General features: G+C 34.5%; 3 protein-coding genes and 2 pseudogenes across 5 annotated transcripts; 3 read left to right on the forward strand and 2 right to left on the reverse strand.

Annotated features, from left to right (window-relative positions):
- Nucleotides 1-22191: 22191 nt before the first annotated feature.
- On the reverse strand, nt 22192-30536 carry LOC143548324 (nucleobase-ascorbate transporter 6-like; annotated as a pseudogene). Its single transcript, XR_013137930.1, has 14 exons — nt 30431-30536; nt 29406-29503; nt 29145-29319; nt 28917-29017; nt 28336-28411; nt 28189-28248; nt 26924-27108; nt 26015-26111; nt 25229-25315; nt 24323-24381; nt 24163-24254; nt 23645-23722; nt 23382-23542; nt 22192-22598 (listed from the first exon to the last, which is right to left on the reverse strand). The product of XR_013137930.1 is annotated as a nucleobase-ascorbate transporter 6-like (transcript).
- Nucleotides 30537-40818: 10282 nt separating this feature from the next.
- Nucleotides 40819-42709, forward strand: LOC143548336 (uncharacterized). The gene is made up of 3 exons (XM_077039536.1): nt 40819-40931; nt 41670-41739; nt 41855-42709. The coding sequence occupies exons 1-3, from the start codon at nt 40819-40821 to the stop codon at nt 42707-42709; spliced, it is 1038 nt and encodes a 345-aa protein (XP_076895651.1).
- A 4341-nt stretch (nt 42710-47050) lies between these two features.
- LOC143548325 (ubiquitin-conjugating enzyme E2 5-like) lies at nt 47051-48457 on the forward strand. The gene is made up of 5 exons (XM_077039526.1): nt 47051-47258; nt 47673-47787; nt 47886-47938; nt 48034-48162; nt 48231-48457. Exons 1-5 carry the CDS (start codon nt 47180-47182, stop codon nt 48359-48361), a joined length of 507 nt encoding a protein of 168 aa, XP_076895641.1. The 5' UTR covers nt 47051-47179; the 3' UTR covers nt 48362-48457.
- Nucleotides 48458-54000: 5543 nt separating this feature from the next.
- Nucleotides 54001-56927, forward strand: LOC143548326 (putative inactive receptor kinase At1g48480; annotated as a pseudogene). The gene is made up of 2 exons (XR_013137931.1): nt 54001-55277; nt 56383-56927. The product of XR_013137931.1 is annotated as a putative inactive receptor kinase At1g48480 (transcript).
- A 368-nt stretch (nt 56928-57295) lies between these two features.
- Nucleotides 57296-57742, reverse strand: LOC143548337 (uncharacterized). The gene has a single exon (XM_077039537.1). It carries the CDS (start codon nt 57740-57742, stop codon nt 57296-57298), a length of 447 nt encoding a protein of 148 aa, XP_076895652.1.
- Between the last annotated feature and the right edge of the window lie 14347 nt (nt 57743-72089).

Consider the following 72089-nt stretch of genomic DNA (forward strand, 5'->3'; position numbering starts at 1 on the left):
TTTATTAATTTTAAAAACAATTATTAAGGGATCAATGAACATATACACTTTGGGAGATCTACTTTTTGGAACACAATATGCCATTGCTATTTGCTGGTATAGTCCGGCTGATAACACTCAGCTTCAAGAATGGGTAAACTACAATCATAGTCCCTGAACTTAGTTGTATTGATCATTTTCAGTCCCTTGAGTTTCTTTTCTGTGCTACTGGTTAAGTTTTAAGTTTGTTCTAGCAGTAGGCATGCTCAATGAATAGAATTTCAAATATCCGAATTATTCGAATTTTGAAATTTTGAAGCTGGTTAAAGTTCAAAATAGATTCAACACATTCGATTCGAATTCAATTAAAAAGAAACTATTTTAATTCTAATTTCAAAACCACTACAAACTTGAGTTTTTAACTTCATAAAAATAATAAACAATTCAAAGTTATAAGATCCAAAACATCCTAAATACTCAGCTTATAATTCTAATTTCAAAACCACTACAAACTTGAACGATACCACACAGCCTTATATTGATGAATATATGTTGGGATTTTCGACAGCCCAATTTTAGATCTTGCTACTAGTTTTCGTCAAAGAAGCAGTGTGTCATTTTGTTGATTTTTTTTTTAGTTTTATAATTTTACTTTACAGTTTTGTTTTGTTTTCATGTTCTGTTTATGTTTTATAATTAAAAGAAGAGTTCACTGTTATTGTTGTTTACCAAATTAGTTTTCTAGCTTGATAGTGAGTCTGGAATTGGAAAAGGAAGAAAAAAAAAACTATTCTTAAAGAATTTACATGTAGGGGACCATAGATCATGGCTTAATATTGTAATTCATTCTCAAAATAGGGGTGTTCGTAGAACTAGACTAGGACCAACAATACAAAAACTTCCAAACGGAAAATAGGACCAGGACCAACAATACAAGAACTTCCAACCGGTCTTAGTCGGTTCCAATCAGGACAAATTATGTTCGGGTTGAATAGTCGAACCAAAATAAAAGAATGCACATGTAATTTAATTTTATTTAGTATTAGTCTTGTAACACAGTTGTATCTCTAAATCACCTTTTCTTTGGTGCAGATAAAGCATGATTGTGGCATTGATACATTTACATGTGTGCCTTTTGTGCATGCGTTCCTATTTGGTAAGTACTCATGTATAGAATTCAAAACTTAAAAATTAAAATTCTCATAAAATAACTTGCTTTGATCTTGCACTAAAATAATAAAATAACTTCTTGTTTGTTTACATTTGTTTTAATGTAAACATTATATTTTATTAAAAAAATAAATACAAGTATTAAGAATAAAATAGCTTTAGCTATCAAAATCTTAAAACTAAAAGTAGTTAAAAAGCCGAAAAAAAATGGTCTTCTAGTCGGACTCGATTAATGTTAGTTTTGAACTTGACGGAACCAAAAAACAAAAGGCCAAAAATTCACTAATCGAAATCTGGATATCGAATCGGTTATAATCCATTCAGATGGTCCCAGTTTGGATAGCCGATTCAATCGATTGAACCGGTTTTTGTTGAGCCCTGCTTAACACAAAGAACATGTGTTATTTTTGGGTGTTTTTTTTTGTTGCTTTTTAATAAAATTTAATTTAATATTAGTTATACTTGTTTTGCATGAGCAAATTTAACGCATATGTTTAATACAAAAGATGGTAGAATTTAACGAGAAAAATTAACTAGGTCATTGCTAAAATACAAAATGCTTAACATTTGGAAACATTAAGTACAAATCTCATCAATAAGATAACGACAAGAAGGGAGTATCTTGACAAAAGATGGGAGTATCTTGGCAAAAGTGACATCCTACCAATAAGAGAACGACAACACATCATCAATAGTACAACATGGTATAAATGTCACCATCAGTCAGTTGCTTTATCCACCATCCATAGGCACGTGCTGCCTCACCGATTGGTGGATATCATGGCATAGCAGTTGGCCCACCCTTCTCTCTTACCCTTTGGCTATAAATACCATCCTCACACCAACGGTAAAAGGATCCCCGATTCCACGCTTAAGTGTTCCTATAGTACTTAGCACACTATATTTTCAGTTATCCATACTGATTCTCATGCCGGAGGGTGGTTAGGAGAAGAGCCTCCCCCCCCCCTCTCATTATCGTAACGAGCTCACGATGTTATGTTTTACAAGTCTAGCCACTCAGATTGACCAAATTCTACGCTACCCCACTGGGAAATACTAACTTTAACATAAAGACTAGTATCCTAGGCTGAGGGTTGAATTAGTGTTTCTTCATTGGCTCCATCCGTACATTCTGCTAGAACCGGTTTTCCTCAAACTTTCGGTTGGCATGAGTGTAAGACCACCAACCCCCTGGCAAATCTAACACCAGTTGGTCAACAGGGGGCAAATATGGTGCAAGACACCATCACGAACAACGCGGAGGGAATTGAAAACCCAGCCAATCCTCCACCTCAATTCACTTCTATGGCCAGTACTAGACTCCGCCCACATTAGCTACCACCTCCCTTCACTCTCATCAAGAATCATGGCATGGTGGGAGGCAGAGCAAGAGAAGTTGATAACGAGGATATAAGAGAGACTCACCCCTAGAAGAGTCCAACACCAAACCTTGTTTGGCAGAGCACTAAGCATCAATAAAGCCAGTGGCCAAGACGAGGAAGAAGACAGACATGAGTCAGCTCCTTGAAGACACAGGGTGATAGAGTCCCACTCTGCCCGCATCCAACAGCATGACGGTCAAGGTGGTAGTCACTTTGGTGGCCAACACCGAACACAACACTCACGCCATACTGCCTCCTCACTCAGAGATGACCTTCATTACATCGAGAGGAGTGACGAAGAGACTACTAGAACCCAAGGACGGTCTAGCAATCACGCTATGCCCGAGAAGAAGGTGATAGAGTATTACCCAGATGCAAACGTAGAATTTTCCAAACCATACAGGCCAGCGGCCTCGGCAGGGAAGTCAAAGTTCGTTAAGAAGATTGAAGAAGCAGAAATTCCCGTAAATCCAAAAATTCTGACGACTGTAGGAAAGTATGATGGCCTGTCCGACCCAAATGACCATCTACAAACTTACTGTAAGGCCCCGTTACCGGTAACCCTACTTTCGTGTTGGATTTACTCATAAACACAGTTCTAACTATCAGAGTTGATTAAAACATTTACGCGGAAAATAAAACTTTCATAAAACATTACAATATTTCATAACTTGTCTCAAAACATCCTTTGTCTTTCACATTAAAACATTAAAATTAAAACATCGTAAGTCTTCAGATGCCAGGCTCTTATCCTTCTGCCATGTGTCCCCACTCAAGCCAGCTGTCTCATCCTACTCACCTGCGTGCATACTAAAAGTCAGCTACGCTGAGTGAGTTCTAGTTAATCACATAATCATGCCATACACATAAAATTATATCCTTTCATTCATACATTTATACTTTCACACTTTCATACTTTCTTACTTTCTTACTTTCGTACTTCTATACTTTCATACTTTCATACATTTAAACTTTCATCCATTCATACTTTCATTCTCTCTTTTGTAATATCTTACTTTCTTATCTTACATTATCATACGTTTTAAAGAGCCTTTCGCCCTATGACCTCACAGATATTATAAGGGTCTGGTCCCTGGTTTTCGAATATTAGAAGGGTTCGATTCCCTAACATCACAGATATTATAAGGGTCTGGTCCCTAACATCACAGATATTATAAAGGGTCTGGTCCCTGGTTTTCGAATATTAGAAGGGTTCGATTCCCTAACATCACAGATATTATAAAGGGTCTGGTCCCTGGTTTTCGAATATTAGAAGGGTTCGATTCCCTAACATCACAGATATTATAAGGGTCTGGTCCCTGGTTTTCGAATATTAGAAGGGTTCGATTCCCTATTCGTTACCATACAACCATACATCATACCTCGAGTATTATTAGGGCTCGGTACCCTTTTCGTAACCATACAACCATACATTATCATTTCTTTCTTCTATTATCTCTATTATGTTCATACACTTAAACATACATATCATACTTACCTTATATATAGCATTACAACCTGACAGTACGTGCAATATCCGAAGATCGTTCACGTTCCATCAAGCAATCATTCATACTTTCATATTATTCACATAAGGCATACACTTATCTCTTAGGATAAGCGTATTAACAAACATATTGAGTATGCACACAGCCCCGAAAACATAACACATAAATGGGGCTAGAAACTCACCTGAACACGGTTACGTTCTCCGTTGATCGTAATCCCTTTCTTCAGTTGTGCACGGCTGACTGTATAACAAGTATACATATCAATTTAACTATCACTACTTATAATGTATTTCTATCTTTATATGACCCACAACGAACGGGGGTCCGGGGGCAGCGCCCCTGGCAGCGGGGTCTAGGGGCGGCAGCCCCTAGCAGGGTCCAAAGGGCAGAGCCCCTGGCTGGGGTCGAGCTGCCAGGTCAGCTTGGAAAAATTTTATTTCCATTAACTGTCTTAACACATTTTTCATTATATTTTTTTTTTAATTTATTTTCTAAACGAACTTGGCTTTAGGCGAAGTTAAACCTCAGGCGAACTTGTCATCAGGCGAAGTTAAACCTCAGGCGAACTTAGCTTTAGGCGAAGTTAAACCTCAGGCGAACTTGTCATCAGGCGAACTTAAACCTCAGGCGAACTTAGCTTTAGGCGAAGTTAAACCTCATGCGAACTTGTCATCAGGCGAACTTAAACCTCAGGCGAACTTAGCTTTAGGCGAAGTTAAACCTCAGGCGAACTTGTCATCAGGCGAACTTAAACCTCAGGCGAACTTGTCATCAGGCGAACTTAAACCTCAGGCGAACTTGTCATCAGGCGAACTTAGCTTGCAGGCGAAGTTCATCAGGCGAACTTAGCTTGCAGGCGAAGTTCATCGCTTGAAGGCGAAGTTGCCCAGATGAAGGCGAAGTTGCCCAGACAGCCTGCTGTTTGGTTTCTGTCCAACATTTCGAGCGATTTTAACACCCCCGCTATGGTTCCAAATCACCCACTACGCTTCCCGACCATTTCCGGTCACTTAACACTAAAAAGCTTGGATCTATAAACTTCAAAGTTCAAGAATCTTACCTTTTTGAGCTTGTTGGATCTTGTTTCCTTGCTTAATCACAACCAACCGCTCTTTCTTCTTTCTCGGATCTCGGTCTCTCTCTCTACGGCTCTCGGCCTCTCTCTCTCTCCTCGGATCTCGGCCGCCGGTCGGCTTGTGTATGGGGTGTGTGTGTGTTTTGGAAGTGTGAAGGAATAGATGTAAATGAGGATATTTTTGGGTTTAGGGGATATTTATATCCCTTAAATCCCATTCTCATCTAACCCATCTCAAATAATCCAAGTCCCTGATCCGCTCCTACAAGATATTAATAATTAAAAACACGAAATAACTAACATAACTTTCTTTATTCAACATTATAAATTTTAGGATGTTACACTTACATTGAAACAGGCATGGTCTTTGGGTGGACCATGTCCCTATGGTGTCACATGTTCACGCTGACGCTAATCGGCGCCGCTCGCATTTGGTTCAAACGCCTCCCAAAGGGGTGAATCATTGAATGGGACGATCTTGCACATAAGTTAACACTTCAGTTAGTTCAATTACCAAAGGAGATAGGTCAGCGATCTGGCAGACATTCTGAATGTCACCCGCTGAGACAACTAGGGAATCAAAGACTTCATCACCTTCTTTAACAACGAGGGACTTAACATTAGTGGAGTCGGCGAAGACCTCATGCGCGCAGCCTTCTAGAAAAATGTGTGATGTGATGATCTCATCCGCACTCTCAGGGGCCATGATGGCATACCCCAAAAGCTAGGACACCATCATGACTACCGCGAAGCGCTATGCACGCACCGAAAGGAGACTTGGGAGACACCTTATGCTGAGTGATGCGTGGAACAATCTCAACCAGGGATAGGAGGATAAGAGGAAGATTGGATTCGTCTACTTAAGAATAAACCAGGATTCATCCTCCTCTGACTCCCGCCCTTGTCGGCAAAAAGGGTAGGCGAGCGGCTCATAATCAAAGAGAAAGACGAGTGTCACTTACCAAAAGTCGTTCAGAGATCATGCTCTCTGAAGGCATCAAATTCAAGAAACCGTAGCCGCAAACCAACGTGGATATGACCAAGTATTTGAAGCACCATGAGGCCCATGGCCATACCATCGATGATTGCGTAATCTCAAGGACACCATTGGAGGATATGTACAAAATGGAAAAATTGAACACTTGGTCAAGCCATTCGCAACGATGGAAAAAAGAACACGGGAAGGTGGGACCCCAAACATAAAAAAATCAAGAATCACCACGTCAACATGATCCAAAACGGCTTCCGCGGGAGGAAGCGATCAAAGACTAAATACACGGTATGGAGGGAAGAAAAAGTCATTTTCCCACACATAAAAGGCGTAGCCAACAAAAAGACTCCATACATTGTCACCGCGGTCTTTGGTCACTATCAAACCTTCCGCTTCTTCATCGACTCTGGAGCCTGATGTGCTTAAAGTAGTTTAATATTTATTAACTAAATTAACTAAAAATAAACACTAAGTAATACTCTAGACTCTCTAAAACTCGACTAAACTACTAACCGGCAAGTGAACCGATCGACTCTAGTAAAGCTAAGTAAGTCCGGATAATGAACCCACGAGACTCTTTAAATTACGTTTATTAGCTAATTAGACTCAACTACAAAACACGACTTATTAATTATATTTGTTTGGGGGTGTTTTATTTAAGATACTAATTTAATACTATTATTAAAAACTAATTAAGAAAACAAGTAAACTAAATGAAAGCAAAAGTTTGTTTATTAAATAATATGATGATGAGAAAACTACCTAGGCTAGAATCCCCTAAATTTCAGTAATGAATTGACTCGGGAAAATATTTAGTTATGGACTGGGATTGTAAATTAGACACTTAAAAGAAAACCCGAACAGGACCCCTGACCCTTCTCAAGAGACACCTATGGATTTCTAACAAGTTTTAATGCACACCAGTATTGAAAATCAAGTTCCTTTACGCTCACCTAATTAATTATAATTTAGTTCCTTTATACGAAATCCTACCTTACAGCGCGGAAATCAAAGGCAGTTTATTATATTTAATTGATTTGATAAACAATAATAAATAATCAACCCTAGACGGACTCCTTACGAAGAACTAAATCTAGCTAAGATTAAATAGTAAAGACTTATCAATAACCTAGTACTTTACAGATTTAGGTTAGCAGCACACTTAGGTTTATTCGACAATATTATTCCTATGACCTTATCATGACATCAATCATAAAATAATCAAAAACACGAAGTAATTGACCTAATAGCAATCCTATCATATGACAAACAATAATCAAGGAAAACTATGAAATAAAACTCATCAAACAATTCTAAACATTCATACGCGTCAATTAATTATAACTAAATCTTTTACTAAACCATAAAAACCATAACGTAAATAAATCCCAAAGTCAAATCAAAACATCAAAGTAAGTTCATCATAAGCCTAGATAGTTCATGCAATTTAGCCTAGCATCTTAAATTTAAGCAAAACAAACAATAAAGAATTCATGGCGTTAAATAAACGAAAACGAAATAAACAAAAGATAAAACCCGTGTTCTTCATCTTCAAACAATATGCGCAACACCAGCTGTTTCTTCGACTCCAAAGCTGCTGAAAACTGATCTCGGATGCCTCAGGACTCACCAAATTCGTCTGGAACTTCAGGGTATCCTTAAGGGTGAGTTTAGGGGTCTTTAAATTGGCAACAGAAGTCTAAAAATACGTAATTCGGTTAAATTTTCTGGAATGTTCTGACATAGGAGCCGCCGCGCCGCGCGGCGGGCTTGGCCACACCGGTCGCGCGGCGCTCTGGCATGTAGGGGGCTAGCTGGCCTAGCCGTTCCGGTTCTTTTCCTGGTCCGGTCTGGTTTGTTTCCTGATCCTTCGGTTCTCCGGTTCGGCTTGTTTTTTGCTCCTTTTTTCGCCTTCTTTTCACCATAATTAAAACCCGACACCTAAAACATAAAACCATGTTAGTAGTATACAAATATTACAAGAAAACGAACAAAACTAATAAAATAATAAATAGAATGTACACAGGATTAATGTATATTAAACGTTATATCAGAGCCACGTCTGACATCATGTACAAGCAGTGCTTCGTCTTGCTGGACGATAAAGACAAAATCCGGATCAAACTGGTAACTGTGCCCATCACAGGGTTCAACCAAAGTGTTGAAAACCCGTTGGGTCCAATCACTTTTCCCGTCACACTCACGAGAAACACTCTAGAACTGAGGATGCTGATTTTCACATCATGGAGGTCTGCATCCCAGTTATGACATATTTTTGGGAATGGAGGCGATTGGAGACTTCATCGCGAATCCCTCCACAATGCATGGCATAATCATCGTACCTACTTCCACGGGAGTAGCAATGATACACACCAACCGCGAAATCCACGTCGTAGAAACAAAAACGCCTCCCACCAAAGTAGCAAAAATAGTCCCTCTAGCTGAACCAGAAAAGTGGGTACTCAACGGGAAATACCCTGAACAAACCATCACTATTGATCCCACCATTTCTGATTACACCCGCATGGCATTGAAATGGCTCCTCATCAACGGTGTTGACGTGTTCACTTTGATTCATACGGACATGACTGGTCTTCCAAAATCCAAGGCAGGACACCAGCTCAAAGTAAACCCGACGTTTATGCAGTTGTAAGAAAAGAAGATATATAAGACCAGATCAAACCAGGGCTTGCGATGAGCAAGTTCAGGAACTTTTGGACACCGGTATCATACACACGATCCTTTATCAAACTTGGTAGCGAACCCCGTCATGGTACCAAAGTCAAATGGTCAATAACGCGTGTGCATAGATTCCAAACATCTAAACAAAGCATTCCACAAAGACTGTTACCCGCTCCTAGAGATAGACTTAAAGGTGGATGCGTTGGTACCATTCCGCTATAAATACTTCTTGGACGCTTACAAAGGATACCACCAGATCCACATAGCAGCCACAAACCTAGACAAAACAGCACTCCACACCGAGGCTGGCAAATATTGCTACAAGATGATGACGTTCGGGCTAAAGAATGCAAGATTCATTTATCAGCGACTAATGGATAGAGAGTTGAAAGTTCAAATCAGTAAGAACCTGGAAGTCTATATGGACAACCTAGTCATCAAGAGTGCAAAGGAAGCCCTGATGTTGAAAGGCATCGAAGAAACTTTCAATATGCTCCGCAGGTTTGGCATGAAGCTTAACCCAGGCAAATGCTCCTTAGAAATGGAGGAGGGTAAATTCCTTGGCGTCATTGTCACCAAGGATGGTTTCAAAGCCAATCCTGAAAAGGCAGAGGCCATCGTCAAGATGCCATCACTTACCACCATCAAGTGAGTGCAAACACGGAATAGACGCTTTGTCGCGTTAAATAGGTTTCTGGAAAACCATTCTGACAAGTCATTCCCATTTGTATCTACCCTCCCAATAGCCTTAAAAAGACACGGTTCCACTGGACTCCAGAGGCGGAATCTGCATTCCAGGAGATCAAATCCCGATTGACTGAGCTCCCCATCATGACTGCGCCACTTTCGAAGGAGGCGCTAACACTATACATCTCCGCCTCGGATAGGGCGGTTTGCACTGTCTTAATGGTAGATAGGAAATCAGTACAAACTCCTATCTACTATGTCAGCCGCACACTCACTGACGCCGGGACCAGATACTTCACTTTTAAGAGACTGGTGCTTGCGATGGCTCAAGCTTCCCGCCGCATGTGCCAGTACTTCCAAGGACATCCAATAAACGTCTGAACTAACTATAAGCTCCACAATGTACTTTGAAAACTTGAACTCTCGGGCAGGCTTGCAAAATGGGCCATAGAATTTGGAGAGCGCACGATAGAGTGCAAGCCCTAACTTGCCATCAAGGGCAGTTGCTTGTAGATTTCATTGGGAAAGTACATGTAGCAAAGGAGTAAGAATTCCGCAAAGAGCTAGAACCACGCACGGAACAAGATGTGGAAAGTGTTTGGCAGCTCTACATCGATGGAGCCTCAAACAACGAGGGCTTAGGTGCTGGCCTCAGGCTAATAGATTCCTAAGGTCACGAATTCACATACATCATCTAGATCGAATTCAAATGCACAAACAATGAGGCAAAATATGAGGCTTACTTGGCTGGCTTAAGGATCGCACATAAACTTGGCGTCCAACACTTGGAAGCCCATGTGGACTCCATGTACGTTGCGAGACAAATTAATGGGGAAAATGAGTTTAAAGACGAAAAAATGGCCTTATACCTCAATTAAGCCAAGTCATTGATCAAGGCTTAACCACATGCAAGGTCATCCACATCTAGCGTAATGAAAACAAGCCCGCTGGCATGTTGAGCAAACTAGAATTAGTGAGCTTTTTGATCACTTGGCCAATGACAATTCGTATTGAAGTTCTCAGCACCCCCTCAGTTTCTGCAAGGGAAGTTTGTGTCATCACCACATGAGCCGCGTCCTGGATGACACCAATAGTAAACTTCTTGTCCGCCGGCATCCTGTCGGAGAGCAAAGAGGAAGCTAGGAAGATCCACCACAAAGCACTAAAATACCAAATGAAGGATGGTATCTTATATCGGCGGTCTTACCTAGGTCCACTCCTCCGCTACGTAGATCCATAAGATGCCAATTACCTTCTAAGGGAAATACTTGAAGTTATCAGTGGGTTACATGTGGGGGAAGGCATGTTGATGGCTAAAATCATGAACAAGGGGTATTACTGGTTCGGTATGCATGTCGATGCTGAGAATCAAATCTGCAAATGCAAATCTTGTCAACGCCATGTGCCAAATATCCTTCGCCCTAAGAAAGATTTGGTTCCAGTCACCGTCGCGTGGCCTTTTTAGAATTGGGCCATTGACATTACTGGAACATTCCCTAAAGAACCAGGGCAGGTGAAGTTTCTCGTAGTCTCCATCAACTACTTCACCAAATGGATAGAAGCTATGCCAGTAGCCAATATCAACGTCGCGAGCGTCAAAAAGTTCACAAAGGAATTATTCATATGCCGTTTCGGCCTACCCGTGAATATTGTAAGTGATAACAGAATGCTATTTGCAGACCAACGCATATAAGCATGGCTCGTAGAGTTGCAAATTAATTAGCCGTTCACATTCGTTGCACATCCACAAGGCAATGGGGAGGTCGAACACGCTAACCACAGCACAATCGATGGAATCAAAGGAAGGCTAGACCATCACAAGTTCAGTTGGGTAGACCAAGTATCACGCTTCCTCTGGGCCCTCAAAACCTAAAGAAAAACAATTGACCCGTCAACTTAACTAATATTATTTGGTATTTTAAGTATAATATAAAGGTTATTTTTACTTAAATATCAAGGACAATTCACTTAGTAATTTAAGGGATTTTCTCATGTTTAAAGTAAGTTACCTTATAGATACTTATTATAAACCACTTGCTTACATAAAATGATGTTTTAGTGGAGGTCATGAAGTTATGCATACTTCTTTCTTTAATTATCATGGAATAACATGACTTAAAAATAAGGTGTTGTTCCCGTAATTAATCACCATAGAAAGCTTATATCACATGTTTTCCAAATAATTATTAAACTAAGTTAAGAGGAGTTTTAACCAAGATGATACACTTTTATCCTTGATCATCTCTTTAAAAATATGAAAACCCAAAAATATTGTCTTTAATTTATGCTTTTAAATTTCTCTTTAAAACTTATTTATCAACACAAAACCACTATGATGTTTACTTTCTGTTAAATTAAATACAGCGATTTGGTAGTGAAAATCAAACAAGTGTGTCTGTGGATCGATACTTGGTTCTTACCTATACTTTACTACATATACGATAGGTATAATTGCGTATTTGTGTGTGGTTTAGTTAAGATAATAACCATTTTTATAAATTTAAAACTGGACATTGTGTGAATAAACTTTTAGAAGAACTTAACAACTTTTTCTACCAATTTTGCAATTTGCAAAGTTTGAACAACCCATTTGATAAGTAAACAACCAAACCAATTCTGGCGCGGAACCGATTAGCGAGAACAGACTTTACCAGTTCTGGAACCGAACCGCTTTACTATAATAGGTTTCAATTTCAGTTCTATTTTTCAGCCATTTTTTGTTCCGGCTCGGTTCTCACGGTTCCAAACCATTGCACAACCCTAAGCCTTGCATATGGCACAGAAGCAATGGTTCTCACTGAAATTGGCCTGCCTTCTCCATGTGTCCTAGCTACGGAGACGAAAAAAGGCACATTGACTTAATGCTTCTAGAAGAACGAATGGAGTTGGCCGCCATACGCGAACACAATTACAAACGCCAACTCCAAAAATATCATAACACCAGAGTCAAGATTTGAGAGTTTAGCGCGAGAGATTACGTATTCCGTAACAACGAAGCATCCAACGCCCAAGCACCAGCAAGCTATCATCAAATTGGGAAGGACCATACCAAATAAACAAAGTCCTAAGCAAGGGTGCTTACGCACTGGAAAGACTCGATGGCACACCGGTTCCAAGAAACTTGGATTGCGCCACAATTGCGAAAGTGTTACATGTAAATTGATTTCATTCTTTGTAAGAAACGGGCCAAGGGCCATAATATAATAAATGAAAACGATACCCCGCTATTTATATGCCCTTAAACTGGTTAGAGTTAAATTGACCCGTCAAGTCCCCTCAATCTCAGAAATTGATTAAGGGTTATTGACTAAGGAATATCTTGGAAAAAGTGTCTCCAGCCAATAAGAGGTAACAACACATCATCAATAGTACAACATGGTATAAGTGTCTCTATCAGTCAGTTGCTACATCCACCAACTATCCATAGGCACGTGTTGCCTCACCGATTGGTGGATCTACTGACATAGCTGTTGGCCCACTTCCTTCTCTCCTACCCTTCGGCTATAAATACCATCCTCACACCAATGATAAAACGATCCCCAGTTCCATGCTTAAGTATTCCTCTAACACTTAGCTGACAATATATTTTCAGTTACCCACACTAATTCTCACACCAAAGGGTGGTTACGAGAAGACCCCATTTCTTCTTCTCGTAACGAGCTAAGATGTTCTGTTTTGCAGGTCTATCCACTTAGATTGACTGGATTGTACACTACCCCATCGGGAAATACTAACTTCAACCTAAAGACTAGTAACCTAGGTTGAGGATTGAACTAGTATTTCTTCAATGCCAAATTTTGATTGAAACGATTTCAAGCTATCATGTAAGCCATAATGCCTAATATCCTTGTGATTGATTCAACAAAACAAATTAAATGAGACAACACTGAAGTAGTAAACCTAGACTCCCTTAGCTGATTTCATTTTCTAGATCACATGAAGATCCACTGCCAGGTGGGTTGTGTGTTTTGCCAGACTATATCGGAAAGTAGGCATGTAAATGAACCGAACGTTTGATGAACAATTCATGAACCGTTCGGCAGGAAGTTCATTTATGTTCGTTTATTTAATAAACGAACAAACATGAACAAAAAGTTTGTGTTCGTTTAATTAAAAGAACGAACATGAACACATACTGCGTTAATTCATTTTTGTTCATGAATATTCATTTATTTATGTTCATTTATGTTGTTTACATATTTATATAAACAAATTAAATATTACATGGATAGATCATTTACTTAATGGTTTTATATTTATTCGTTTCTGTTCATTTATGTTTGTTTGTGTTTATTTATATTTGTTCATTTATGTTCGTTTATCTTTGTTTGCTTATATTCATTTATGTTTGTTTATGTTCGTGAACTGTTCCTTTAGATTTTAAACAAGCGAACACAAACATGTTCATTTTTTTAAATAAACGAACATGAACACAAATATTTGTTCGATTAAGTGTTCATGCTTGTTTAAAGTTAAATGAACAAGCATGAACATGCCCTTATTCGTGATCGTGTTCGTGCTCGTTCGGTTTGTTTACAGGCCTATCGAAAAGCCTAGTTTCTTTCCTAAACCATAGTTTACATAAGATTAGGGTTATTGGTAACCCTAAAATCGATTTTCAGAAATTTTGAGATGGATAAATTTCGTTCATGATAAGAGTCTAAACCTCATTTACTAATGAAAATTTTTGTGGCAACGACAAAAATATGGTTAACAAATAGTTCAAGGACATCCTCAGCTCAAAAGCTTTCTAGACCTACTAAGAACAACACCGTTAGTCTCATCGCAAAAGGGAGTCTCAGCGGGCTCGGTCGAAACAGTCTGGGCCGGGTCGAAACGCTGTCCGTAGTAGGCAAGTCGGGTCGGGTCAAACCGTTGTGGGTCGTCCGCACGCCAAGTTGGGTCGAAATGATGCGGTTCATCCACACCCCGGGTTGGGTTGAGACGTTTTGGGTTCTGAGCAAGCTGGTTCGGGTTGACGGAGTGAGTTGAGATGTAGTGGGTTAACATCTGGTCGGGTCAAGAAGTTGCGAGCGCTAGTGACATCAATGATCGGTCGAAGATTCCAATGATTTTACTTGAATTCCTTTATAATTTGAAAGGATTTTGAATTCCTTTGGTTAAAAGAAGTTGAAGGATTTCTTTACAATTCCAACTCTTTTGTTAACCAAACAGATCAACAATGGAATTAGAGCATTCACAATCCTTTCTATATCCCTAAACTTAAAATTATACTAAAAATAACTAGCTTTCTCTTTTATATTCAATAAAATGATACTTTTTTATATATTTATCTTTAAAATTTTATCTCATTCACTCACAACCATTTTCAAAAAATATTAAAAAATTATAAAAAATAAAGAATAGCTTTCAAATATACAGAAAAATCAATTTATTTTCTCTCTTCTCAAATGCTTTTTATATTTAAAATAAAAAACCCTAAAAAAATGAGAGATATAATATGAATGCTCTTATAATTTCAGCTTCCATATTCTACAAACCAAACAAATAGAGTGGTAAAATTCAGATTACAATTCTCTTGAATTTATGCGAATGCTCTCATAATGGCACACAGTTTTTTAAAAACTAAAACCATGATTTTTTATTATTATTATTATTATTATAGACATGTGTACAGTGTTAGGTATAAAATACAGCTTTCATATCTTAAATGTTTCTCACCCATTTAAGAATAAAATAAAAAGAAAATTCTTTTCTATAATAATTTATATACGTACAGCAATTTATGTTTCAAGTGAGTACAAAAATCATTGATGAATTATATAACAATTTCTTTTTGGTGAAATTGTGATCAAAACCAACCAGTGGGTAGCATCCAACAACTTTTCCTTTTCAATATGTAGTTTTCATTAATTGTAATATATTGAAAATTATTGTTTTCAAGAAAATGTCAACCAAATCCTACAAGATACTTCAATCAGTTACCCATATAAATAAGAGGTAATTAATTTTTTTTGTCTAAAAATTTAAAATCCTTTCCTACATCTTATATTCATAGTATATATCAATAATCAATGTAGATTTGTAGTTGATATGGAGAAGAGAGATAATGAAAACGTTGGTTTAGGCCTGGTATGTGTGTAAGTATGTTTACGGGCAATTCTTATGAAAGGAGAATGATAGAGAAATGAAGGGGGACCATGAGAATAGGAGAAAGAAAAAAAGAGGGGTTCGTTACAAAAGTCCACCGTCGAGGTGTGCTGGATTTTCGATATTGTTTTTTTTTTAAATAGATTGTATACAAAAGTATACACACTCAATGGAAGTGAAATAAAGTTAAATATCAAGAGTAATATCAAATTCTTCTTGTTAATATTTTTTGATAAACTTGGTAATGTTTTTGTGAGACATAATACGTACAGGACATTTGTTTATGAACTTTTATTGAAACCCTAGCAAATTTAGGTTTGGAAAATAGTATATTTGGCATGAAAATTAAATATTCCTTTAGATTTGTTGTGTGGATCTCGCTTTAAAATAATAGTTTAATAATTCGGACTTTTAGTCTCCTCTATAATATATATAAATGAAACCCCTAAAATCTTACGTGTTGCGATGTGATCGCTTTACTCTTTTATGAGAAGCCATCAGATTGCTTAATTTTTAAATGGAGACCTCTCATTTATTTAACCCAAATTCATGGGTATGAATCTTACCAAGACCAGATAGCTCTTAAACAGTTATAACATCTCATTAAATTAAAAATTAATCTTATCAATTATTTGATATGAAAATCCTATAAAATAGGGACATATTAAAATTTAATATCCAATTTAAAAACAAAAGGATATTATTTATAATTAATAAACAATTTTATAGTAAAAAAAATTAAGCGGGCCATGGGTCACCAAATCCCGATAGCTTTTAAACGGGTTATAACATATCATTTATTTATAAAACCTTTCATCATAAAACCCTTAGTATATTATTAACTTTCTTACAATAAAGAAAATTAAAATCCAAAAAATAAATATTAAAAAACGAAAAATGTAAAACAACCATTCTCTCAAGCCATCAGATTGCTTTATTTGTAAATAAAGGATTCTCATGCATTTGACCCGAATTCACGGGTATATGTCTCACCAAACCCAGATAACTCTTAAACGGGTTATAACATCTCGTTATATTAAAAATTAGTCTCATAAAATATTTGATATGAAAAATATCCTATTTTATTTAAAAAAAATATATTATTTATAATTAAGAAGCAATTTTATAATAAAGAAAATAAACGGGTAATGGGTATCACCAAACCCAGATAGCTTTTAAACCGAATTATAACATCTCATTTATTTGTGAAACCATTTCATCATTAAACCTCAAGTATATTAATTATTAACCTTCTTACAATAAATAAAAAATTAAAATCCAAATATACATATATAAATATTAAAAACGAATAATGTAAAACAACCTCCGTAATACGAGGGAAGGGGGGGTAAAATCTAGTTAGTTAATATGCCGGAATTGAGTGTTTGTGTCTAATGATAAATAATATTTCGTATCCTATGAAAACATTACAACTATTCTCAAACATGTAAGATAGTTAAGATTGTAAGATTCGTTACATAATATTAACTTATTACAAGATCAAAAATAACTATTTTCTTATATACATGAACTTCTATATGTTTTAAATCATCAATTTTATACCTATAAATGAGTTACAATGCTACACACTTATTTGTATGATGATATCCTATCATATCCTACTATTTTAATAAAATAAAATGATCGTGAATATGTGTCGTTTTGTGGTTAAACTTCATAACTATTTTCTCTCCTAAACTATGATATTAATTGACTCTAATATAAGCCATATATCAATAATTATTTATTTTTCTTTTTCTTCTATTTATGTTATATTAAACATTTTTATAAAATAAACCTTTATATATTATACTATTGTATACATTGTTAAAATATATTCAAAACATATTTGGTGAAATCAAAAAGTCAACAAACCATGTTTGTTAAAGATTGAAAAAGAACAAAATTTCAAATGTTATCATAACATATTATATTATGTATATTGTTGAAAATTGTAAAGAAAAACAAAAATCGAATATACTTTTATTTTACAAAACAATTTTTTAATCATTAAATTAAATATATGCTTAAAAGTCGATACATTCTTTTTAATCAATCCATTTACCAATTGATTTTCTTAATTGACATATAAATTTATAAATTATAAATATATGATTTAAATATATCTGTTTATTTTTTCAGTTAATTTAATAAACTATACATATATTAAAAACATAAGGATAGTATATACCAATCACTTTCATATATAACAAATTTTACCACTTTGTCATATTTAATTTCTTGAATTTTTTATCAAGCATTGTTTCGGTTTTTTTGTGAAACTTAAATATGATTGTGAGGGGTCAAAAGTTAGTAAATAGATTGTTTTGTACAAGTTAACCACACTTGGCTCAAAATTTGTTATAGGTCAAAGGTAATCTAAGTATTTTTTAAAAGTTTGAGAATACAAATAGATTTATTGTCAAAATTGTTACAGGTTCAAAGTGTTGACTTGAAAATGTCAAGCGGATGAAAGTTAGAATTTTAAATGTAATTTAAGCTTCAAATTTATTTTCAATGGCGTTGCTTGAAATAATTAAAAGGTTCGGGATTTGACAGATTGATTATTTTTTCCTCGACTATTAAAATTTAAGAAAATATAAATTAACACTTCTGACATGTCACCTTCATGCCTATCAATGCTTCTAACTTTTATCGAATTTAAAACATTTGTGTCAGCATTAACTTTCTTTCAATAGTGATCAGAATGTTACATATAAAACATGTCACGCAAACGATGTTCAAGTGAAACAAAACATTCACAAAATCGAACGGGTTAACGCGTTATTTTTTATGTTGCCATTATGGTAAAGTTGATAAGCCCCGTCAAACTTATCAAAATCTAACGTGTTATTTTTTACGTTGTCGTTATGGCAAAGTTGATAAACCTTGTCAAACTTATAAAAAATCTTTTTCATGATGTAGCTGAGAAAAACAAGTTATTCTTGAAGAGCATCATTCGTTACAATTTAATGTTCTCCTTTCTTTTTATAGGTGGTAAATTGATAAAGAATCAATAAAGATAATGCTCCATCTATATTTAGACTGAGTAGTCAGAACTATTATTACATGAGAATTCTTCTGCCCAAACTTGGTTCATAACCAAAATTCTTTCAATTATACATGTATGATACTAAAAATGAAATTTCCAATCAAAGGAGTGTCCTTGGGTATGTTTTTATATGTGCATTTTTTTTGTTTTGTTTTTTTATTAAGGTTATTATTATTATTTTTTTTGAAAAAAATTATTTTTTGATATAAATAAAATCAATTTATGTACACATAATATATATATACAAGCATAGATATAATATATTTTTATATACATTAGGTAATTGTTTGCTTTACTTGTAACTTTCTTATTTAGATAATCTCGTATTTTACACGTACTCTAAAACTAGTGTATATAAATGAACCTTGTTTATATTTTTTTTATTATTTCATGAGAAATGAATAAACAACACATTTCTATTATTTCCTCTTATTCTAAAAAGTATTAAAGAGTGAAAAAATAATGATTCATGCTTGTTAAACTATACGATAATGCTAAAGATATCTGTTATGTCAAACCTTTTTTATTTAATTGTTAAAGCTAAAACTCATTCAACGGTAACTTTTAGTATATACAAGTAAAGAGTAGGACTCGTTGGGAAAAGCTTCAGATAGAACAACCATATTGGTGAAGGCTACCCACTAAAGACTGGCTTCCCTTCTATGGTAACCGTTGAGAAGTTTTTGTTTGAATAAGGATTTGTAATCCATATGCTGGATAAGTTTTTGCATGAACGTGTTTCTACTGCTAGAATGGGCTTTTATAAGTTTAAGAATTATGTAGCATATGTAAGTCCAATCGTGTTTCAAAATTAACACGATGTGATAGAAAATAAAAATGTATTATGAAATATTCAAAAGTACACACTTTAATCATTATAATCACACACATTTTGCTTGTGAGAGAATTATATACGGCACACTTTCAACTTTCATAACCTATACTGTAAATCAACTCACTTGCAACAAGTCCAGTCTAAGCCGATTTCACATCAAGTCCTCCCGTGTTTGGACCAAGGTTTGCAACTTGTTCTATACTCGAAAAGAATGCGTACAACCACATAATATTCTTGACAAGAAAGGAAAATGATGGGTTCCTTTCAATATTTTTAAAGGGACCGTCTTTAATTTGATCATTCCTTTTTATCAAAGGAAATCTAGTCTATAATGTTTAATGAGTGATGTAATACAATGGTCCATGAAAAGCACATATACCAAACATTTGTGTGATTATTGGGCCAACATTTACACCTACATTCAAAGTAATACTGAGCAAATATTGACTAACACCACCTCACCTCATCTCATCAAACTTGTGGTGGAAAAAGTAAAGACTCATTTACACACTTTTATATATTTTCAAAAGTCAAAACTTTTGTATCATCTAAACCCTCCTACCAACCAAACCAATCTTATCTTTTTCGTTCAGAAATTTAGTTTTTGTTGTTCCTATTCGAACACATATAATTGTGACGTCTCATGCACAGTTGATGCGTCCAGTGGCGGCCGAATAAATTTGGTGGTCTAAAACAAAAGAAAATTTTGAGGTTCTTACCAAGAGTTAAAGAAACTAAATTATAAAATTTATAATTTTTATTTTAAAATTTACCAAGGGGAATCGTGTTTCATATATGAAACCATAATGCTTTAGATTTTCAATTAGAAAATAACGTGATGTCGTGACGTATATAATACAGATTCAAGGTAGATAGCTAAGGAAAAATGAAAACAAAATAAATAAGAAATGATATCGAGAATCAACAAAAATAAAAAGTACAACTTAAGTGAGTGGGATTCGAACTTGGGTGGGAGTTGGAAAAGCTTTAATTTTATAAGTTAAAAAACATACAGGATACCACTAGGCTAGTATGTAATATTGTCTCCTTTATCAATTACACATTATTAGTAGACGTTTCTCTATATATAAAAATAGTTAATTTTAAATGAGGGCCTTATTTTCTAAGGAGCCTCAAGCCCTAGCTTGACCCAACACTACTGTTGGCCCGGCCCTGGATGCGTCTAAAGCGTATTGCTGATATTTTATGGGGTTATTGGATCTTAAGAATTTCAACTGTAACCTATTGACCAGAATTAATTCCATCTGAAGAAATGTTTTCCAACAGTCTAAACTTACAACCTATTTTCTTCCAGTAATGTATTTTCCATGTCACAAAAGAGCTATCGAGGTTACTTTTTTGTTAGTATAAGATTGCTGGAGTAAAATAGGTTGAAAGTTGAAACTGTCAGAAAACAATTATTCAATTGAGATTAATCCTGACCAATAGGTCAAAGTTGAATTATTAAAATTCAATAACCCTATTTCGTGTGAGGCTTTCTCAAGAATTTAATCTCTCTTGGTCAACTTGAAGTTGACCATTGTGGTACAACTACTTTGTTCTTTTAAATAATATCAAGATCCACTTATAGCAAGGAATTTATACAAAAATAAATGAAATTTATGGGTGGGGTGGGGGTGGAGGGAAGAGGCCCACTTAAGGGAAAAACAAAAACAAAAGGAAAATGATACAAACTAATGAACCCTTTTATGTTAAATAATAAAAAGCCCAGCTCAAAATTCCATTTGCACCTCCACTTTTTCACCTTTTTATAGGAAACTTTGCTGCTAATTATGTGACACTTTATGCTGGACATATGTTAGTTTAGTGAGTTATTGAGTTCATTTCTAAGATGTTCATGCATGCTACGTAGCTATGCTCCCCCGATCTCAACAAAAAGCCCACTTTTATTCTAAAATATTTCTAAACAATATGAGCTAAAAGTAACCAATCTAGCATCCCCAATTATTCTAACTAATCAAGTGGATGTCAAATGAAAATGAAGGGTTAAGTGACTTGACCACCCTTTGTAAGTGTTGCATTTTATCTAATCATATTGGCTCGGTTTTAAAAACTCCTTAGGTGAAGGGGGCACATCACGTATTCGAGGCGCACATTGTTATTTTGTAAACGAAATTGTAACATGTTAACTTTTAAATACTAAAACAGAAGATATCCTCATCATCTCTAGCTAGTTTTGTTCAATTAATGGTTTAATTTGTGCAACTACTCAAAGTCATTGCTCAACCGATGGTTACATAAATGGATTTGTTCAATCAGAATTGAAAAGCTCAGCCCATTGCAAGTAATAGCCAATTTGTTCAAATTTCGGTCAACTACATAAGGCACTGCATCAGAATGTATCATGTGATCTCATTACCGCATCATGTGATGTGCGCATTATGCGCTCATGGCACACGCATTTTAAAATCTAGCTTATTGGTTAGCGGGGGTTGGTGGGATACCAGGGTCACATAAGTTTTCCGGTAACAAACAACCAAAAATTATTTTTTAATACATAAAAGACCCTAAACTGGATCATTATTATCATTAAAATAATATAACTTTCACATGAACAAACTACAGAAACAGAAAAGATAAAAACTAAATATGTAGCTAGTCTGGCCCGTTTTGACCCATACAAAAGAATCATGTGTCATCCAACTTACTCATTTTGTCACCTCTATTTCCAAAGATCAATAATAAACTTATAAACAACAATACCAATCCTTTCCCTTTAAGATCGAAATTACACGTCAACTTTACAGTAACAAAAAAAAACAAAATTACTTAACACGGATTGGATTAAACTTGTACTAATTTTGTTTATGACTAATTATGTTTATAAATTAAAACAACATTAATGAAGTACCTTTTAAGAGGGAGGTGGTTGACTTCTTGACATCACACGGATGGGAAGTGTTTGTTGAGGTTGAAGGGCAATCCATAGAACTCTTCACTTCTTGGATCGGTTTGAAAAGATTGAAATTTGTCCCACCAATGTTTGCCTCGGTCTTTCCTTATCGGCCCGTCTTTCTTGTGAATTGTGTTGTCCAAAAAGTAAGCCAAAATGCCAGCCACAAATGGTTCAGATGAGAAAGGAACATTGACCATGTTATTGAACTAACAAATTCACATAAAAAGATGCATCATTTAAGGTTAAAAAAGGTTAATTTGACCTTTTGTAGGTCAAACCTTCGAAATTTCAATTCCAAATTGATTCGAGTTTTGAAGAAGTTGGATATCAACAATTATCTCTTTCAATCCGATTATAAGTACCAATCCGGTTGTCAAAATATTTTTTTCAAAATTTAAAGAAACCCGTAGATTTTGAACTTCAAAATCCATATGTTTGACCTTAAAGCCAATAGTGTCTAACGCACTTATAAAAATCGGCTGCAAATTGACTTTTGAAGGTCAAACCTCAAACCATTAAATTCCTAATTGCCATGAATTTGTTACAAGCTTAAAAAATCAATATCTACCGACTTTTGGGCCGTGATTATAGATTCCAGCCAGTTGTTTGTTTAACAGCTTTTACAATAAAAAAGAACCCGCTAATGTGTAACTTCAAAAACAATACGTTAGACCTCAAAAGTCAATTGAAATTTGACTTTTGAAGGTCAAACCTGCTTTCTTAATTCCAAATTGACACAAGGTTAAACCACACACCACCTTTGCCTTGCACTTGCAAGGATTTGAACCCACATCACATTTGTGAGGGGGACACCATACCACTAGACCGATAGGTCATGGGTTTTCTGAACTCTAAATTGACACAAGTTAACAATTTATGCCTCAAAAGTCAACATATTAGATCTTAAAAGTCAAACAAGACTCATGAACATCTATAAATTTAGAATTATTTAATAATATTTCAGAAAACGAAAGTTTATTTCTGCATACCCATCTTGCAGAAGTGTGAACCGGCCCGTAACCGTTAATAGCTTCATACTCATTGAAGTATTGGGGAATCGACAAGACGAGAAAGAACGAAAATCCTAAAATAAACTTTGTTCTAAAACTGTTGAGGTTGCAGAATTGCAGGTAGCTCAGACCACCCGACCCTGCATAAACATAACAAAAGGTTAAAGTTTTTTACAAAAAGAAAATAAACTTATGAAAGGAAACACTAAATATTTGTTGCTTTTGAGAATCTTTAAACGTACCCACGTAAGCAAAGAAAAGGCAATACAGAGCAGCAACGATAGGTGCGGGAATCGATGCAAAGATTGCTCCAAATTTCCCTGCATATTTTGCTAACAGGTCAAACGGGTTGTGTTTTATCTTTAGTGGGTCATGAGTTGTGTTTTAAACGGGTTGTGTTGTGTCATTAACGGGTCAAATTTTGTCTGTAACGGTCAAATGGGTCGTGTTTTGTCTGTAATGGGCCAAACAGATTTAGCTTTATCGGTAAGGGACCAAACAGATTGTGTATTATCTGTAACGGGCCAAATAGGCTGTGTTTTATCCGTAACAGATCAAATGGGTTGTGTTTAATCTGTAAGAGGTCAAATGGGTTGTGTTTTATCTGTAATGGATCAAACAGGTTGTATTTTATCTGTAACGGGTCAAATGGGTTGTTTTGTATCTTTTTTACCAGAACTCACTTTTACCCAACCCGCTCATTTTCCCACCTGTAATCCACATTATCGACTACTTTAAAAGAAGGCAGTTACAAACTTACCAAGAACCGAGAAAAAAATCATGAAACCGGCAGATATTTGTACAACTCTTCGACTGCCCACGCGGGTCAATGCCAAAAGACCAGCATTCTCGCTGAAAAAACATCATGTCAAATAAGCAACAATAACCGAAATTCATGAGGCTGCAAATATCTAACTTACATAGATACCGAAGATCCGTTCACGGTTCCAAACACACCAGACAACAACATGCCAATTCCCTAGCAATTATAGCAATTAATTAGATCGGTTAGTTTGGTTTAATTTATGAACTACACAAAAACATAGAATAAAACAAAAGTCAAGCTGCCTAGATATAGGTAATTAAGTAAATTTAACTTTCAGTATTAAACTTCAAGTTACGAGTCTCGACTTGACCCATTTATCCATTCTCAATATTTAACAACTATTAAATAATGCATTAAATATGTAAACTTTAGAAGGCTGTATAAATTAAAAATACACTTAACAAGACTTTCAGCCTCTTTGGCGCGGTTTCCTTTTCTAGCTAAGTTTTTTACCAGACCCAAAATACCATAGAAATAACACAAAGCGACCCACCATAAGTAAATGGACCATATTTTCAAGAACTCAATCTTGGCTCGTTTTTAATTTATTAATTAAATTATATTACATTACATGTTTAATTAGTTTTTATATATTTTTATAATTAAAAACTCTATATATAACGTACTATACATTATTTAGTTACTTTAAAATAAATTATTATAAATAATAATAATTATTGTGCTACTATATATTCCAATCTAAATTAAAATTTTTATGTAATCGTCATTTAGGCTCAAGCTTGATAACTAGAGTTCGGGCTCAGGCTCGGGCTCCTTTATTAAAAAAGCTTACTTTTAGGCTCGAGCTAGTTTTAGCTCGACTCGACTTGAGCTTTTAGATAGCCAATCTCAAGTAGATCATGAGCAGCTTGGCTCGATTACACCTCGACATGTCAATATTTGTGTTTTCAATTCTTTTTCTAAATTATTATAAAACTCGTATCTTAGACCATATAAAAATATAAAAAATATATAAAACTAAACAAGAAGGGTAATTTACCTGCCAACCAATACCGCGGCTTAGAATAGACGAAGGCATGTGAGTGGCACTTGCATACCTCGAAACCGCAATGAACCCGCCAGTTGACTGATTATACTTATACAATTTGAGCATGTGGAAGACGTATTTAATTGTCATTATAAGGGGATGGCCTTATTTTTAGGCATGTAAATCAGCCAAACGCTGAGTGAGTGAACCATTTGGTGGGAAATTCATTTATTTAATAAACGAACAAAAATGAATATAACCTTTTGTTCATTTAGTTAAGTGAAAGAACATGAACACATGTCTCATTCGTTCATTTATGTTCGTAAACGTCCATGTACATTCTTTCATTTATGTTCGTTTATTTAATAAACGAACATACATGAATAGAAACCTTTTGCTCATTTAGTTAAATGAAAGAACATGAGTAAATGTCTCATTCGCTCATTTATGCTCGTAAACATCCGTGTGCATTCTTCATTTATGTTCGTTAGTTTAGTTGTTTTTTTTAAGTTTATTATTTACAACATTGTTGTTCACATTTACTTTTGAATGATTTTAACTCATTTATGTACAGTTTCAGTCATGTTCGTGATCTGTTTGGTTATACTGTTAACGAACGAGCATATGCGAGCGCATTCATTTTCTTAACGAATGAACAGGAACAAGAAAACCCTGTTAGTTTAACTGGCTGTGCACGATCGTTTGTTTGGTTAAGGTTAAATGAACACATACGCATTCGTGTTTGTTCGGTTCGTTTGCAGGCCTACTTATTTTATATTTAAAGAAAAACAAACAAACCTCTATAAGAGTAACAAAAGCAGCCATCATCATCGCAAAGGCTTCACCAGCATCAAATGAAGGCGCGCCCCATTGAAACGGATACGGAACTCTTATCCTAAATGCATAAAAAAATCGTAAACGTGAGCTAAAAGCAAGCGGGTCAAACAGATTGAGTGGCTCAATTTTCACGCACTTTAATGCATAAAACTAGGCCTGTAAACGATTGAATGTTCGGTGAACTAATCAATAGAATCTCCGTTTATTTAATAAACAAAGGGAAATGAACAAAACTTTTTGTTCATTCAAACAAATGAACGAACATGAACACATGTCTCATTCATTCATTTATGCTCGTGAACGTTAATTCAAATCCGTTTATGTTCATTCGTTTATATATTCATTAAAAAGCTTTAGGTTCATTACAATAAGTCAAATTTTATGAAATTAAAACATCACCTGCTAGTTTTATCAACTTTACGTCCAACATATTGATGTTCATGTTTTTAATGGGTGTTTGCTTAGTTATGTTCGTTTATATGCGTTCATCTATGCTCAATCATGTGCGTTTGTTTACGTTCGTGAATCCTTTGTTTATACTACTAATGAATGAACATAAATGAACACGAACATGTTCATGATTTTAACAAATGAACACGAACAAAAACCCGTTCGCTTAAATGTCCGCGATCAATAACGAAAACGAAGTCATAAACATGCTTCAATCGTATTCGTTTCGGTTCATTTGCAAGCTTACTAAAAAGGAAACAGGTCACCTGTCACGCAAAGTGTACTTTAATGCATAAAACCTAAATATGTATACTAAAAAATCTCTATATTGTTACTGAAACAATATTATAGTCATTAATCGAAGTGTTCAGGGTCAACTCAACCCAAGCCGACCCTTTTGACCAAAAGTGTTGAGCTAACCATGGAGCAGATTCAACAAGTCCTGCACGATCAGTCCGACAGCTCGTTTGGGTTTTTGGTGCTGCATGGTTGTAGGCCCCACCAACCGTAAGTAGGTGAGCATGAATCCAAATAAGTGCAACCGAAATCAAGACTGCAAATCGGTCAAAGATATGTTTTCCCGAATGTATGAAATGGGATAGATACTGCACAAAACCACGGTAACCAAGTTGTTATAAGAGTTTAGGAGTAGAAAATTGGGCGGGTTGAGTAACGGGTCAAACGGTTTTTTAAATGAGTCGAGAAATCATGTTCCAAATTTGTAAACAATTAGCATATTTTAATATACGATTAACACTTAACCCAATTAATGAGGTCTGATGCATTAAAATACAGTTTCGGTTCGTTCATGTATCTGAATGAACATAAAGTTATTTTGTTATTTTACCCGTTCAGCCATTTGACCCGTTTAAATTTTAGCTAATTTTGTTATTTTACCCGTTAAAGATAAATAAAAACTTAGGTGCCTTTCGACCCGTTTGACCCGCTTCATCGTTAGCTAATTCTTTTACCCATTTGATGAGTTAGCAATAAATAAAAAAACTGGGTGGCATTTAACCCATTTCATTTTTAGCTAACTTTTTATTTTATTTTATGTGTTAAAGATAAAAAGATAATTAAAAAAAGGTGCCTTTTGACTCGTTTCATTTCTTGATAAGTTTTTTTTTTTACCCATATGACGTGTGAAATATAAAAAAACAAATTAGGTGCCTTTTTACCCGTTTGTCCCATTTCATTTTTAGCTACTTTTTTTTTATCTTACCCTTTTGACGTGTTAAAGATAAAAAAAAAATTTAGATGTCTTTCGACCCGTTTGACCCATTTCATTTTTAGAGACTTTTTTATTTTAATAGTTTGACGCGACAAAGACAAATAAAAATTTAGGCGTCTTTCGACCCGTTTCGTTTTAGCTATTTTTTAAATTTACCAATTTGATGTGTTAAAAGATAAAAAAATAAAATGTTGCTCTTCTACCTGTTACATTTTTACCTAATTTTTTAATTTTACCCATTTGGCACTTTAAAGATAAATACAAAATTAGACACCTTTCAACCAGCTTGACCGGTTATGGAATAATAAAATATATGGGTGTGTTTTGACCCGTTGGATTCATTTCCACTATTAGTTGCTTTCTTTTAACTTTACCCATTTGACCCGCTAGAGATAAAACATAACCCAAACCAGCCCTGTGCTACTTATGTTAAGTAATTGGAAATCAAAGTTACCTGCGAGAAAAGAACCAGAAATATGAGCTGAGGCAGCCCGATCTCAACACATCTCGCAACCTAAAACACGAAGCAAAATTTAGATCGGTCCCGTACAAGAAACCTTAAAAAGCATTTTCAAAGATTTTGTTAGAAAACGTTTCTCACCCCCGAGAATCCAAATTCATACAGCCCGAAACCAGCAAGACTAACCAATGGGACAACTGAAAGTGGACTCAAAAACCTACAATAACAGTTGAGATAATATGTGATTTATAGACATAAATTATCAGAGAAAACATAAAAACATCAAATTTAAGGATCAAATGAAAATATTGGTCACTTTGAAATGTCTAATTATATCAACTATTTTAAAGTGTTACAAGGTAACTTGGTAGTATAACATGTTCGTGACACCAAAAAATCAAACAAATATAATTGAACCCAAACAAAACCCAACGGTTGTTTTCCTAAAAACCAAACATTCAATTCGCTTACAGTTTTGCATAAAATAAAAACCGATAAACAGACCGAGTTAAAAATTTTTCATTTTTAATTTTGAATGCAAGTAATTTATAAGAATTTAATAAATAGTGTAGCCCAAATACTTACTCTAGCCCAAATGTATAATAATCAATTAATATTAAAATTAAAAAAAATATTTAGGCCCAAGTGGTAAAACTGGGAAAACCAAAACTGAAAAAAGCCTCAAACTGGACAGGTATTGAACGGTCAAACGATAAACCAACCTAACAATATTTCTCCAGAGCCCGCTAAAACCGAGAACGACTTGAAGCGTTGAAGCAATAATCATCGCACCCTGGATCGCACGCATTGTTTTCTTGAATTTCTGAAAAATGAATGCATAAAAAGTTATATTTTTTAAGATATTTAGACACCATTTTCAAAATTCTTTTCTAGAATCTTTTAAAGATTCAAAATACTCAAAAGGCATCAAAACAATTTGGTTCACAAACCATAACAGGATCTGGATCGCTCCATCGACCTGATAATATAATCGAGATTGTGGGGGGCACAAAAGTATAGGAGCCCCCCAATGACAGCTGGCAACCTGGTTCCAAAAAGAGTTTGTAGCAGTGTGTTTAAACCAGCAACGAAAAGTAGAGTTTGGATCACTTTAGCTTTGTCCTCCTAACAAGATCATAAATATAAATAAATAGATAAATAAATAAGATTCATATTATATAATTTACCAAAACTTCATTTGGATATCTTACATTGCCACCTTCCGTTTGAGGAACTAAAGCCGTTGGAATAATAACGGTTGTACCAAGCATTACAATATAATGCTGAAAACCAAGTAGTATAGCCTCCGCTGCAAAAAGTTTCAAAATTATATAACTTAGCTAAAAAAACACTAATAATCTCATTTTGATTTCTTTAAGTAGCAATAATCATATTGATAACACACATCCAAACACTCCCTTTATGTAACTGATTTGTCATTAGAGAAGATTATCTGTTTATCACATGCAACAATGGAAAGTAAGTGTTTGGATGTGTCCATAAAGAAAACTTTGGAACCTAAATTTTTCCTATTGCCATCGGATGGAGTCAAATGACTCCAATTGACTCCATCCAGTGGAACCGGAAAAACAACATTTAGGTTCCAAGATTTTCTTTCTAGGCACATCCAAACACATGCTTTCCATTGTTGCATGTGGTTTTCTTCTCTAATGACAAACCGGTTACATAAAGGAACTGTTTGGATGTACGCTTCCAATTCAAGTTCCATTTGGATGACTTGGATAGCCCAAATTAACTCCATCCAAATGGAACATGAACCACAAAATTCAGGTTCGAAAATTGTCTTTTTGGCACATCCAAACACTCCCTTTTTGTATGAGATTTTCTTCTTCTAATGACAACTCGGTTACATAAAAAGTATTGCTTGGGTGTGCATCTTCAATATGGTTCCAAAAGTTTTATCTTTTTAAAGAAAACACATAATAATCTTTATGAATCAGAAGATGCCAAACCCAAATGCCATATGAATCAATTAAAAAAGCAATGTCAACCAACCATCAAACTATTTTAATTTTTAACAACAAACTGAATAAAGATTGCAAGAATCATAATGAATTAATGCTCAAGCATGCAACTTTAAATATTCAAACACCATGTGCCCTAAAACCAACATCCTTAAACCATATAAATTAAGATTCTTAAAAACAAACCCCTTTTCTCACAACTATAATAACAATAATAATAAATAATATAATAAGAAAATCAAGAAACTAACGCCATGGTGGTGGACTTGTAATGCAATAAGAAACATTTGGAAGCTGATCTTTTGGTGGATGTGGTGCTGGTTCATCAGCTTTTGCTCCTCCACCACCTCCGGCCATCTGTGAAATTACTGTTTTACCCCTGAATCTGCAATTAGAAAAGATAACTGAAAATCAGACCCTTAAAAAGATTTGATTTTTATAACCAAACAACCCACATTTGGTTACTAATCAGACACCCACTGAATCTTGAAATGAAAGAATTATGTTGAGTGTGATAAACTGATAAATAAACTAACTTTAAAAAATATTATTTCTCGATCAAAAATATAAAGAAAATAAGTTTATTTGTTCGAGACAAAGCCATCATTGACATGAATTAGCTCAAAATCAAGAAAACTTAAGACCCCACAAGAAAAAGATTCATAAAAAGATATAAAGATGGAAACTTTTAGGAAAATAAGATAAAATCTTTTTAAAAAAAGGGTTTTTTTTTCCTTCAAGTTTAGATGGTTGACATTACATGTGTAACAATGGCGAGTTGAAAGGTCTTTATTGAATGTCTACAAGTTTTTCCATATTCTGGCTTTAAAGAACATGAAGAATCTTTGAGCAGACTGAATTTATATATTTGTTTAATTTTTATTTTAGTTATAATCATAATAATATATTAATTTAATGCATATTGTTTTTTTGCCACAGGTGAGTTTACTGTTGACTGAGAAAGAGAAAGGGTACTGAACTTGGAGTCTAGAAGTCGACACGACGTCGTTTTCATGGGTTTATGTTTTAAGTACGTGGCGTTTTGCCAAATCAATTATTATATATTTGCTTTCTTCATTTGTATACTTCACCTTTTTTAATCATAAATAAATGCCAATGTCTTTAGGACACTTCAACATGTGTTGAATGATTGATTACTCTTCATTATTAGAATTGTCGATTGAACTTCTATAGTGATTAGTGAAGTCAAAGGTGTTAATAAACCATTAAAACTGATCAAACCATCTAAACGGTTTAGTTTCTTTTTATAGTGTGATCGTTCGTAGCTAGGAACCGCTTGTATAAACTATGACGCTCTTTTCGCTTTGAGTATAAGTGTATTTTTTTCTATTTTTGAAATATGTGGTTATATGTATATTTATTATAATCATGAAGCATCTTTATCATTTTAAAATAAATTCATTTTTTGAAATGATACATCGGTTTAACCAGTCAAAATTGAATTGCTAAACTGATGAAGCCGATATTCGTGTTGATCCGACTAACCTGATCGGTTTTAGTTTACGTTGCTCAAAACCGTAATTAACGGTTGGATCTAAAATTTTGTTAACCAGCCAAATCAAACCATGAAGAGTCGTGTTATCTAAATATGATATAAGTATACTTAAACATTATTTTATCGTATTTGTATGTTACATGATTATCATGTTTTAACTACTCTTCATATAATGTTCATATTATCATATAACCATACATATGTATTTTACATGATCATCATGTTTTAACTACCCTAGCTTAGGAAGGATCAATTACAAAATGACTTTCACCTAAAAACCTTAAGAAGTAGCTTGGGCTTTTGATTAAACGAATTTAATAGTTAAGAGTTGGTAAATGATTGCATGGTTTTTTTTAAAGGAAAATTCTCGAAAATGACCCTATTTTGAAAATAGATTTCGGTTTTGTCTTTAAAACTTAATAATTCTAAAAATGTCCTCTTCTAACTCATTTTTTATCATACATTATGAAATCTAACACGTCTTTAACGACGTGTTAGTATAACACGTTGTCAAAGACGTGTTAAATTTTCTAACGCATGGTCAAATATGAGTTAAGCCTTCAAACATGGTTAACGACGTGTTAGTATCAAACATATAGTTAAAGACATGTTAGCCTTTTGTTTGTTTGTTTAATATTATATTATTATAACCAATTTTACTTATATTTGATTTTTCTTTTATAACTTCTAATATAAAAATTTTTATATTATTTTGAATATACCGAGAAGATATGCGAATTTTATATACATGTTGACAAAAATTTTATTTAAAACCGTGCGATGTCAAATTTTATTGAACGAAATATATTGATTTGACACGGCTCGAGTTGGAGTAAGTTTATGTCGGTCCGTAGATAAAAATAAGCATCGGTATATTCGAAATAATATAAAAATTTTTAAATTAAAAGTTATAAAAGCAAAACCAAATATAAGTAAAATTAGTTATAATAATATAATATTAAAAAAAACAAACAAAAAGCTAACATGTCTTTGAATATATGTTTGATGCTATCACGTTGTTGACCATGTGTTTGGAGGCTTAACTCATCTGTGATCATGCGTTAGGAAATCTAACACGTCTTTGACGACGTGTTAACATGTCTTTGACGACGTGTTATACTACACGTCGTCAAAGACGTGTTAGATTTCCTAACGCATGGTCAAAGATGAGTTAGAATATGACATTTTTGAAATTATTAAGTTTGGAAGACAAAATTGAAATTTCTTTACAAAATTTGACCATTTTAGAAATTTTCTCTTTTTTTAACGCCAACACCGACAGGCAATCTCCCAACCAAAAAGTTAGGAAAAGACAGAAATTTTACATGATTAGCAATATTAAAACATCATCCAATCCAATCTAGAGAACTAATTTGATTTATGCTTCACCACTCTTATTTGCTACCTTCAACAATCTTAGGCATGATTCTCCCTTTTTATTGAATTCTTTTCGGTGTCTGCATGGCTAGATTTTCTAACATGTTGTCCTGCCTTATCATTTGACCCCCCTTGATTGTGACCAAAAGTCAACATGTATTTGATAGAACAAAACGTCGCGCAAATTGAAATTTTAGCCCAAAAGCATACACGTCGGTCTGCCACCATACTGCTTTGGCAAGCAAACAGAAGACCAATTTTTAGGAGTAAAAGAGAGAATTCGCTCTTACATTGACGTTTTTCATTATATATTAGTTCAACTCTCTTTTTTTATTTTTTTTTAGCTTAAATAGCTTTTATATGTTTTTATCATTTTAAGAGAAATAATATACCATAAAATCAACTATTTTATTCTCTTTTACATAAAAAAAATTAGTTTTTTAGTACAACACCATGCGTAATATAACATTATTATTATTATACCATTTACACAAAACGATTATATAATTCTAAATGATGTGGGTAAGTGGCTAATAATTTTACATCGTGTGGTTATGTGTTGTCACACCCCGACTAGCAATTGCGGAAGCGTAAAACGAGAATGTAACAGACACCTCTGGTATTAATCACATTGTTTATAAAGAAACATTACAAACTAATTTACAATATATTACATTGTTCTAACTTCGTTTACAAACAAGGTGACACAAATCAAAACTAGTCCGTTAACTACTTTACTTATTACTAGCATATTTGCATCAATTTACACAGCATCAATCACAGTCCAAACACGTAGCACATAAGCAATCTACTTCAATTTTCTATACACCTGAAAAACATGTTAAAACGAGTCAACTACAAATAGTTGGTGGGTTTCATAAGTTTCAACGAAATCAGTTATGCGTAACCATAACAATCATAGTTTGTATGTACCGCATGTATATATGTACGTTTGTATGTATGTGATGAATTTATGCTAAGTCAAGGGTGAAACCTCAACTGGTCATTCGTATCACGTGGCCTCCACTGCCCACATCAATCTCGTGGCGTCCATTACCTACGTTATTTCCATGCCCATCACGGACCACGTTATTCCCATGGCTGTCACAGACCATGTTATTCCCATGGCCTTCACAAGCCACGTTATTCCCCAATTTGTTATGCCTAACACTACAAAGCGTGTTTGTATAAGCATGTAGTCATGTGTAACGTCATAATGTTTCGGCATTCGTACAATCTCAATCTAACTTATCAATCAACAATACTATTCACATTCCACCAGTTCGTAGTCAATCATTGTGTTTGTGGGGACTTCTCGTGTTAACACTTAGATAATTCACATAATGAATCATTTTCAAATAGACAGATGCATATAAACATGCTTTTCACCCCAAACGTTCGTAAAACAGTTTAAAAGAGGGGTCATGAAACTCATTGTATAGTATGTACTTAGCCGGGTATCAATTCGCAGTTCGTTTCCCTTGTTACCCCTCAGTTCCTATAATCAGTATTATAACAATATTAATATTTTAATATTATAATAATCTCCGAACTAAACTGCGCTGTATATCTAGTCTGGGTATAGCTGCCACCCCCAGAATATGTCAGTAGTCTTAGATGTGACGTTGTTCAATGTCTAAGGTTTAAAATCAAACTTGGCCCGGTTTCACCATTTCACATACTGGCCAAGTTGAGCGTTTACGCGTTTAGAAAATATGCATGATCACATAAACTCGGGTAAACGAGTTGGTTGATAATGATCAAATTTATAAAGAAAAATCATAGTTTAGATGTCTGGATTCGCTACAGGGTTCATTTCCGTTTATTCAGTCTGGTTTGGAGAAAAACGCGTACAATTCATCCGAATTGTCCGGATTTCTCACAAAATGTTTGGTTTTATTCAATTAACCCAAAAATATGATATTTGATCCCTCTTGATGTTTTGATATTCCAACAGGTTCGTTAATCACAAACCTGTCAGTTTTCATCATAACTGAATTTGTTGAACTTTCAAACTAGCACAACTATTTATCTTTTTATTGTTAAATTATGAAATTTTATGTACTCACTATTAATATATGTATATTTTTATAAAAATATTTTTGAAAACATTTACTCATTAATTAATTTATAAAATTCATTTCATATGCTATTTTTAACAGGTAAATCGTCCGTTTATACCAAATGACTTCCAAAAAATCCGATAAATTTTATGAGTGTTCCAAATGAGTTCTAAAATACCCTGTAAAAATTTCCAGAACTTAAAAACTTTTCTTAATTGCCTTTTTGAGCCAAAAGCGACCGTTAAAAGTTGAATAAACGCGAATCCAGAAACCATAGCTAGTGTTCTCCAATTGACCCCAAAAGTTATATGTGATCATTTAGTGCATTACCTGAGTTCTCCACAAAATTTCAAATAGTTTAAGTATTTTTCCCAAATAAACCCTAACAAACGGTAATAAATTCGCCAAATATTCTCGGATTATCAAAAAATTCCCAAATTTGGACAGAGACTCATTCATATTGTTCCTGATGTCCCTGAAAAGTTTCATAGGCTAACAACAAGCACGACATAATTGAATCCTAAACAGCCCCTAAGCGAGTGTTTCAGTAATACCTTTGCGGTTTTCGGTTGTTTAGGCCCTTTTCTTGCTTTCCAGGTTCTTGGTATAATAGATAGTATATCTACAGGTCACATATCACAAAACCAAGCATGTAACATAAATCATCCAACCTTGGAACAAAAGGTTTTGGTTAGGGTCTCAAACCGAGTTTTTGAACCGTAAAAACGCGATTTAAACTTCCTAATCCGTGTTTTTGGCCAAAAAAAAGTATTTGATTCAGCTTCCTAACCATGCTTCTTAACACCAAAGTATGTTTTTTGATCATTTTGAAGAGTTTTACATGGTTAGATATGGTTTTTTATTAATCAAACCTTAATCTTTATGTATAAACCATGTTTAATCAAGCTAAAAACGTACAAAAAAAATGAGGTTTTACCTTAGTGTTTTATTATGGAAATATGAAAAACAAGTATGAGCAGCTGTTAAGGACAGATATATTGGTCTCTAGAAGTGTTTAAAAGATTTTATAATCAAAATATCAAAAAGGGGGGGTTCCCCTATATGGCGGCCGCCCCATTTATGGGTCCCCTTCCCCCCCCCCCCCATTGGTCATTTTTCTAAATTAGTGTGCCCGAACATGAAATCCTGAGTCCAAATTTATTTCGGGTTCGGTTTTTGGCAAGAAAAATATATCGGGTGCGACAAACAGCGCGAAAACGAGTGTTTTTCGGCCAAATTTTGTAAATTAAGAAAAGCATACCATTTGGTTGTAAAAATCCAACATATTTTCACGAATCGCTTAAAACATCTTGAATAAGTGTTTTGTAAGTCTTTTTCGGCTTGACGGATGATACAATGCTTGTTTTGGAACTAGCTTTCGCATTTAAAGTCATAGTGTATTGTTAAACGAGAATCTTTTCGTTTAACTGGTTTGCTATGCACTATGGCCATAATATCAATATGTTAGCTTATAATATACGCATATCATTTACAGATGCCCCCCCTTCGATATGTCCGGTTCATAACCAGTCTCGTTTGGTTATTCGTTTGTATGTTACGCAACAAACGGTTAATCGCTTATTCGATATGTAAATACTAAGGTACACCAGGTTTTGTCACGAATGATAAAATGCTTATTCACTATGATAATTTGATCAAAAAATAAAGGGTGCTATCACAATTTTCATGATGTTGTTATGGGTGTCAGAAACTTGTGTTCGTAATTGGACGCAAATATCATCGGCCATAAAACTCACGTGTGTACACATGTCGTCTTCTCATTACCTCCTATGGTTTTCATGCAAAAATCGTCTTGCTGTGATTTGGTTTGATGTTAGAGTAAGTATCGAAGTATGAGTTTGTAAGGTGATAAGTTAAAGAGAGCGATATCAAGGGCGGACCTTTATTGGGGCGGGGAGAGGTTACCCCCCCCCCCCCCCCCCCCGGTTTTTGGGCTCGGTAGCATACATTATAGAGTATATTAGAGTAGTTAAACAGAAGAAAGGATAGACGAACAATATTTTTTCTGGTCATCGGCCATAGATGGAAATGGAAGCAATACAGTACTTGTAAAAGTGGGGAAGAAGATGGTAGATTGATAGGGGCATTTAAGTAATTATAGGGGCATTATAAGTGCTAACATCTATTATTTTTTAACTTTTTCGTCAGGTGAATCTTTTCTAAATTAAAAGATTTTGTTATTTAATTAGTAGTTTTATATTTTTATTTATCTATCATTTTATGTGTTTTTTTCAAAACGCAAATTTTTATTAAACGAGGCAAACTAACAAAACTGTAGGCTCACAAAAAAAAAAAACAAAGCAGTTCAGGTTTACATCGTTAAGTCATTATTGTATTTACATTGTGGATAAAAAAAAGGTAGTTATGACATAATGTAGAATGTATGGGGGGGTTAAAAGAAACGGATATGAATTATCGGATTTATTGGAATGCATTTCGGCCCCCCCAATTTAAAGAGTCAAGTTCCGCCACTGAGCAATAGAAAGCAATCTTGAATGTTAGGTAGTTGAGATCATGTCAGAAGCCATATTCTGAGTGGTGAGAAGTATTTATGATTCTGATATCCCTTGTAGTATCCACAATATATCACATATGTGTTATGATTCTCTCCAGTGACACGAGATAATGTGCGGTCATATTCTATAAAGGAGACATTAGACACGTTTAAGATTTGTCAAGCTATGATTTCTCTAGTTATTAACCGGGTGTATGTTGTTTCCCCGTGTCGTGACGTTCTAGACATTAAATGGTTTTCAAAATATATGATGTTCAATGATCATATCTTTGAATGGTGAGGATACTAATTCTAATTGGATTTGTCTTTGCCAAACCAAGGGGTCTTCATATGGCTGAGCCTACTCTCATTAGGCCCAGATCCATACTGGTCCAAACCTAAGCTTGTACAAACTATCTTAAGCGGCTTGATAACTCAGGTAGGTTGGTTGGTTTAAGGTGTTACGGAGAAGAAGCAACAGTCATGCAAGAGGAAATACATATGGGTCACTTACATGATTCACTTACACGAATATATATTTATTGTTACATGTTCTTATTTATCAACTATAAACAAATAAATGCAACCATGTTTAAATTATGTCTTACTTTTTTTATACTCACCAACTTATTACTTATTCATGTTAACTTTTAAACTTAACTATTCTAGACATTTAAGTTTTGGTTCTTCAGATTAACTATAAAATTATAAAAAGGTGATTAGATAAAAATATTGAAAATAGAAAAATTGTAAGAATAATCTTGATTTTTTTCAAAGTGGTTGCTCCGATAAGCAAAGGGGGTCTCGAAATATGCTCGTTACGGGAAACAAATTTAGCTATGCTTGTAAAGTGGTGGTGGCGATTTAAAAACGAAAAAGGTAGTCTATGGAGAAATGTGGTATGGGCGATTCATCATTCAGGAAGGTCGTGGTCGTCTATTCTGGTAAAGGTATCCTTACCGGGTCCTTGGAAGCATATTGTGAAGATCTCTAGTGAGGTTGCTGAATTAGGGGGTAGATTTGACTAGAGTAATGAGGCGAGAAGTGAAAGATGGTAAAAATACTTGGTTTTGGATTGATCTGTGGTGCGGGGAGGTGGCGTTACGCGACTGCTTTCCTTTATGTTTGTGCTTGAGGGAAACAACTGTTGCATAGTGTCGGATCGCTTAATTATGTATGATGTGGAGGCTTGTGGGTAATGGGGTTGAGTTAGAGTGCCGCATGGGTTGGCGGAAATAAATGAACTTCGTTAGCTACTGATTTTTTTTAAATAATGCTATTTTTAAAGTATTGATCACAACTAATGTTATCTTCAAAGGTTAATCACATCTAATTTTTTCTCCATTACAAATGGCAATTTGAAGATGGGAAGTATAGGTGTGTAAGAGAATGTCTGAAAAATAGTACAATTGCCACTGGCAATGGCGGTTTCAAAATAAAAATAGTATCATTGCCATTGCTAACGGTGATTTGTGTAGGACACGGGTCACTTTTTATTTAAAAATAAAATATAGCGTAAATCACTAACGATAGTCTCGTTAGTAATGAGAAATAAAGTAGTACAATACCATTTACAAAATGAATAAATTGAATATAAAGTATGATTTTTCTCTCCGTATTCAAAATTAATATACTCTGATGTCTTTAGCGGGTTCTTTAACGGGTCTTCATGAAGTATCCTTATCTTGTTTCTTCATCACATTTGGTCTTCGACTAAACGCCTTGACTATCATAAAAAGCAAACGAAATATTGACGGTTGTGGCTGAGGATTCACGTTCAACACGGGTCCCTTAAAACAGATTTCACGCCTCTACTTAGACAATGCGTCTGTCTCCCAGGGTACAACAGCCAGGCAGTATGTACTGCTGGGGAGGGCTACGCGTCCGAGGCTACACCGGATTCTTTAGTGTGATAGAACTTGATAATATGAAGATGAAGTTTATAGAGTTCTCCTCTACAATATTCCATGGAAAATACATATGCTTAGATTTGATTTTGATGATCATCATTTTTATTCCTAACTTCTCTTCTTTTTCTTTAGGCAAATTTATGCAATAAACATGGATGAGTGAAAGGTCTCACTTAATTTGAGACATAAACTCTAATAAATATAATCAAGTGACATAAATAAAACTCTACCCAAGAGTTTATTTTTAGTTCACCATATTAAGAGTTTTATTAATATTCCACTAAATAAAATATCAATTCATTTAACATAAATTTCTAACAATTTGCACCAAAAAGTAATGTATTGTCATTGCTAATGGTGATTTGTACCAAAAATTAATGCATTGCCATTTCCAACGGCGATTTCTACCAAAAAGTAAAAGTGTTGCCACTATCAATGACGATTTCTGTCAAATTTTTGCAAAAGGTTCACGAGTTTGCCTAATTTTTCTCATACACTGCAATGATTTAATTTTGTAGAAGGAATACAAGACTCTACAAATGTTTACAACTATTATATAAATAATAATAGTCTCTACTCACAAGCCATTCCTACCAAGTCACAAAACAAACTAAAATGTTTGCTCCTATTTTTGTTTAGTTTTATTGGGGGGTGGTAATGTATCATTCAAAAACGAAATGATTTCGTGTGATAGTTCCACGAGAAATACTACCGTCATTATCAAACAACAATTATCATATGAAAAAAATTTGGATTTGATTTGCCTACGTCTTCAAGTTCAAAAAGAATTTTATAAGCTTACTTTGAAGTTATACTACACTTATCAAGGTTTTTCTCAATCATCGGAGATATTCAATGACCAGAGCCTAGGCGTGTTGTATTTTTTAGCTATCAGCGAGGGTTGTGTTTGCCATAATGTTCACGTTATTATTGAGCCAATATTTTCCGTCCAACAACCTAGTTGTATGGACATGCTTCGTGAGTTTTCTTCTCTATCTGAGGCTCCTTAGCAAACACTTTATCTTTACCAAGGTTTTACGGACCCACTTCAACTTGTAGTCGGTCTATATACCAACTTTAATGATATGGCTAATTTCGGTGATGATTCAAAATCGGAATCAGAAACCGAGCAACGTAGTAGTGAGGAATCTGAAGCGGAACCGTCATCAGCAGAAACCACCAATGATGAAGGCCATTTTATGGTGAAATTATCCCACAATATGATTCCACAAATATATGTGAATTCTCACACAACAACATGAGTTATTATAACATTCCTGAAGAATTAAGAGCCTATGAAGCCCCTGATGATGAAGACGATGACCTAGATATGGAGGTGTGGAACAAAGAAGTACCTTACGCGGTGCGTGGGTATGTACTTTGAAAATAAAGATGATGTCATGCTAGGTGTTCATTATTGGAATATTAAATGTGGTAAAGAGTTGTTTGTGGTCGAAAGCACACGCAGTAAATGGAGAGAAAAATGCTAGACACAAAATCCCAAGTGCAACCCAAATTTTAGTAGCGGTCCACCATGTAATTGGTGTGTCTATGCCGTTAAAAAGAGAAATGGTCACAGGTGGCAAATTGTTCGATGGATTGATTCACACAACTGTTACGGGACAATAGTTGGAAACAACAATAGAACGTTGAAATACAAACAAATTGCAACATGCATTATCCACAATGTGCGTGAAGACATTGCATATCCTGTAAAACATATTCGAGCCTTTTTAAAAGAGCAGTTACACGTTGATATTTCTTATAGCAAGGCATGACGAGCTCGGATAGAGGCGATAAAGAGGATTTACGGTTCTTGGGAAAGTAACTTTCAGGAGTTACCGCGGTACATTGCTGCATTACAAGCGTTTAACCCTGGTACTATTGTGGAATGGTTACATGCTCCTGTTGGATCCTCTAAGTGCTATACATTCAAATATGTGTTTTGGGCATTTGGGCCTGCGATTTAAACATTTCTTCACTGTATGCCTATTTTATCGGTTGACGGCACACACTTGAAGGGATCTTATCGGGGGGAAATGCTAATTGTGGTCACGAAAAATGCAGACAAATACATCGTGCCTGTTGCTTTTGCCATTGTTGATGAAGAGATGGTGGAAAGCTGGAGATGGTTCTTTACACAACTTTGAGTGTACGTCGCAGTGCATCGGGGGAAAAAGTATGTGTTATTTCGGAAAAACACAAAGGAATTATTAATGCCTTAAAAAAATCATCAAGTATGGAGTGAAAACGCTGCTCACTGTTTAAGACACGTTCGAAGCAATTTAATGCAGAAGTTTAAGGTTTCGACACTAAAAAAGTTGTGTTGGATTATTGGGAGCACCACACAACTTAGGAAGTATAATAAATCAATAACTGCAATGAGTCGACTGAATCCAAAAGCGTGGGAGTATCTGAAATCGATTAATGAGGACAAGTGGACAATTGTAAAATATAAAAATAATCGTCGTTGGGGGAATCTAACAACTAACATTTCAGAGAGTTTTAACAACGCATTGGGAGGGATAAGGCTTATGCCAATTAAAGCCATTATTAACTGTGCATTTGAAAAATCTGTGGAACAATGGTTGAAGAACACTGAGATTGCATATAATTGTAACACGAGGTTACCCCCTCGCACATGGACCTGGTTTGAAAAGCGTGATGCTCGGTCACGTGAACATCAATTAAAGGAGTTCGATTACAGGCAAGGGAAGTACAAGGTCGTCTCAAAGATACAACCAAACTATGCAGGTGGAAACGATTACACAGTTGAGTATAAAAAATGCCAATGCACTTGTGGTAGGTGGCAAATGCAAAGGTTTCCTTGCTCACATGCTATCACAGTTCGCCATAACAGAGGGGATTCTCTAAAAAGGATTGTTCATGTGCTGTACACAACCGATGCTTACAAAGCACAATATGATCGTCAGTTTTTCCTGTTAGCGCACTCAGATTATTGGACGGACCCGGGTTGGAGAGTCAAAGGAGATACCTCAAAAATTACCACATCATGTGGCAGGAGGCGGTCAAGAAGAATTCATAACGAGATGGATGTTCGGCATCCAGACCAACCTAGAGTTTTTAGATGTGGAACATGTAAACAAATCGGTCATAAAAACAATGCTTGTGAATCATCACACCAGTGACTATTGTTAATGTTGCGCTTGTAATATATAAATGTATTTATATGTTTTATATTGTTTGTAACTGTATTTTATTTTGGATCATCGCACTATTTTTTTCATTAATATCAATTCGTTAATTTCATTAATATAAGTTCGTACATCGAAATAGAAAACGTCACACAAGATGGTATACTAGGTGCCACAAGGAGGGCGTTTTCCAGCATTTTCACGTTGGCTTCTTCTAAGTTGTCCTTCCTGAGCCCTTTCTTCTAACGTCTCAACCTCCGGGTCCCACACTTGATTTAAGTTGATCTCTAAGTTTCTCCCTCCTGAAGAATTTATCTCCTCTACTTCACGTGTTGCTCTTGGAATTGGAACGTGAATATACCCGGGACTTGTGAATTGATCCAAGTTGGCAAATGGGAATTGGGAGATAGGAGTAAAAAAATCTGGTTCGGGTGGTTGGTTGAACTATGATAAAGAACCCCTCCATCTCAAAACTTTGATTCGAACCCATCAAAGATGTCATACTGAAACTAGGGTTCATAAGTTGAGACATTGGTTGTAACAGGTCCACAATTGCAATATGATTGAATAGACCAAGAGGATTTGCATGACTATGATGTGAGCCACTAGTTGCTTCACCGACATGACTGTGAAGCGGTGAATGTATCTCTTCGCCCCTCGATTTTTGTTGCACAACATTTACAAAATGATCCCGTGGAGCTTGCTTTCTTGGTAACTGTTGAGTAATGGGCGGAACTTCACTGGCCATGGTATTTGTCTTAAAGGTAGGCCTATAACTCATATGATGTACCGGGGCATTCGCATATCCCATAAATCTAGTAGCCAAATTTCTAACAGGTTCTTCATTAGTTGTTTGGAAAACCTAGCTCACACAATCCTCCTGCAAATATAGTTATATATATATATATATATCCATCTTCAAATCGCCATTTGTAATGGAGAAAACATTAGATGTGATTAACTTTTGAAGATAACATTAGTTGTGATCAACACTTTAAAAATAGCATTATATTTTTAAAAAAATCTAAGCTACTGGTATCTTGTCAACACATGTATTTGCAAGAAGGTGTGGATAGACTTTTGTGGGAACTAGATGATGGTGGTGGGTTTCAATCAAAAGTCTCAAATGTAAGTTTGCCTTTTAAGTTGGAGTTGAAGGGCGAACATTTATTTGAGTGAAATAATTTCGTGCCGAAAAAGATGGGGATTTTGGTGTGGAGAGCGGAAATAGAACGAATGCCTGTATTATTTTCTCTGGTTAAAAGAAGTATATCAGTGGAATCGGTTCTATGCCCGATTTGTGAAGACGAGGTGGAGTCAACGGAGCACTTGATCGTATCGTGCCAATTTGCTCAAATAATCTGGAGTATTATTGAAAACTGGTGTAAGGTGCCAATAATCTTTGCTTTTTCAACTCGTGACATTTTGGAATTGTATAAATATTCCTTACTATCGAAACGGTCTAAGGTTTTTCATGCGATGTGCTTAACAATTATTTGGTGTATATGGAAAGCTAGGAATTAGGTGGTGTTCGAGAGGAAACAAAAATTTCTATTATACTGGTGTAATTGGGGAGATTAAAGCTTTGAGTTTTTCGTGGGTAAAAACTAGGGAAAAATTTCCGGGGTTAACGTGAGATATATGGAATGCGTTTAATTTGAACTCTTCTTTGTAAAGGTGTAATACGGTGAATTCATGGGATATTACTTTTTTCTCATGGATGTTTGTACTCGTTAGTAGCTTATTGCTAGTTGTTTTATTCATTTTTAAGTATATAGTTCTACTGATTAATAAAAGAAAAAAAGAAGAAAAAAAACCTTTACATCTACATCTACATCTACATGCAAACAAAACTTTGAATCAAACCACCAGGCCCCCAGGGGCGGACCTAGCATGTAAGGTGCAGGTTCACGGGAACCCATTGAATTTTGGATTTTTTATAGAATGCATATGTAAAATATGGGAGTGAACCCACACATAAAATGCTGAGTGAACCCATACACAAATTGAATCTTGGTCTAGTGGAAAAGATTTCTCCTTCCCACAATGCCAACCCGGGTTCAAGTCCCCTCTTGCGCATAATTTTTTTTAATTTTTTTCTACGTTCCACAAGCACTGCACGAACCCTGCAACCTAGGAATTCAATTTTCAAATATTTTGGTTTTTATTTCAAATACAATATTACGTTTACTTGAATGCATTTATGCTCCAGCTAATTAAATACATTATGCATTGGGATGCTTTTAATTACACATGAGTATGATGTTTGAAATTGCTACAAAGGTCACATTTACCCTGGATAGGATGTTAAGGTAAGATTTATTAACCCTTAGCTTAATCTTTCTTTATTGATGTTTCTTTACATGCTCTTTTTTAGTAAAAAGTTTCTAGAATTCTGGTCTTAATTTTTATGGAATTAAACCGAATGTTTTAGTCAATATTTTAAAGTCTTATAACAAAGCCAAATAATGAAAGATTTAAACTAATGAAATTTGGATAAAGGCTTCAAATTTTTATTTTGCTTTAGACATTTTAAATGGTTGAGTTAGCCTTGACTAGAATGTATGAATGGCTATGTTGAAATTGTTAATTTGAATTAGAAAATTAGCTAATGACGAAGTTTGTTTTTTGTTATAGTATCATATTTTTATTATGTGATGTACCTTATCTTACTCGAACCATAAAACTGACCTGAACTATCGTACTGAGCCTAAAATTTTTCTCCGGTCGTATAAACTTGGACCATCTAAAAACAGTGAACCCACAGAGAAAAATTCCTGGATCCGCCACTGCCAGCCCCGGTATACTCTCAAAGCATGATATTTATATAATCGATTTAAAAAACGACAAAAGTCACAAAAGTGTGACCCAGCCAAGAATTTGAAACGTTTATAAATAAATTATAACAATAATGTTTTCATTTTGAAATTGAAGACGTGCTTGAATTATCTTCCTGTGCAAAATAAAAAGGTTCCCAACAAACAAACATCGATAATTGGCCATTATTTTTTCTGTACCCACTTTCTTTCTTTCTTTCTTCACAAACTCTGTTTCTTTTTCCTTTCGATCTCCATTCCATTTCATATCATATCATACTCTCTCTCTGCTTCAGATTCATTCCACTACAATTTCATTTCATTTCTGGGTTTGCTTCCTTTTCATTGTTCTTGTTTCATTGATCATCAAAACCAATAAACCATCGATCATTCCTGAAATTTTGGGCAAAATATTTAGCCTTTATGATATTCATTTGTTCATAATTTCAATACTGAAATCCAAATTTTATTTTCCGTGTTAGAAATGTAAATATTGTTGTTATTGCTAATAAATTTTATAAAAATTTTGAATCTTTGGCTTTTGAAAGTCAAATGTAGGCCTTGTGAGAAGGCAAATTGTTAATTAGGGTGTTTGGATACGCCTGTAATAAGTTATATTTGTTATTAGATAGATAGATAGATAGATAGATAATAATCAGAATCGGATGTCTAGAAATTAGTTATTCGTTGTTATTCGTGTTGTTTAAAGTTGTAACACCGGTTTAATGATGTTTTGTGACACTAAGTTACTTTAATTTGATGATAGTTTGGGAGAAACAATAAAATGTCTTCCCCTAGCAAAAGGAGAGAAATGGATGTCATGAAATTGTAAGTTCGGTTTTTTTTATTATTTTGTTAATCGTAAATAATGATTACCTATGTGAGTTTATTAAGCGGTGCAAATTCATGTTTACTGGCTGTTACCTATTTGTTATTTGATCAATTTGGCACGTTAAAGATAAAACATCACCAAAATCGACTGCTCACACATGAATGAGGCCACATTACATAAATTTTGACTTATATTTTTAGTTAACCGCATTTAAAGTTAGGTTCAACGAATTTAGAGTATAGTTTTTCAGCAGATTTTGAGGATGGCTAGAAATTAAAATGCAGGCAATGAGCAAGTGTAGTTTTATCTCTAAACAGTGGAAATGACGGTTTTGATCATTTCTTTCACAGATTATATTCATGGTCTCCACTATTCACTTAATGTTAAACTTGTGGTCATTTTTCACGAAGACACTGGTTGGCATTAACGTTCCTGTAAAATTTATGCAGAATGACCATTTTACCCTTTTATTTGAAAAAGATTTAACCATAAAGAAGTAATTATAAATGTTATAATAAAAAAGACCAGTGTAAGCCCTATATTAATTTATGCAAGTACAACAATTTTCTTTTTGGGTTGTCCAAGAAAAGATTTAGCATTTACCCAATCAATGTTTACATTATACTAGTCAAATTGGATTTTGGTCAACAAGATTCCATGAGTTACATTTTGGATATTTGACTAAGAATTCAACTGAGATATTACATTTATTTTGGGATGAATGAAGCATAGTATAGCAATTACCATCTGTTTTTTCTTGTATTCATAATGTCTATGCATTTGTTTTCTTGTTCTTGACCCATTTTTGTATTCAGGATGATGAGCGATTACATTGTCGATACACCAAATGATCGGCTCAATGAATTCAGTGTTGAATTTCACGGGCCAAAAGAAAGTACGTCTCTTACCTCTTATATTAACTCTTTTAAACCATATGAGAATTTTGACCCGCGTACTTATAAATGGGTTGACTCGTTTTTCATTCTAATGGGTTGACCCGTTTACTTATATAGGGTTGACCCGCCTGCTTAAAATGGGTTGACCTGTTTGCAAATAAATCGGTTAACCTAGTTTTCTTATAAATGGGCTGGCCTGTTTTCTTATAAATGGGTTGGCCCGTTTTCTTTTAAATGAGTTGACCCGTTTGCTTATAAATGGGTTGACCCCTTTTCTTATTATGTTATTATCGTACTAATATTGTTTTGTAATCACAATTACCCGATAAAATTTTTTGTCGACCCAAACTGTCATCAAATGCTAAGAAATGGCATGTTTCATCCCGAACCTGTCTTGACCCGTATATGTGTAGGTGTTTATGATGGCGGTGTGTGGAAAGTGCGTGTTGAGCTTCCTGATGCATATCCATACAAGTCTCCTTCAATTGGATTCGTGAACAAAATATTCCACCCGAATGTCGATGAGCTGTAAGTAAATAATTTAATTCAAGCACTATTATTACTCTATATCATTTTTTTGATACTTAGCACGCGTGCCATTGCTTGATTATAATTAAAACTTTCAGGTCAGGTTCGGTCTGCTTAGATGTCATAAACCAATCTTGGAGTCCAATGTTCGGTATTATAAATCGTTTTGAGTTTACTCTCACTTTAAATATTGGTTTTATTATTATGTACTTATATTGTATATTTGTGGATAATGTGAATTTGCAGATCTTTTAAATATTTTTGAAGTTTTTCTTCCTCAGCTTCTGCTTTACCCAAATCCTTCGGACCCGCTTAATGGTGATGCTGCATCATTGATGATGAAGGACAAGAAGGAATATGAAGAAAAAGTCAAAGGTTAAATGTTCAAACGGGTCTCAAATGGTCAATGTTGTATTTGACTAATATTATTATTGTTTTGGCAGAATATTGTGAGCGATATGCGAAGAATAATGGTAAGTCTGCGGTTGAAGAAGGTGAGAGCGCTGAAGAGGATATTAGCGATGGGAATTATAGCTCGAGTGATGATGAGATTCCGGGCCGTGCGGATTTATGAGAAGTGAATATATGTTGGTTTGTATAACTATTTATCGTATTTCGTATGTTGCATTTGACCATGATACTGTTTTAAAATTTGTACGAGGTTGAAGATACCACTGCAAATCTAGAACTTTAGGAATATCAATGTAACTATGCTTGAAGTGTGTTTAATGGTATTATTGTTATGGCTTACTTATTTTGGTTTTTGGATATTGTTTTTGTCATTTCCTCTTTTAATTTCTTAAATATTCAAAATTTATCAAACATCAATCAGTGTTAATTATACTTGGTAGTTTAATATCAGGGTTTAAATGTATAATTGTATGTTGTAGCCCATTAATTGAAGACAGGTAATCTAGTTGGGCCACTTTATTACAGTTGGATAATGTGATATTTTTAATATTCTGCTTGATTATTATTTTAACTAGGTTAGAGCCCGTTTTTCACACAGGTGAAAAATATAATAAAAGTAAAAAATTCTTATATGTAATACGTAAATTCAATTGTTTCATACAATAATTTTTATTTATGACTTTTTTATTAAGTTTTTGATATTATTTTAAGTTGAAAACCAAATCTTGATGTTTGATTTATTTCAAATAAAACATTCATACCGATATTGTTATATTAAATACTAGTTTGAGACCCGTGTATTACACGGGGAATTAATGAAAATTACAATACTTAAACGTTAAACAAAATACAATCAATAACATAATTATCGTATATTTTTAATACAATTACAACTTTCATTAAAATTACAAGAATTACAAACCAAAGCATTACGCAATGAGTCTACAAATAAGAAAAAAAATTCCTTGTACACTACATTTGTGGTTGTATTGGTCAGATTACCTTGTTTATCAAGAATCAGAATTTTGAGCCCAAACCTGCTTGTAACTCTTGACAAGGCGATGTATAGCTATCCATGTGAGACTGAATGAAGTGTAATTTTATTAAGTTGTATTTATTTCATGCATTATCTTTCTAAAGTAACGGGTTCGGGTCAAAGTCTGTGCAGGGTACGGGCCCGGGCCAAGCACACCCAACCTCTTAAATTTCTTGCAAATTTGCATAAATAATGCGATAGTATTATGTTAGTATCTTGAACATTTTAACGCATTAAATAGTAATACAATGTAAAGACATTATGACAAAGTATTCCTGTTTGGGTCAAAGTCGGTTGAGTTTGAATGGTGAATAAATCATAATAATAACATACAACTTTCATAATTAATATCTAAACCAAGATTCAAAAAATTAAAAACCCTACATTTGAAATTAAAAAGCTTTAAACTTGGACAAATGCAACTAAAATAAACATATATCATTATGTATTTAACTTAACAATAGCTTCATACCAATAAAAAATAAGCATTAACACAACCCCGTTTACTAAACTAATCCCACTAAAAAATTTAACTGTTTCAAAAAAAAAAAAAAAGACTAATCACACAAAAAAGCTGCAAACTTTCACAAGTAATATCAAAATCAAGATTCAAACAATTAATAAAAACCCAACATTTGAAACTAAAAAGCTTTAAACTTGACAAACTAAACTAAAATAAACATATAACATCATGTATTTAACATAACAATAGCTTTATAACTATAAAAAACATTAACACAACCCTGTTTACCAAACTAATCCCCCTAACAAATTTAACTATTTGAGAAAAACAACAAAAAAAATTGTAATCACATAAAAAAAGCAAGCTTTTCACAATTAATATCAAAACCAAGATTTAAACAATTAAAAACCCTACATTTGAAATAAAAAAACTTCAAGTTGATAAATTCAACTAATCTAACTATTATATTAAAGCAACATGGTTTTCACATGGCCTTTTATTAAGCTATCCATATAAGATTCCACCTCAATAATTTCCAAAATTATAATTTACACCTAATAAGCTATTTAATTTTAATCTACTTATTTATATTATTAAAACAAAATCATTCTTCCATAAGGTATGTTATTATGAATCCATAAGATAAAAATATATTGTATTAAACATATTTTTAGACATACAAATATATTTTAATATAATTTTGAGACGGCCAGGTATGTTATTACGTATATTAATAAATTTAACTTTTTTGACGTATTTTTTTAACCACTCGTGTATTACATGGGCTATATCTTAGTATACTATTAAAGCAAAACAATTTTTCAACATGTCATTCAATTACACCCTCCACATAGGCTCCAAGTATACAAGTTTCCATTTTTACAATTTTTCCTTCATGAAGGATAATGAAAAATATGTTATTGGTGGGAATTTGAACTCATTACATTGCTTTTAAAATGCTTATGGCTTACCAACTTAACTAGGATGAATTGATGTTAGTTTTCTCTGTTTCTTAATTAGTATAGTTCACAACCTTCCATTTTATTACTTTGAAAATGAAAATACAAATTATTCTTCCTAATGTATGTGTTTTAGAAAATTATTTATATCTTATGAATCCATAAGATATGTTAATATGTATATTATTAAATTTAACTTTTTTATTTTACTTTTTAACCACCCGTGTATCACACGGGCTCTATCCTAGTATAAACATATAACATTATGTATTTAACTTAACAACTATGCGTGGTCTTACCACTCCCTAGTCTTTTTATCTACATTACTTTTTTTTTTTAATATAATCCATTTATCTTTTTTCCTTTTTTTAAAATGTAGAATGATGTGGAAATATCGAAGAAACTTGTTTTGTTAAGATCGAATGTAAGAAACCGAAATCACTAAGTCCATACATATTATTCTCACACATATATCTACATACAAACAAACAGCGTAAACACTAATAGAGTCTCAAGCAATACCATCCATAGTGTCGACCCTTATAACGGGTCGACTATCATGCTATATAAAAAGACACCATCACAGTGTTAAATAAAACATCATTCAAGCATACATATGAGCATCACCGTGGGCATGAACAAAAGCAACAGGCCACAACAACACACACGATATATCCTACACATACCATACAATTAGAAATGATATTTATAACAAAAATATTGTCACGGATTTAAAAACTACATTTATAAAGACTAAGGTTTTGTTGTAAAAGAAAATAAATAAAAACATATTATGTTTTAAAATAAAGAGAGAAACGATGAACAGTTTTAAATGGTTGTGTTAAAGGGATATGAGAAGACAATGTCTGTGAATTATGAAAATGTTAACAATTAAATATAATTTTGGTTTTATACTTGAAAACAAATCATATTTATATATGTTAAGTCAAGAAATCAAACACAATTGCCATTTTAGTGAAGTTGATAAGCAGATTTGGTTTGAAACATGAGATCTTGGTTCGAAACCCGTATCACACAATAATATATTTTCCAAAATTTTATAAAGTCTTACGAGTCATGGGTTATAATAGGCAAACAAGTCATTGGTCATAATATAACAGAAAATAGTGACATGACATCTACCTGGCATCATATGTGACGTGCATAGTTAAATTTCATGTAGACAACTTGTGTTGCTTTAATAGTATAGTTAGATTTATATTTTTATAAGTTGTCCTACACAGTCTCATAAATCTACAAAGGCACAACGGATCGTAAAATATAACGCAATTCCGAGCAGCATATAACACAATGTTAAGTAATATATAACACAATGCCAAGGAAAAAAGACAATGATGAAAATAAACAAAAAACACAATGATAAATAAAAAAGACACAATGATTTAAACAAAAATTTTAAAATCTACAAGCTAGAAAACGAAAAACGAAAACCTAAAATTTAATATCGTAGAGTTCGACAAGATGATTCCAATGCCGCTAGTTTGAGTTGAATCAGAGTTCGTTATAAGACTACGTATCTGAACCCAACCCTCACGATCAAACCTCTATTATTCTAAAAAATAGAGAAAAGTGAAAAGTCTTTATAGATGAAGCAACAAATCCCATTCCGTTTCAAATTATAAAAAATAAAGTATTATATTTATATGTTTATATCAATATGGTCAAGTTATTCTACAAGGGGAGACAAAATGAAAAGGATTTATAGCCATATGAAAAAACCCTTTAAAAAATATTTAAAAAAATTAAATAGAAACTCATAACTCAAAATTTAATAAAAAACGAAAAAAAAAAAAAAAAAAAAAAAACACAATAATATTTCCACTTCTTCCTCGTTCTTAAAAAAAACAATGTTAAGTGAAAAAGATCATTGTGTCTTTTTGTTTATTATTGTGTTTTGTATTTATTTTCGTCATTGATTGTGTCTTTTTTTCTTGATATTGTGTTATATACTTATACTAGGTTAGAGCCCATGTTCCACACGGGTGAAAAATATAATAAAAATAAAAAATTATTGTATGTAATACGTAAATTCAATTGTTTCATATAATAATTTTTATTTATGCATTTTTCTATTAAGTTTTTGATATATTATGCACTATAATTTTAAGTTGAAAACCAAATCTTGATGTTTGATTTATTTAAAATAAAACATTCATACCGATATTGTTATATTAAATATTGTGTGTATAAAAATGATATTTATAACAAAATGTTGTCATATATTTAAAAACTAAATTTATAAAGACTAAGGTTTTGTTGTAAAAGAAAATAAATAAAAATATATTATATTTTAAAAGGCGATAAACAATCTTAAATGGTTGTGTTAAAGAGATATGAGAAGGCCATGTGATATTGTGAATTATAGAAATGTTAACAATTAAATATAATTTTGGTTTTATACTTAAAGAGAAATCACATTTATATATGCTAAGTTAAGAAATCACACAATTACCATCTTAGTGGAGTTGGTAAGCATATTTGGTTTGAAACATGAGGTCTTGGGTTTGAAACCCATACAACACAATAATTTTTTTTCAATTTGTGTTGCTTTAATAGTATAGTTAGATTACTAAACATTGTGTTATATTTTGTTCGGCATTGTGTTATATTTTGCGATTTATTGTGTCTTTTGTTCATTTTCGTCATTGTGTCTTTTTTCTCTACATTGTGTCTTTTCGGCCTTTTTTTTGGAACGAGAATGACGAGGGAAACATTTTTGTTTTTTTAACTTTTTGTTTTTTTATGTATATTTGATTTATGATTTTTTTTATTAATTTTTTTGAGGGGTTTTTCGTATGGCCACAAATCCTTCTCACATTTTTCATTTTTGCCTCATTTTGTATTTTAACATTTCCCTATATAAATAATAAACTCGTTTAGGCTCTCAAGCTTTAGTTGGCTCAAGCCCGTCTAATCTTGACTCTCCAAAATTTTAGCAAGCTAATCTCGAGCAACTCACTAACGGCTTGGCTTGTATATCCACAATCTAAACCACATCCAATCTTACATCACTAGACACGATTAAAGTCTTCCACGAACAACATTTTTGTGTCACAGAACTAAGCCATATGTTTAGGTACCAACATAAGCCAGCCTCCATAGAGCAAACCCAAAGTCACTATATTGCTCAGTCCAAGGTGCCAGCCACACGGTCATGATAATTCATCACAAATGTTTAAAGGCCGGCCACTTGATCATTTCTAGCCGGCTAAACTCGTAACATCCTCTAGAACTACTTCAAACCATCTTTGTAAAGTCAGCCTCTACTAATTGCATCATACAACTTAATCAAAACCATAACACACACATCTTCCCACTCAAAAATGGACCGAATCCGGCCCGTTTTATGCGGTTTCTTCATGTTCTTTCTACTCTTTTCACCTGCGAAAACCGAAGATCAAGGTGTAATACAAGCACTGGTTGTGTTCATGGATAAACTCGTTCCTGGGACCATGCAAACCGCACCGAATTGGGGATGGAACACTTCGTCGGATCCATGCACGAGTAAATGGGCCGGGGTGACATGCGATAATAATAACCAAAACGTAAAGAAAATCGTTCTCGAGAAACTTAACTTATCGGGAACGCTTGATTTCGAATTGGTTTGCAAGGCAAATAATCTTTTTGGGTTTAGTGTAAGCTTCAATAACATTACAGGAAACTTGCAACAAGATGTCTCAAATTGTAAAAGACTTACACATTTGTACTTAACCGGGAATCGGCTTTCGGGCAGTCTACCCGATTCCTTAACAGCCTTACCGAATGTGAAGCGAATCGTGATATCCAACAACGAGTTCACGGGCCAACTGCCCGATTTCTCAAGACTCACAACCTTGTTATCATTTTTGGTCAGAATAATCAGTTTACGGGCCCGGTTCCAAATTTCAACTACCGACAACTTGACGGGTTCAGTGTCGCGAATAACAATCTTAGTGGCCCGGTTCCTGACAACACGGGCCGGTTCGACGCTAGTAGCTTTGCCGGTAACCCTCAGTTATGCGGGAAAGAGCTCCCGGTTCAATGCCCGGTCAAAAAGAACGATAAAAAGTCAAACTTTCGCGATTTTGTTATCTTTTTGGGTTACGCGGCCCTCGCGTGTATAGTTTTGGTTTTGGTTGCGGTTTTAGTATTTAAGAAATGAAGAAAAAAAATAAAGATGTAAAGATGAGTTCACATGTGAAAAGCCAAAACGGGTCGGAAAGTGGGCGGTCAAGCGGGTCAAAGAATAGCCGGGCCCGGTCAGAATTTTCAACAACTTCGGTTGAAAGTGGTGGGGTTTCGTCATCGATGGTTGTTTTATCGAGCCCGGTTGTTAACGGGCTCAAGTTTGAAGATTTGCTTAGGGCTCCAGCTGAACTGATTGGTAGAGGTAAGCATGGGAGTTTGTATAAAGTCAGACCCGATACCGGGGTTCCGGTAGTGGTCAAACGGATTAAAGATTGGAAGATTTCAAGAGATGAGTTTAAGAAGAGGTTGCAGAAAATAGTTGAAATTAAGCACCCGAATGTGTTACCGGTTGTTGCATATTACTCTTCTAAGCAAGAAAAGCTTTTGGTTTTTGAGTTTCAGCAGAATGGAAGTCTCTTTAGGCTTTTGCATGGTGAGTTAACTCATTTTTTAAGAAAATCTTTTTCTTTGATAATTAAATGAATATAACATAAAAACGTTTAAGAACAAGCGGTTTTGGAAACAATCTTTGTTTGCTTTATTTTTGTCAAAACCGCTCATTCTTGCATGACGTAGTATTTTTGCAAGATTGAAGGGTTGTTTGAATAAAACCTAGATTATATAAGGAAATAAATGCATTAATCACTACTGAAATCCGAAATAATAATCCGGAAATTCTAGAGGTGGCAAAATATGCCGATCGAATAAGTTGGATTGCTTGTTAAAACAACTCTTATAATTGTCTTTCATCAATTATTTTACATTAAAATCTTGTTAGATATGAAAATCCATTTTAAACAATTTTTGTGACACGATTTATAAGAGGTTTTGTGGACTGAAAAATACCCGTTTGACGTGTTAAGTTTTTAATGATAATACATAATTCAAATCCAATCATCATAATAATCCGGTTGAAATAATCACCTCTCTTTGAATCATTACCTCTTTGAACTATTTTTTTTCTCAAAAACATATATTTGACGTGTTTCTTTTTGTATTGATCGCTACGCAATAAGTATATTATTAACACTTTGACGTGTTAACCTTTTAATAATAAAACATAATTGAAATCCAGTCATTCACAATAATCTGGTTGAAATATATATCATCTATCTATAATTTAATACGTCTTTGAACCATTGGCTCTTTTTCTCAAAAAGTAAGGTAGTATGGTTTCTCAAAAGTACTTATTTTGGGCGTTTCTTTTATTATTAATAGCAAAAACTGGTCTTTTTTTCAAATTGTTTATTTACAGGATATTGAAATATCGTTGCTTAATTGAATTTGTCCACATGATTAAATGAAGCGCATGTTCGTAACGTTATAAAGTTTTGGATCTCATCCTGCAAAATACGATTAATGTACAAAGTCTACAAAGGCTTTCCACACCATAAAATAATTACGCAACATATATGACTAGTTACGCACAATAATTATACAATCTATGTTTAGTCTTTAGTACGCTTTGTACCTTAAGAGCCCTTTATATTTAAGCATATTCCCACTTATATAATCCACTCTTTGTGTTCTTGTTTTAGGATCACAAAATGGACAAATATTTGGCTGGGGAAGCCGACTAAGTCTCGCATCTAGCATAGCCGGAGCACTCGCATACATGCACCACGAGCTTCAATCGGACTCGATCCCACACGGAAACTTAAAATCAACAAACATCTTATTCAAAGACGACATGGAACCATGTCTAAGCGAATACGGCCTAATGCCAACCGACCCCCACGACCCAGACCAAACCGACGATGCAACCACCACCACCACTTTCAAATCTGACATTCACGCATTCGGCGTGATCCTCCTCGAATTACTAACCGGAAAGCCGGTCCAAGACAACGGGTCAGGTTTAGCCAAGTGGGTTAGCTCAATTGTCAAAGAAGAATGGACCATTGAAGTATTTGACAAGGCACTTATTGTTGAGGGCGCTAGTGAAGAACGAATGGTTGTTCTGTTACAAGTGGCGTTGAAGTGCATAGACAGTTCAACGCCACCTGTCATGACGGAAGTTGCCGCCATGATATCTTCCTTAAAAGAAGAAGAAGAGCGATCCACAACCTCTTCTGATCCATAATACTCTAGTTTCAATTCATCAATAGTTTTAATTGATTCATAATTATGATTTATGAAATTGAAATACAAACATTGTTACGTACACGTTATCATACACCTTTCACTTTGTTTTTATTTATTATTTTATTTTATGGGGGTGTGCTAACAGTGTAATTAAATTGTAGTATATATCTACCCTATGTTGTAATTACACAATAATTTAATTTTAATTTAATTTGTATTTAATTCAAACCATTATTTTATATACAACAAACTAGTCCCATACATGTTCTAGTCCAAAACTAAAAAGAATATCAAATTCAATCAAAATTCACACCAAATTCGGTCTAATAATATCCTTACCGAGATCGTATCATTTATAGTCCTCCGTCAAATCCCGGGGCTCAACTCTGGACAGGTGGTGGAAACTACCGAGCTGGAACCAACCGGAACATTCGTTCGCGCCACGTACCGCGACGAGAAGTTACGAACCATATACTCGTTCTCGGCTTCCGAATCACCGGTTTCCAAGGGTCCTTGATCGAAATTGAGCGGGTAATCGAGCGGATCGTACTGGAACTTGGCGGAATGTCGACCGGAGCTTTTGTTACGGTTGAAGCGACGGATGAATGTTTTCCAGCGCGGACCGGCGATGAGTTCTGACCACTCGCGAAGCTTCTTGAAGGCGTCGATGCTGCGGGACCAGAGAGATGGTGATGGATTGTGGACCTTTTGCCAGCGGTAGGGTATGCAGAAGCAGCGGCGGCGTTCGACGAAGAGGAGGTCGGATGGTGATGGTGAGTGATGGTGGGATTCGGGATCTAATTCAGTTGTCATGGTGGGTGGATAAACTAAACATGTGAGCAAGGCTTTGAGTGTTCTGGATGGATGTGGAAAGTGAAAACCCTTTTCTATACGACTAGCGTGTAGTAGGAGGATGTCACGCCCATTGTATTATAGCGATACACACACACACGAAAGATATTTTTAATTTAATTACAAAAAATGTATTTTAATAGTTATGAAACGAGTTTTCTACAGCCACCCCCTTAAATTGTTAAAATACCGAATGATACGGTTTTTTTAGAAAAACCCACCAGTTTTGTCTTATTATGTTTTTTTTCTTTTTCTTTTGTTATTATTATTGTTATTTATGATTATTATTATTTATTTATCAATAATATATTATTATTTGAAATTTGGCAAAGGACGTTCGGTTGCATGGCTTATTTGGGAATATTGACACTGCGAAACGAACTTAAACCGTGGAAGCATTGTGGAAGAGGCAAATAATAATATATTATTGATAAATAGTAATAATAATAATAATAATAATCATAAATAACAATAATAATAATAACAAAAGAAAAGAAAAAAAAACATAATAAGACAAAACTGGTGGGTTTTTCTAGGTTTTTTTAGAAAAACCCACCAACATAACTAGCACTCATTTGATATAATATAATATTATATTATATTACACTTTAAGAATGTACCTCCGAACGTGTCGTGACCGACTCGGCAACAGGTGACTGGTACGACGGCTGACTATCGTAAACACACCAGGTACCTGATCTACGTAATCCGACACGAAATACTTCTAACATGTATAAGTTAGAAATCAAACAACACTATTAGTGTAATAATAATTATAATATTTTAATACTAATAGTAATATAAAAATTAATATTTTAATAATAATCATAATCTTAAAATAATAATAACATAATTATATATTTAGAATAATATTATTTTAATAGTAATAATATTTTAATAACTAAAAATATAATCATACAATAATAATATTTTAATAATAATAACATTTTAATAATAATATTAATATTTTAATAATAATACTAGTAATATTGTAATAAAAAAATTAACAATAACAGTAATAGTATGGGAAACCCGGTTCAAATTTGATAGGCCCGGCGAGCTAAGGTTACCGTAAAACTGTTTATATAGGTGGTGTCTATATAGTAGGCATGGTGTAGTATATCGGCCGATGCCTAGACAAATTTCAAATCGTTATCATAACGGAACCCAAATTACAATTAAATATAGTTTAGTTTTTCAAAAGTCCCTATAAAGTATAAATCACCTCTCTTGATTTCACATAACAAAACAGAACCAGTCACCAAACTTTGACCAAACATGTACAACTACCGACTTCATACTAAATAAATATAAAACGAAACCTGGTTCAAGTCGGGTAACCACGACGTGCCAGGCTGATCGTTACCGGCGTAACCCGGCTCCTCCTCGTTCGACTCCGGAAATAAATGGTTCAACCACGACATTGCAGGTATATATACCAAAACTTGTGTTGTTGTGTTGTTGGTTGAATGAAGATCGCGAGGGTGAGGGTGAGGTTGACGGAGGGATATAAAATGAAAAAGAGAAAGGATGGAGAGGGAGGGGAGCCGGGCTCCAATAATATAAAACACCTAATACGCCGCATATAGGTCTATACGCGGCGTATTAGGGTACGATTTGACAACCTAGCCCAGCTTTTGCCGGCTAGGACATCAAATCGTACATAATACGCCGCGTATAGCCCTATACGCGGCGTATTAGGGCGTGTGGTGGGTGTCCCTAGTAGGACCCTTCAAAAAACCGGAAAAAAGAAAGGAAAAAAAAGTTATAGAGGCTAAAAACTAACTTTAATTTTTTTAAACAGTAAATTTCTTTTTCAGCTAAAATTCTTCTAATCATTTACTTGCAAATATTTAAACCCATCATCTTTATTTATAAAGGGTGAACATCATACCACTAGACCATTTGGTCATAGATAATTAAAAAATGAGTTTTAAAATATGTTTAAATGAAAACCATTAGTTTCTAAAAGTAACATAATATTAACTAGGATAGAGCCCGTGTGATATACGGGTGGTTAAAAACCACAAAAAAGTTAAATTAATTAATATACATGATAACATACGTTATAAGCTCATAAGATATAATAATGATAAACAAAATTTACAATTTATAATTCTCTAAAAGCCTTTTTGAATACAACATTGGATGTTAACTTAATTGTTTAATGATTTTCTAGTATTATATAAGTAAATTAACAATATATCATTTGTAAGTCAAGAAATCCAACACAATAATTACTTAAGTGAAGTTGGGAAGCATCTTTAGTTTGAAACATGAGGTCATGGGTTTGAGACTTGTATCACACAATAAGTTATTTTTCAAAATTTTACAAAGTGTTATCTTCTTATAAAGATGGTTGTATTTGAAGAGAAACCGGGTCATGGGTTATAACATAACTAAACGGGTTCATGCTTCATATTGTGTTTAGAAGAAGAGATGATAAGATAGGAAACTGTTCACATGGCATCTATGTGACATCCTATGTGAAAGCCCTAGAATGATGCCATATGAAAAAATCATATTGCTTTAGATTAGATTAGATTAGATTAGATTAGATTAGATTTTGTTTAAACACAATTCGATCAAAAAAGAAAAAGGTTCAATTTAAAATAATTTATCTTAGAAAGAAAAAGTATCTATAACAAAACGAGTCCATCTCTTTATCTGCTTTATTTGCTTTTGTGACGATTAGTGACAACGCAATTGAAGGTGACGATGACCATGGGATAAGACAGTGGAGGTGGTTGTGAAACTATGGAAGCATTGTGGAAGAGGCGATGGTGGTGATAGCTGGTAAGTGGCACCAGGGGTATTTTGGATGTAAAATGTGGTGATAATATGACAATATTTTTGGTGAAGCTCACATGTTTGGTTTTATTTTAGTTTTACTATGAGCGTCTACAATAATAAATTTTTATGGGATGTTTGTCCACATCATCAATTTTTATATATTGTAGGTGTAGTTTTTGGTTTGCGTTTTTCAAAGGTGTTTTTTCACAAGAAAAACAAAAAACATGACATTTTTGTGGGTGGTGGTACCAGGGGTGTTTTGGGTGTAAAATGTGGTGATAATGTGACAATATTTTGGGTGTTTTTAAGATTTCTTATTGTGTGTGTTTTGGGCGTTTTTAAAGAATGATGTTTTTTTATGATGTGACAGCTAAGTAAACATGTTTTTTTTAGTGTTTTTGGGAGTCCTTACAATGAATGCTCTAAGAGCATTCCCAATGCATTTTTAGGGGTTTTTTTGGGTGTTTGTCCACGTAACTTGTTTTTGTATTTTGTAAGTGTAGTTTTTAGGATGCATCTTGAGAGGGGTTTTTTTTTCACAAAAACTACAAAAAACATGTGTTTTTGCATGTAGTGGGGCCATGTGTGGGAAACGGGTCTTGAATAAAAAATTTTTGTGTAAAAAGTGGTGATGAAGTAACAAAATTTTTTGGTGTTTTTAGAATTCCTTTTTAGATGAGTTTTAAGTGCTTTTAAATAATAGTGATTTTATGACGTGATAGATGATTATGAATGTTTGTTTTTCAAAGTCTTTATTATGTATGCTCATAATACAAGTACAATGTATTAAGTATAATCCCATTCATACCAAGTTTTATAATAATGACCCAAGTTTACCCATTATATAAATTGAGTAGACTCAAATCGATTATATAATTTTGGTAGATGCAAATGAACATATAAACCACCCAAAAGACAGAATTACAGAAATTGTTCTTTATCTTTCACCCAAATTTCACTTGTTGTCCCTGATCTTCAAAATTGATCTTTTTTGTCCTTTACGTTTCAAAATCCAACAGCGTTTGTCCTTTTCACCTAACCCGGTTAGGTTTTCTCGTTAAGTCAGGCCATGTGCCTTGCACATGAGAGCAACTTAGTCATTTTACCTATTAAATTAAAGAAACATTTTAAGTCAGGCTTAGGGAGTAGTGGTTTCGCGGTCGGTTAAGCCTCATTAAAAGCTGCTTCAGGTAAGGTGACAAAACATTAAAAGGCGTGTCTTGACAACCAACATGTATTTATTCCTTTTGCTTTTGACACTTTTGGTTTCCTCGCGCCTGAAGCTGTGGAGCTACTTACCCGTGTTCAGCGGGTCATGCATAGTAATGTTATGACTCCAAGATCAGCAAATATAGTTTTTAAAAAATTGGGTTTTGCGATTCAAAACGGTGGTAGCAGCGCAGCTTGTTACCCGCTTGCCTTCTGTTTCGATGTAATCCAAAAGGTCTTTAAAGATTAAAAAAAATAAACAAACAAAAACAATAAAAAAAATATATATATTTATATTCCCCCACTTCTTCTTCTTCCTCCTCTATAGCCATCAAGCTTTCCTGCAGCCACCACCAAGCTCTCCGGCAACCACTGCTGCCGCCGTCTTCTCCGACAAAGAAAACCACCTCCACTCTCACCGGAAACCACCTGAGTGACATCACAGAAACTGCGACGGCGGAGGACTTGAAGCGGCGGCGGCGGATTTGTTGAAACGAAGAGGTGCGGCGGAGGACTTGTAGTGGAGACGAGCTTCATCTAGGGCGCCGCCGCCCATCTCGAACTGATGTGTGGTGTCGGATGAGGTGTTCTTGTTAACAGATACGTTGTTTCTTGGTTCTTGTTTTAATACCCAGAATAATAACAAGACCTGGTAACTTTTTTCGTTTACGTTTTATTGTATTGCAATTAGCTACCAGTAATCTAAACAAGAACAGATCCCATCTCGAAAACAATGAAATCGATTCAGATCAGCTTGCCAGAAAAACAAGTTGCAAGTTTCCGGCGAGTACTGATTCAGATCTGCTCGCCGGAAAATCGTTGTATCTCTGATTCAGATCCACTGTTATGGCCGGAGTGGGTTCCGGTTGTTGTGGTGGTGGCTTGCCGGAGATGACAGTGGTGGTGGCTCGCCGGAGATGAGCTACGGTGGTGGGAGAGGTGAGTTGGGGTCAAGTCAATAATATTTAAATAACTATTATAATTAAATTGTTTATATTATAAAATGTTTTTTTTAAATAAACAGGTAAAATGACCAACTTGCCCTCATGTACAATGCACATGACAGGACTTAACAAGAAAATCTAACCGGGTTAGGCGAAAAGGACAAATGCTGTTGGATTTTGAAAGGTAAAGAACAAAATATATCAATTTTAAAGATCAGAGACAACGAGTGAAACTTGGGTGAAAGATAAAGGACAATTTCTATAATTCTGTCCACCCAAAATAACCCATCTCTTGATTAATGGGTCATATATTGTTAGGTGTATCTATAAAACTTAAAAAAACATTTTAAGTGTGAATCGTAAAATTGACTTTATGCTCTCTCACTTATTGTATATGGCTATCACTAAATATAAGTGTTTATATGATTTTCGTGTTTCTTTACCTGGCATTTTATATGATTTTCGTGTTTCTTTACTTGGCATTGTTTGTAGACATAATTACAGATATTGTTCTTTATGTTTGTATTAAATTTCACTTGTTGTCTTTTATCTTTAAAACTGACCTGCTTTATCCTTTAAGTTTACAAATCTTACAATGTTTGTCATCTGGCTATAACCCAGTTAGTTTTTCTTGTTAAGTTAGATCATGTGCATTTCTTGTGAGGGTAAATTAGTCGTCTCAACTATTAAATTAAAAATATTTTAATAAATAAACAAAAATATAATAATAAAAAACTCAATATACGAACACATCATATACATCTTTCTCCCTCTCACTCCCACTTAACACCACATACCAGGCTGCTACCTACCATAATCACCAGCTGCCACCATAATCACCTGTCACCATCACAGCCTGAAATCCGTCGCTGCAACCACCATCGCTGCAACATTCGTTACTTTTCAAATCCGAAAACCCAACCCATTTTAAATTTTCGGTTTTGTTTATAAAGATATATATGAGAGATTTCAAATGAAAACCACTTTGAGTTTTAAGAACTCAAAAGAACTCAACGTTACAATTTTTTTTTAATTTTTTACACATACGTAATATATGTAGGTTATATATACACAAAAACGTTACATAATTTATTACGCAGTGGGTCGACCTTTTACATAGGTGTAACGGACGTTTAAATTTGTGAAATCACTGTACATCTTTATTCTCTTTGCTACTTTAATTTTTAATCACATTTAATCTCAACCACATAATTTAATCTATTTAATTAAATGTGTGGTAAAAAATGAAGTTCTTAAGTTCTCAAAATATCCCTCCCCAAGACATATATATATAAAGTTTCGTTTAACGTATTTTATAGTCGTCAATTTTTATTGAATTCATTAAATCGACCTGATTTATCGTTACGCGTATTCTTGTTCATTATTCATCATTAATATTATATTCACGATGATTTACATTTATCGTTCGTTCGTTTTCTTTTCATTTTATTCAATAAACGAAACTCTGGGATTTAAAGTTTAAAGTTTTAAAGATTTAAACAAGTTGCAAACTATTCGAGTATAATACGATCATTATCCAAGTATATTAATTTCATATTACATTTCAAAGTTTGGGATTCAATTCGTAAATTACCTTTTAATTTTCTATATTTAAAACAATATCAAAATTCGAGGTTTAAATTGTAAATATAGTTTAGTTTAAGGTTTAATATCAATTGAAAGATCAAGGACTGTTGTGTAAATTTGTTTGAATTATATTAAAAAAATACACCCAGCCTGTTCTCCCCTGCTACCCGTTTTTCCGGATGATTTCATGCCCCTGGCAATCGCGGCTCCAGCGAGCCCTATTACGCCCCAAATATCGCATCTTTGACCAATTTATTTCATGTATCGGCTTTAGTCTTCGATAATAAACAATATTCAGCAGTTTAATCGCGTTAAAACAGCCTCTAAGCGTGCGCAATATTACCATAACCGCAGGCCAAATTATTCAAACCCAATTACGACCGTTGAACATTAATCGTTACAATTAAGGTTATAAATAGAACCTAAATCCTAAGCTAAACTCGTCTGCAACATCGAATTAAACAAAAACACACTCTAGAACCCCAAAATTAATCACCCAAGTTCGTTTTCCGACGAGCAGTGTTCATCGTCAAATCATAAAACCAGGTAATTAATATGTTGTTTTGAATCGCATTAAGCTATTCATCAAAAGCCCCAACTTAAATTTTGCAAACACGGATTAAATTAACCAGATTAGAATCTAGGGTTTTGGATAACGAAGATGATGAAGTTTTATGTTAATTTATATTTTTTCTTTTCTATTTCTAAATAAACAAACTGGTTTGGTCTGATGGTTAAGCTTTGACATGTGAAACACCAAACCCGTGTACAATCCGGGTTAGCGCATATTTTTTTGGTTTATGATTTTAAAACCATTTTTCTCATTTTTAAAAAATTAGTATTACTAAAGATCATTAAAAACCAAATAAATTATCTTCAGTTAAATAAAAATCAGTTATAAATTATTTCTATCATTTTCGTCCAAAAGACAACTTTTTCTTATTCGTTAAACCTCGTTAATATTATTTAATAATTCTGTTTCATTAACTATAAATTCCATTTTGTTAATCTTTCTAATACACTAACTATATTGTTTTCAGACAAAGTTTAACCGTTAAAACCGATGTTCCATAAATGTTAGAATTCTCATATTAATAATAAAATTCTCATATGAGTTGAAATAAATTTAAAAAAGATTATATTATAATATTGTATTTTCTCATTTCTGTTAAACTTTATAAATCGTTAACATAATTAGTTTTCGAGATATAATTCCCATTTAAAATCTATGCCTTGTGATTATCGTAACTTTCATATTAGCGTTAAGTTATAATGCTAAATAATGCAAATCGTTAAAATGCCATTAAACTTAAAATTAACATTTAAAATAATCTTTGCCATAAAATAGTAAAAGGTATAATAAAATAATACATATTCTCAACAAATAATTAACTTTTATAATCCCGATAGTTAGATTTCGTTTTGTTTTAATTATAGTTCTTGAAGTTCGGTTGCTTCGGTTTCATTATTGTGCTTTTGGCTTTTATTACAAGTTTATCTTCACTTTCGAGGTGAGTTTCTCACAACCCCTTTTTAAATGTTTTTACATTTTGGGGGTAGCATGTATATCCTACTCAAAACAATTACTTAAAGTGCTTTATTCAAACTACAATTCGCATTATGGAATTGTGTGTTTATTTGCTTACTTACGTTCAGCGTTTATCAAAGTACGTTGGTTGTTACCAACTGGAAAGGACCTTGCTTGCGTTGTGCGATTATCCGAGTACGTTGGTTATCCACAACTGAAAGGACCTTGCTTGCGTCGTGCGTTTATCCGAGTACGTTGGTTGTTACCAACTGGAAATGACCTTGCTTGCGTTGTTACACACGTTCATAGAATTGTATGATTTCTTTATGTACTTATATCAAACTGTGTGATTCTCACCAACTACTAGTTAGTTGACCTTTTATTTTATATACATGCTACAAGTATCGTTATGTAAGACCCCGAATCCCGGGAATCCTATAGTTGGTAATCACATCCACAATTTCACAAAAATTTAAAAAAACAAACGATTCGTTTTTATTTAGAACAAGTTCAGAGTAAATAACAGTGGAAAAAGTGTAATTATTTAAAGAAAATCCCAAACATGGGTACAAGTGTCCAAAAATCAAATATAAATATAATATCCGTTTTAGTGGAAATCCTCGACTAGAAATGCTTTCAACCTTCCGAGTAGTCCCCAGCACGTCTAAGCGATAACCTCCAATCCTTAACCTGAAAATCAATCTAACATACACATAAAGTCAGCTTGAGCTGAGTGAGTTCAAGTTTTAATAATAGACATTTAAATAAATCATTCCAAGGGTTTAAATGTAAAACGGGATTATAAAACATTCCAAGAGTTTAAATATAAAAACGGGATTATAAAACATTCCAAGAGTTTAAATATAAATACGGGATACGAACAGTTAGGCCATCATCAACACTAAGTATTCGTACTTAAATCATGTCTTGGGTTAGTAGCTTAACAATTGTGATTCTCAACCAGACATGCATATTCAATTAAGTGTTTCGAGCATAGAGACTGTGCTTGCTCATGTATTGCTGCTTCGAGTATACTATATGACATGAAAATTTGCTGTTAAGTGTTTTGAACATGCATCTTATCTTCGACCACTTGCTATGTTATCAAAATTGATGTTGTGTTTCGAGCATGATTGTATGGTAAGTAGTTAAGATCTAAGTTTTCAAGCACAAAAAACTGAATGATAGGAGACATTTATGTGTTTCGAGCATCATTGTGTGCTAGCTACTTAGGTATAACAATTCGAGCTAAGGAACTTGATGGAACATTTTGTGAAATAGTTCGAATAAACTTGAGAGCTAGACACTTAGGCTGTGAGTTTGAGTACATGAATAGGAAAGATTTAATCTGCTAAGGCTTTTGAGCATAGGAGTACGTCGAGCACATAGAGCTATAGAAGTCTAGAGCAAAGTTTCTAACACTAGAATACATCTTGAGCATAGAGCAATGATGATATATTTCTAAGTATCTCGAGGATGATGCATAGTCGAGTAAGGTCAGATTACTTGTATGACTCAGGATTTTATGTTGAATAAATTGACAAGTACACTCGAGCACACTACACCTCGAGTATGACTCGATACTCCAGTAAGTTAACTTTTGGGAAGGCAATCGAGCACAAGTCTAGAGGAATACTGCTCTGTCTCGTATACCGGTTGTACCATGTACTCGAGCAAGGACAGAGAATATTCCAAGTACATCGAGCAAGGGTTGTACCATGTACAGAGGGGGCCAGCTTTTACCTTGGCTGTATGCTCGAGCAAGGGTGGTACAATTAAATTTGAAAAACCCTATTGCTCACTGCTCCAATACTTGATTAATTTTACTTCGATTACAGCCATTAGCTCTGTTTCGACTTTGGTAAGACATCGTTATTCGATAATCGTCACTCCAATTTCAAAATTAGGGTTTCTAATTGAACTTTTGACTAACTGTTTACTTGTTCTGACAGGTATGCATATTACTACGGAACAGGTTATTTGAAAACACCATTAATCATCTATCTATCCTCATATATTAGCTTTGCGACTTTGTGTACTGATATTCTTTTATTTTTGCAGAACTGATTGCATTTAAATTCGAAAAATGGCATAATATGTGCGCTCGGTTGGAGATAGATGATGAAAACCGCGAATTAGAGCCGATGATAAATTTCTTAAGCAACTCTAATTTGCGGGTGGCATTGAATGAAAATCCCACAATCTACAAGAATCATATTTCGGATTTTTGGGGTTCTGCAACTTATGTCAATGATGTCAACGGAGAGAGAATTGAGGCGTCGGTTCTAAATCACGACATTGAGATAACAGAAGCCTCAATCAGAGCTGCACTAGACCTAAATGACAACTTTGGGGCTCGGCTGTCTTACTCTGTCCCAAGGCTACTGAGAGTCTTTCAAGAGACGACGGGCTACCAGGGAGGAGTGAAGGAGGGGCAGTTTCAAAAGGGAAGTTTTCCATTGATCTACCAGTTCTTAATTCACCATGTGATCCAGTCCTTATCTCCTAGGAGATGAACTTGGACTTTATTAAGCAGAGAGCTTGGGACTCTCACTGTGGCAATACTCTACAGACAACGCTTTAATGTTTCAAGACTTATCTTTCGAGGGTTGGTTTCCAATGCAGAGAAGGAAGAAGGACAAAGATTTCTCATGTATCCGAGATTTCTACATATTTTGATAGACAGGGTTTTGCCTGATCTTCAACGGACTGGTGAAGTGCTGGGATTGCAAATTCCAAACGTTTGCAAAGGATTGAAAGATGCTAAAAGCAAGTTTGTTGATAATGATGAATGGGATTTACTCCCGTGGTTGCTCGTACCAGCACTAGAAGCTATTGATGTACCAAGGACTCTAGGAAATATTGATGTTGAAGATAGTGATGGTGAAGATGATGATAATCAAAATGATGATGGAGGAGATGGCCCGGAAGGTGGAAATGACTTGGTTATTGATCATTCTATTGATGCATAGGAGGTAGTTGAGGAAGATGTTGCTTTGATTGATCAAGTTGCATATAAGGCAGACGATACAGAAGAGGTCCATGAGGAGGTGAATGACACGATTGTGAGTCCAACTTCTCCAGCTACCGTGCAGATGGATGATGATACATTTGTAGCTGATGTTGTATCAAATGTTACTGCATCAATCGAGAAGGTAACTCCACCAGAATCACCACCACCTGAGGTTTACCATGATGATACAGATTCTGTGGAGCTAGATGATGTTAATGATGATATTCCTTCTTCATCAGACACCACTGAACCTGCTTTATCTGACAATGAAACAACAGATAACCTTCCTACACCACCTCAATCAACCCCACACATTCAAGATCAACCTGCCACTGAAACTACCCCAACACCTAACCCAATCCCAGAGTCTGAACCATTCTCTGATCCTGCCCTAAAGCCGACTCTTGAAACCCCACCATCAAGCCCCAATCTTTATGATGTTGTTTGTGAAAATGCCAGACTTGAGTTTGAGAACATAATGTTAAAAGAACAGAATGCCATTTTGGCTGCAAGGAACTCGTCGTTGGAAGATGCACTGAATGAAGCTCTACTGAAAATTCGAACCCTAGAGGGGCAGTCTGAGGTTGAGAAGACCTCAGATGCACCAAACAGGGGGAGAATGCTGATGTTGCAGAAAGCTTAAGAGCTATCGGTGAATTATATGAGAGTTCTGAAGAGGAAGTGGTGGAGGTTGGACCATCAAATGCTTTAAAAATGATCAATCAAGCATATGATGATGGAGATTCGGATGTTGAGGGGGGAGAATAAAGAAGAAATTCTGAAAAGAAAAGCAAAGGGAAAGGGGGTTGCACTTACTGAAGATGATCTACATCCCCTGCCCCAGCATACAGTTCAGTCTGATGATATTCTGTACAAAGAAAATGTAGTTGATCCAGATGTGGCAGAAGCTGAGTCTGTGAAAACTGCAATAGAATTAATTAATGAAGAGTTTGAGGCTATGGAGAATGAAGAAGAGGAGGAAATCCCTCAGGAAGTCATTGAAGCGTTAATAAACATGAAAGAAAAAGAGGAGGAAGATGAAAGGAGGTTAAAGAGGCTGATGAAACAATAAGAGCTACAATTGATGCATTGAAAGAGAGTATGAATGTTGATGAAACTGAGAAAGACAAAACTGAAGAGTTTGTGGAAATCGAGACTGAAATGCCTGAAACTGAATCTGTGGAGGGTGAAATAGAAAAAGACAATGAGCAAGAAAAGGGTCTGGGCATAAGAGAAGAACCTAAGACACCAAAGATGCCATGGAACGTATATGTCAAATTTATTGCACAATTGGTAATGCTCAGAACACATTATGATATCTTGCTACATTCGGATGAGTTCAGACTGGAAACTGTAGCTGCAGCCAGGAGGGCTCAAGAAGAGCAAAGAAAAGAACAATGGGAGAAAAGCCAATTCTTGCTAACAGACTCAACTGAACCAATCATAGAAGAACTTGGTGAGAAAGACAACCATGAATCAAAAGAGTCTATGACCTCAAAATCAGTTGACGAGGAAATTATTTTGGAAGGACCAGAAATTGAAATACATCAACCAAACACTCCTACTCAATCTCAATCAAATTTGAAAAGAAAAGACACAGCTGAAATACAAACACCAAAGTCTAAGAGACAAAAATCAGTGAAGAAAATGGTCTACAAATTACAACTGGAAAAGCTGGAAGAAGTAAGGAGAGCTCAATCTGCAAATATTGAAGAACCAATGATTGAGGCTCTCCATGATCTTGAAAAAACTGGAGATTTAGAAGCTGAAAATGAAGATAATAAGGAATCAAAGGAGACTGAAATGGAAACTGAAGACAAAGATTATCTGATTAGTTTGGGATATGACTTGAGGCACCTTCAAAGACTATCAAAAGAACAAATGACAAAAGATGCTGAAGAGTGGAAGCTAAGGAAGTCTAAAAGAGAAGCTTTGATTAAAGCCGGTCACAAATCTGAATTTCTTAATTTGCAATCATTTGAAGATATAGACAGACTCTACAAAAGGAATCTTGTAGATGACATCTCAGACTATGTGAAGAAGATATCTAAGAAGAAGGTAGAGGGAGAAAAGGTATTGAAAGAGTCTGACAGTAGTAAGGAAAGAACTGAAAAGAAAGCAACTGATGAAGCAGACTATGAAATGTTGAAGTCTAAACATAAAGATATCAAATTTCTTCAACTGTACGGCTACAGTTATAACTATTTGATAAATCTTTCTCCTGAAGAATTGAAAAGAAGAATTCAACAGATAATGGACTCTCACAAGGATTAGGAAAGTAGAGAAAAATTTGAGAGAGAACTGGAGTTAAAGATGAGGTTACAAAGGGAAAAAGATGAAGCTGAAAAGAAAATTCAAGAAGTGAAGAAATGGTTTGAAGACCCCAACAGGGTAAAAACCTTGAAGGAAATTGTAATGGGAAAGGGAATGACTGAAGAACAATTTGTAAACATGCCTCATGACCAACTGATAGACATATACAACAGAGAGAAAGGCTATATATGGAAACCCAGAGAAAACGACAAGAAGATATGAAGAGAGAAGAAGAGGAAGTAAGAGATGAAATGATGGGTGCTCTTCACAGGAAAGGGGTAAAAATGTCAAGGTCAGTGGTGCAGACTGATGAAACATTGAAAAGATGGTATGAGGAAGAGGTTGGCTGAACTAAGGTCAGAGGTTGTGAGGCCTGAACTACCACGTGATATGAATTTGCCCACACATCTCTTCTTTGATAAACGATCAAAGACCTTGAGAGTCATTACTGAAGACAAGGAAGAACATCTCATCATCTTTAGGGAAGATTTGAGAAATTTCACTAAAGAACAATTGACCAGGATGGCTGAACTAACACTATATGACAATCAAATCAGAAGTCAGCCATCTGGTCAGCAAAGAAATGATCTCTCGAAATTTATCAAAGAACAAGCAGAAAGGGGGTTCCCATTCTTGCTACAAAAGAAAAGAGAGCTTAGAAGCCAGACTGAGAGGGAGAAGAGAAAAAGGAGGATCAGTGAAGTACACATCTCAGAACTCTCCCTCTTTGATACCAATAAACAAAGGACTCAAGCAAGCAGCTCACACTATAAAAGGAAAACCTTGAAGGAGTGCTTGGCTATGAGAGAAGTGATGCAGGAACCAAACTCAAGGGTGCAACAATTCGGAAGAATCACGTACATAACGTACAATCAGCATAATGATTCAATCACTTTGAGAAACGAGTCTGGAATACCCATT

This window comes from Bidens hawaiensis, unplaced genomic scaffold, assembly GCF_021521415.1.
Source record: "Bidens hawaiensis isolate Kalapana, Puna unplaced genomic scaffold, B.hawaiensis_p1.1 tig00015054_1, whole genome shotgun sequence".
Taxonomy (NCBI): domain Eukaryota; kingdom Viridiplantae; phylum Streptophyta; class Magnoliopsida; order Asterales; family Asteraceae; genus Bidens; species Bidens hawaiensis.

Bases quoted from the DNA above. Each gene is read 5' to 3' on its own strand.
- LOC143548336 (XM_077039536.1), top strand. From the start codon at position 40,819: ATGAGTTATTATAACATTCCTGAAGAATTAAGAGCCTATGAAGCCCCT. The intron at 40,932-41,669 runs GTATGTACTTTG...TTGTTGATGAAG, and splicing joins GTACCTTACGCGGTGCGTGG to AGATGGTGGAAAGCTGGAGA. The intron at 41,740-41,854 runs GTATGTGTTATT...AATTTAATGCAG, and splicing joins GCAGTGCATCGGGGGAAAAA to AAGTTTAAGGTTTCGACACT.
- LOC143548325 (XM_077039526.1), top strand. From the start codon at position 47,180: ATGATGAGCGATTACATTGTCGATACACCAAATGATCGGCTCAATGAA. The intron at 47,939-48,033 runs GTATTATAAATC...GTGAATTTGCAG, and splicing joins ATCTTGGAGTCCAATGTTCG to ATCTTTTAAATATTTTTGAA. The intron at 48,163-48,230 runs GTTAAATGTTCA...TTGTTTTGGCAG, and splicing joins ATATGAAGAAAAAGTCAAAG to AATATTGTGAGCGATATGCG.
- LOC143548337 (XM_077039537.1), bottom strand. From the start codon at position 57,742: ATGACAACTGAATTAGATCCCGAATCCCACCATCACTCACCATCACCA.